The sequence below is a fragment of the Armigeres subalbatus genome, chromosome 2 (genome assembly GCF_024139115.2).
Source record: "Armigeres subalbatus isolate Guangzhou_Male chromosome 2, GZ_Asu_2, whole genome shotgun sequence".
Classification (NCBI taxonomy): Eukaryota; Metazoa; Arthropoda; class Insecta; order Diptera; family Culicidae; genus Armigeres; species Armigeres subalbatus.
In genome coordinates, this window is record NC_085140.1 from 200136582 (window position 1) to 200208670 (window position 72089).

The 72089-nt window shown below is 38.1% G+C and overlaps 6 protein-coding genes across 8 annotated transcripts in view; 4 read left to right on the forward strand and 2 right to left on the reverse strand.

Moving 5' to 3' along the window:
- LOC134211497 (GPI ethanolamine phosphate transferase 2) overlaps positions 1 to 3545 on the forward strand; it is a 12663-nt gene extending 9118 nt beyond the window's left edge. For both annotated transcript variants that reach the window (XM_062688393.1, XM_062688394.1), the window contains 5 exons: positions 1465 to 1658; positions 1719 to 2373; positions 2465 to 2603; positions 2666 to 2984; positions 3049 to 3545. In XM_062688393.1, coding sequence (XP_062544377.1) covers positions 1465 to 1658; positions 1719 to 2373; positions 2465 to 2603; positions 2666 to 2984; positions 3049 to 3450 — 1709 coding nt within the window. In that variant the 3' untranslated portion in view covers positions 3451 to 3545. The remainder of the gene's footprint in view (positions 1 to 1464; positions 1659 to 1718; positions 2374 to 2464; positions 2604 to 2665; positions 2985 to 3048) is intronic.
- Positions 3546 to 15542: 11997 nt separating this feature from the next.
- Positions 15543 to 20419, reverse strand: LOC134211500 (origin recognition complex subunit 1). Its single transcript, XM_062688396.1, has 3 exons — positions 20147 to 20419; positions 17310 to 19578; positions 15543 to 15856 (listed from the first exon to the last, which is right to left on the reverse strand). Exons 1-3 carry the CDS (start codon positions 20251 to 20253, stop codon positions 15614 to 15616), a joined length of 2619 nt encoding a protein of 872 aa, XP_062544380.1. The 5' UTR covers positions 20254 to 20419; the 3' UTR covers positions 15543 to 15613.
- Positions 20420 to 28519: 8100 nt separating this feature from the next.
- LOC134211501 (DNA replication licensing factor MCM4) lies at positions 28520 to 32640 on the forward strand. Its single transcript, XM_062688397.1, has 6 exons — positions 28520 to 28758; positions 28821 to 29864; positions 30581 to 31181; positions 31500 to 31857; positions 31918 to 32370; positions 32435 to 32640. Exons 1-6 carry the CDS (start codon positions 28686 to 28688, stop codon positions 32528 to 32530), a joined length of 2625 nt encoding a protein of 874 aa, XP_062544381.1. The 5' UTR covers positions 28520 to 28685; the 3' UTR covers positions 32531 to 32640.
- A 7358-nt stretch (positions 32641 to 39998) lies between these two features.
- Positions 39999 to 42221, reverse strand: LOC134215748 (uncharacterized). Its single transcript, XM_062694879.1, has 2 exons — positions 41766 to 42221; positions 39999 to 40520 (listed from the first exon to the last, which is right to left on the reverse strand). The coding sequence occupies exons 1-2, from the start codon at positions 42100 to 42102 to the stop codon at positions 40054 to 40056; spliced, it is 804 nt and encodes a 267-aa protein (XP_062550863.1). The 5' UTR covers positions 42103 to 42221; the 3' UTR covers positions 39999 to 40053.
- Positions 42222 to 62838: 20617 nt separating this feature from the next.
- Positions 62839 to 63938, forward strand: LOC134211503 (uncharacterized). Of its 2 annotated transcripts, none has more exons than XM_062688399.1 (3): positions 62839 to 62975; positions 63029 to 63333; positions 63625 to 63938. In XM_062688399.1, the coding sequence occupies exons 1-3, from the start codon at positions 62891 to 62893 to the stop codon at positions 63700 to 63702; spliced, it is 468 nt and encodes a 155-aa protein (XP_062544383.1). In that variant the 5' UTR covers positions 62839 to 62890; the 3' UTR covers positions 63703 to 63938. The 2 variants fall into 2 exon arrangements, with proteins under 2 accessions (XP_062544383.1, XP_062544384.1); XM_062688400.1 differs by having other exon boundaries at positions 62848 to 62975; positions 63107 to 63333.
- A 6504-nt stretch (positions 63939 to 70442) lies between these two features.
- LOC134211502 (rhythmically expressed gene 2 protein) overlaps positions 70443 to 72089 on the forward strand; it is a 9078-nt gene continuing 7431 nt past the window's right edge. Inside the window, exons 1-2 of the mRNA XM_062688398.1 lie at positions 70443 to 70966; positions 71077 to 71159. Coding sequence (XP_062544382.1) covers positions 70809 to 70966; positions 71077 to 71159 — 241 coding nt within the window. The 5' untranslated portion in view covers positions 70443 to 70808. The remainder of the gene's footprint in view (positions 70967 to 71076; positions 71160 to 72089) is intronic.

Below are 72089 nucleotides of genomic sequence, written 5' to 3' on the forward strand. Positions count from 1 at the left end.
GACGATCAATCACGAGTTGCATCTGGGAGCTGAAAACCAGTTAAAGTTGGAATGTCTCGTAGACGTTGACTGGGCAGGTGAGTGGCGGATCGAAAATCCAATACTGGTTTTTTGTTCAAATTCGGAGGCGGACTCATCGAATGTTACTGTGGGATGCAAACAAGCGTATCGTTGTCAAGCACCGAGACGGATTATATAGCCTTGGCAGACTGTCTACCAGAGCTTCAATGGTTACGAAAGTTGATGGTTGATATTGGTGTTCCTCTAGCGTATCCTGTTACAGTTCACGAGGATAACCAGAGCTGTATTGCTTTAACTGCCACGGATCGTTCATCGCGCAAATCGAAGCATATTGATACGAAATACTGCTTCGTCCGAGATCTTGCTGTGAATGGTGTGGTGTCTATCCGATACTGCCCGACAGAACGTATGGAAGCAGACATTTTGACGAAGCCGTTGACAGCGGTGAAGCTAGGCGAACTTCGGATGGCTATCGGAGTTAAATCGACTGAAGTTGAGAAGGCGTGTTGAGCCCCTCGGGCGAAGATAACATCATCGATGTAGAAAACCCATTGTTAATTTCTCTTTACTTCCGTTCAATAAACCTTTTTTCATTCTGTTAGTTGTTCTCGTTCAATCCACACGTGTTTGATTAAATACTTCTCCACTCCGATAACCTTTTTTCCTCCTTGGCCAACAAATTTTGACTATGCAGCGAAAATTTACATTTTCAAGTGTATTTTCATGTTTGAATTGAATTTTAATGCGGTTTTCACGTTGAGGCATATGTGGAGCATCCTCTTAAGGATCATATAACTTTTACATGATAATACTTGTCAATAAGTTCAAAATGAGGGTGGCTCATATTGCCCCGTATGTTCATATTGCCCCTACTACCCCTAATTAACTATGCGTTGAAGAAGCTGTTGAGTATCGTACATTCCCAAATTTGTTGAAATTTTTAACTCATTTATGTTATTCAACGTAATTTTGATGGTATCAATAAAAAATAATAACTTATCGACCACAAAAACAGTTTTTTTATATGACCAATGTACATTTATAGCTATTATTTTTAGTTAATATTGGTGCTCTAATGAATTTCAGTTAAAACAAATATATTAAGATAGGTGCCCTTCTTGCCCCGTAGTATATTTGAACCAGTCAAAAAAGAGTTAGTTTAGTTAAATCTCATTTATCGCGATGACATTTTTCAAATGAGCGCTCTAGCTTAGATGTTAGATAAGATGCAACAAAAAAGAACTGTTGTACATATTGTAATATAGAAATGCATGTTTGCTGAGAAGGATTTAAGGGTCTAATAAAAATGTGGATTGATAACTACTCCATACTGCCATGATTTAGCAAAGTGACTTATGCGCCAACGTGCACCAAACTAGTTTTCCATTTTCCTTCAAAGAAGGAATCTACGTCACATTATCACATTATTTTTTTTAATTACAGACTTTTTTACACACTATAAGGAGGCTAAATTACTACATTCCATGTACTTGGAACACCAGGATGATTCGGAAATACTACAAAAAGCTTTGGATAAATATAGCACTGCCAGCCGAAACTTGTCTAGGATTCTAATAAGGAACTACATTCTTTATGACATACCTAGCATAGTAATGGGCATTGTAATTTGTATATTGGTATGAGCTATTATAAACAGTCATTTTTCATCCATTTTTAAAGCCAAGTTTTTTTTACAGACTACTGGTTTATCTGCTCTGCTATGTATAATTCCATATCAACACATACACATTAACCTCAATTTCAAATTTACCAGATGGTTGGTTTTAGTTGCTGCTGGTTTATTTAGCAAATACTATCTGAAAATTATCATCGGAGTAGAATCCAATATTCTGCAAAATACTTTCTTCAATCACGCTCTCTTTGTCATTACATTCACATCCATAACGATTCACTGGTGTCTTCTGGATGGCGTGATTCCTCTGTTGAACAAGAGCACCAAACTAAAGCTCCTTAAGTCACCCGGTACTCTATTGTTAGTGGGCAGCGTTTTTCATATGCTATCCTTATCTAGCAGCTCTTTCGTCGAAGAAGAGCATCAAACGTGGTATTTCTTCAATAACTCATGGTTTCTGCTGATCACGGTGATCGAGTTTAGAATAATCAATCGCACGATAAGGCATATCAAAGAGGAAAAAGCCAACGAAGTTCTGTTGCTACATTGCCGGCGGGAGCGAGACGAATTTTGCATTAGTGCCGGTTTGTTCTTCGTGGGACACATTTTGCTACGTCGGTGGAACCAAACGGGTGATAAATGGCAACACATGCCAGATATCGGTGATTGGCTCGGAAAGGAGGAGAACAAATTTTGGTTAAGTGTGATACTATTGTTCGGTGAGTATGTTTCACATTTACTGATACTTACTTTTTTTACCACAAGAAAAAAACAAACATAGAATTTTCTAAAATTAAAAATTATTTACAGGATTAGTGTACCTTTTTCTTTACATTATACGTTTTTGCGGCTTTCTCACTGGTGTTTTGAGTATGATGGCGTGCATGTTAGTATATTACTACAGAGCAATGACTGGAATAGTTAGTCTTTGGAATATAACCCCATCGAAGTATGTACTGTACAATCATCCCAAGAACTTCTAGATAAACAACATACTTTCCATGATTTCAGAACAAACAGTTGCATCAATATTTTCTGGATAAATCTATTGGAAATATTACTCATAGGATTGCTTCCGAAACTATATCGGACTGTGATGCGCAAATCAGAGCCAAAAACTAGTAAAATGTTATCTACCGTGATCTGCCTGACGGCACTATTGTCAGCGATGATTCATAAGCCACATAACGTAGTTCTAGTAGCATCGATACTGTCAACCAGTCAATATCTAGTCAAAAGAATTGATCATATAGCAGAGAGTAAGGCAGAAAACTCATTACTCAAAATTATTACACATGTTTGGTTAGGAAAAATGTTCTATTTTTATCAGGTGAGTCATTACTTGAATGAAAATTAATGTTCAATGAATTAATAAAATTTATTATAAATTTCAGGGCAACTCTAACAATTTGGCAACAGTTGATCTCAATGCAGGTTATGTGGGATTGAGTAGTTTCAATTTCACTCGTGTTGGGTTGTTCCTCACGCTGAACACATTCAACGGGCAGATCTTAAGCTTTCTACTGCTGATTTACCATTTGGTTAATGGCGTCACGCATGAACCACCGCTTAAATCAATGCAAATCGAACAAAGCGGAACAATTGTAAAGCAGTCTTTACTGAAGCTTTTAGGGTTAGTATTGATGGTTCCATTAACGTTCTACACAATCGTAGTAGCTTTAATGCGAAACCATATTTTTGTTTGGACCGTGTTTTCACCGAAAATTATCTACGACTGTTTTTACACTTTACTGGTCTTCATTCAATTTTTAATAATTAGTTTTAATTTCGGATAACACCGTTGTATGTAAAAAAAATATTGACCTTCATTAAGTCATCAGTCTAGTCAATGTGGTTCTAAGTATTATCATCATAGTTTTCGCCAACCTAACCTATTTGTTTTTTCTCTTTTGAAAGAAATATACAGATTGTTATTTTATTAGTTAAAAGCAGTCTTCAAGGTGCAACATGTGTGAGATGTTCACCTAAGTTTATGCACCCAATCAAACATTGCTTGCTATGTTCGAACTTGCACATAGCAATCTGAACACGAGCCTGAACTTCGATACACCCAGGCGCAATGTACAATGTTCAAACATCGAGTTTAAACTTGGGTTCAAACATGTGCGCTTGCACACGAGAATGCTACGCTTGGGTAAATGAACGGGTTGCTAGGGAAACTATTGTTGATTCTTCACGTTTCCCAGCCTTGTTATTCATATCTAGAATAAAAGAATTTAACCAAACTTCAATGAAGGTATGATTGAAAAATTGAAACATGTTGTGCACATTTTTCGCACTTGCATAACGAAGCGTTTATAGAGGTGAGGTCTTGATTCAGGCCTTTCATTCAGGACGTATTAGGTTCGAATCTGCTCAGAGCGGAGCTTTTTGTTCCATTTTCGAGGTTCTGAAAGCAATTCTTCTTAGGATTTCAGGATTCTGTAACCACCAAAAACTGATTGGTTCATATTTCTAAAATGTTGGGATAAGATTTTCTGACGTTTATATGGGAATAACTCATTCTACTTACTTTGCGGTGAAACTTGATAAATATACCGAGAATCTGAAGTGAAGTTCTGGGTTGCATAGAGATTTCTTTATTCCAGGGAGAGAGGGTTTTCGACCTTTTTGAAGAACCTTATGATCAACGGAGCTTAAATCCAGTTTCCTATTTTTTTAGATTATCATAATTGGAGATTTTATCTTTTATGAGAGCCATGTAGTTTCTTCTTCTTCTTCTTCTTATTGGCATTACATCCCCACACTGGGACAGAGCCGCCTCGCAGCTTAGTGTTCATTAAGCACTTCCACAGTTATTAACTGCGAGGTTTCTAAGCCAGGTTACCATTTTTGCATTCGTATATCATGAGGCTAGCACGATGATACTTTTATGCCCAGGGAAGTCGAGACAATTTCCAATCCGAAAATTGCCTAGACCGGGACCGGGAATCGAACCCAGCCACCCTCAGCATGGTCTTGCTTTGTAGCCGCGCGTCTTACCGCACGGCTAAGGAGGGCCCCAGCCATGTAGTTTACAAGACTTTTATGTTTAAGGATTTGTGGGCTCATTTCTGACCTGGAGTTCCATCGTTTGTGAATTTTCTATGTATTGCATAATGTCATCGGCGTATTATTTATACATAGCAATATAGAATACATTATGAACAGACCCCCTACTATCTTTTAAAATTTCGATCAATTTGAGTGAACAACCTCCCTCCCCCACTAAAAGTGTGTCTTAGAACTTTTTGGAATCAACATCTATATTTTATTCACAAGCATGTTATCGATCATTTAGTAATTTGCGTTCGATCATTTAGTAGTTTGTCAATAACTCATTCCAGAAGCTGAATTTCAAAATTTTCAAAATGTGTTGTATGGTGGACTTCAAGTGCGAAAGTTTTTCTACAACTCTGCCAAATGGTTCGTTGTGAGAATTCAACTATTAGTGGAGTTATAGCGCTAGTTGCAGTAACTTGAACTAAATGATTGTAATTTTGCTATCATTTAGTCTATGTTACTGAAACTATAGCCATAACTCCGTTATTAGTTGAATTCTAACAACGAACCATTTGGCAGAGTTGTAGAAAAACCTTCGCACTAGAAGTCCACCATACAACACATTTTAAAATTCAGCTTCTGAAATAAATAATTGACAAACTACTAAATGATCGAAAGCAAGTTACCAAATGATCGATAGCATCCTTGATTCACGATCGTATCTAACAAAACAAAATGCATGCTTGCATAGGTAACGGATATAAAATAATTAGGGGCTACATTTTAGACAGACGAACAGAGACTTATGTGTTTAACCTCGTTTAGAACATAAACGCAAGGACACTTTAAATAATCATTACATTGGAGGCTGCCGGTTGTCTTACCGGGAAAATGCACATAATATTCAGTTGTTATGAACATTAAGAATAATATCTGAAGATTGTATGCAAAATGTTCAGTAAACAAATTGTTGTGATATTGAGATATCGGACCAAGCGCAAACCACCTGACAATGGCTGAAAAGTGGCATTTTTAAAACTAAAACTTTTCATGTGCCATTCCTAAAACAATCCAAAGACAAGGATTCAAACACTAATGCCCTGAGTGAACGCCAAACGAGTTACCACTAGGCCATCACCGCTACTCAAGAAGAGAAACAACTTGAACAGATGAACAGCATGCTGTGTGTAAACTGATGTTTAAACTTCCATGTTCAAATCCGTGTGTTTGAACTTGGGCGCACACTCGTGTTCAAACCGGGTGCGATTTTGGTTCGGTTTATGATGAACTCGGTTTGGATCTAGTATGCATGTTTGAGTGCGAACTTGCACACGGGAAAACTGCACTTGTTTAAACGCGATTCATGTTTTCGTGAAGACTGGTTAAAAGAATATAACTTCAGCATTGTGCTTCGACATCTACCGTTTTGATTCATAATTCAAACATGACTCATATTCCAATCGGTAATAGCAATGTTGGAAAACTAAAAAAAAAACAATGAGACTAGGAAGGACGAAAATTACTACTAGTTTTTTGTTAGTTATTATTTTTTTATGTTTCTTGGGTCGTCTAAAATATCGTTAAGAAGGTCTGTAGAACAATCACTTGTAGTTCGGGGCCAATTATGGAGATGGTCTCTTTAATCTTTCCGTTACAGAAGACTATTAGGATTTGAATAATATATCGTCTTACCCAGGCTTGTTCCACCTACGAATGTATGCTAATCTTGTTTATTCAGGCTAAGGCCGGAGTGGCCTCTGCAGTACATAAAAACCTCGTCAAAAAAGTCACAAAAAGCTCGTTTCATGGCTGCATGACGCCAACAAATCATATTCTACCTGATCGATCCACTTTGCTCGTTGCGCACCTCGCCTTCTTGTGCTGGTCGTATCGTTATGGAGAACCATTTCACCGGGTTATTGTCCGACATTTAGACGACGTGCTCGGCCAAAGCAGTCGTCCGGCTTTCTCGGTGTGAAAGATGAATCCTTCCGAAAATTCCAAGCCCAAACAATTCCAAGTATGCGTTGGTCCTCCACGAGCTTCCTCCATCTTTTCAAAATTATGTGCCACTCTGTCAATTCCTGCCCTTCATATTACCTCCTTCAAAGCTGTTGAATAGCTGGTACGACAGACCATCACCTTGCCGTAATCCTCTGCTCTGCGCAGTTCAAATGGAGATAATGCCCTTGAATCTCAAACTACGCACATCACCCGATGCCCTCCTTAGCCGTGCGGTAAGACGCGCGGCTACAAAGCAAGACCATGCTGAGGGTGGCTGGGCTCGATTCCGGATCGGATTAGAAATTGTCTCGACTTCCCTGGGCTCTTTCCCAGTGTGGGGATGCAATGCCAATAAGAAGAAGAAGAAAAGAAGACATCACCCGATACATCGTCATCTTGACCAATTGTATCACGCTCCCACCTGGTAGTGCCCCATAACATTTGGTAATTGCTACTATCTAGCCTATCGCTTATTTTGTAGATAGGACCCTCGACATCTTCCATCCACTTTTGCGAGATAGCCTTTTCCTCTCAAAGCTTGGTATTTACTCAGTGCAGTGCTCTAGCTAGTGCCTAATCACCGTGTTCAAGTAGCTTTCCTGTTAGTTGATCTACAACAAGGGCTTTGTTGTTTTTAGCCGGCCAATCTCCACATGGATTTCGAGCTAGAGAACGTATGGCCTGCGCACGTGTTCCCAGGCTCGTCATCATACCGCCACCTTTGGATCACCTCATGTTCATAAGAATATTCTCTTTTGTGTTCCTATACATGTCAGGCTGTGGCACATTGCCGTTACGTGGACGGTTCAATGTGTCATAGAAATTTCGTGCGTTTAAGCGCGATACAGTTGCTCCGTCTTTTCACAGTATCAATCTTCCTGCTGGCGATTTGGCGAAACAATAGACCGAAAAGAATTATGAAACGCTGTGAAAAATTTGCATACCGGACCACTAGGAACATCACTATCTCTAAAATGAAGTGCCCCATTTCTAAATGATCTAGGCTTTATTAGACATGCGTGCAGTGTTGAAAAAAAAAACTCAATTTCTCAAATCTCATCCACGATTCAAATCGAGCGAGAGTCAAACTCCGCCCGACTCATGGCCCAGAAAATCGTTCATGATTCGACTCGCGATTTGCATAATCGAATTATCTTTCTTTGCTTGAAACAATGGGTAATAAATCCATACATAAACATAAAGTACATATTCTGCATGAAAAACTCAAGGGCGATGCTCTCCCTGCAGAATCGCAAGTGAGTTAGCCGCACATGAGGCTTTGATGATTGAGCATGATTCTACCAACACTTGCATGCGTGGTGTGCTATTTGTTTTCGCATCGCGGGTTAGCGGAGGTAATTTTTCCGTGGTTGGATCTTACGAATGTATTGCGCGTTGTTTAAGCGGATAGAAGCGCGATCAGTTTACTCAAGCCATAGAGAGAAAGGCGTGGCACAGAGAAAGTAAAACTTCAATGCGTGTTTGCTCGTCTTTTGTATTGGACACAAAAAGATCGCGTGGTTCTGCTTTGTTCGGGCGGAATTATTACTTCGAATTACATTCTCATCTAACCAACTCATCCTACCCCGTGGTTCTCACGGAGATGCAGAGGATTCCTTGGTCTCTTGTAACAGTGAGTGTCAAACTATTTTTTTTTTCACAATCTAAAACTGTAAGAACGTGGCCGGCATCGTTATTGGTCCTGAATTAATGAAACTCCAAAGCATGTACAGTGAGGATAGTTTTCTGATCCCAAGAAGGCTATTCAATTGAGGAGCTGTGCATATTTGTTGTTTCTCGGCCAATCACGACTCGCAACTACAAAGTGTACAGTCAATCAAGCCATACTAAGCTATGGTTTGTTTTTGGTTATTTCTGCCCTTTTATATTATATTTCTCAATTTTGATGTGAAGCCACTTTAGATTAAGGTACCGCTATTTATATAATATGAAAACTTGCGTACAACGACTTCCGAAGCCGCGCCTCTCAAACAGTTTCGGCTTCAACAAAAAAGTAGATAATACTATTTTGACCACGCATCTGAAGTTCAAACATATTTTTCCTGATCCTATTTTTATTTTTGTTCAGAAATCGGATTTCGTTGCATTCAGAAATCGGATTTAATTGCGTTTCCGATTCTCACCTCTACACAGAGCCCAAATACCTAAGTCAGTGTTCACCAGACCATCCAATTCGTATCCGCTTCTTTTCTAATTGATGAATGCTATGGAGCTTGGAGATTCATGTCGTCAGCTTCGAAACCAGTCTAAGGTTGATTGAGTTGCGAATTTACTCCATTGACTCCATCTACAAAGTGAAATAGGTAGATAAGTCATCAAAAAGTAGATTATAGTCGTCCCATCTTTCTCCGGTTCTTTCTTAAACCTAATATTTAATATACAAAAATACCTTCATAAAGATAAACATGTTCAATGCCCGACAATTAGTCACAAGTATTAAAAAGAATAGTAAGAAAAATAACACAGTGTGGTAAATCTCACTCCGTAACACACCAAGTAAAGGTGACTACCCAGCATTACGTGAAATATCGTTAGCTAATAATGATTGGTTATACACTCGGCTTATTGGTCCTGCGCAAACATCCATCTGGCTCAACCCCATGACTTGGGCTAGTGCACTGTGTACAACAGGCGGTCGCTTTGGTGGGACATGCTTGCGGATACATGCAGCTTTTTATGAACCTACTACCTAAAACGTTCTTAAACTTGGTAGATATTTGAATAGATTTCTTTCTTATAACTTTGAACACTAAGTTGTCTCCGTCACAATCCACGGCTCAACTTCGAATGAGCAGTTTATTCGATTTGATATATTTCAATCATACAGAACAGCATATTGATAAGTATTGGTAAGTATATAGATAATTTGATTTAATACTATCGAGATGATAGGGATGCTACAATTCTTCCCCATCAAGATAATTCTTACAGGAATTAGTGCTTTATTCTAAAATTCTTATGGCATTATTTATCGATCACTTAAATCCTATAGTTTAGCACTTAAATGTTAAAAAATCGTTTGTCAACATTATCTATGCTCAGAATTGCAAATAAATTTATTCTTCAGTACATCGTCTCATCTTCGACCGATTCACTATCGGACTTCTATAATTTTTTTTTCTAGAACAGCGAACAGTTTCAGAACGTTCCAAACTTTCATCGGCCGGCACCCTAGTCGGAAACACTTTCTCAACGCCCTCTATTTCTGGACCGACCGTCCAGTTACTGCCGTCATCCGGAAATCCAAAGAAATCATCTTCAGTATCCACAGAACCACGTCTTCTTGGCTGCGACGGTATAGCCATCACAGTTGTTTTTCGTTTCGGTTGCTCCAAACACTTCAGCTGGTGTCTATGAGCCGTTAGCACATGCGATCCCAAAGCAATCTGGAAAACATTGATAGAAATTCTTTTAACGAACTTTGCATCTAACCATTTAGCTATTACATTTTTGTTAAAGTTTTTATATAACAGCTTATCCCCTGCTTTTAACTTATCAAGTTCGTTTGGAGGACTATATTCATGGTTAGAGTTATTATTGCTTATATGGGAGGTTTTATCAATAAAATGTTTATATGTTTGTTTAGGATTTAATAAATCAAATAGCATTTTGGGTTTAAAACCAAGAACTTTCTCGGAAGGAAAAATACCTTCTTCGCCAAAACAACTGTTTCTATAGTTTATGAGGAACAGGTTCAATTTGTCTTCAATGTCTAAATATTTAGTTTTTTCGTCAATTAAAAACTTTTAAGCACATTCTTAACTACCCGTACCATTCTTTCTGCTTGGCCATTGCTGGCCGGATTGTACGGAGGGCTTTTAAGTACAATGATTCCTTGGCGCCTAAGAAAGTCCATAAATTCCTGGGAATTGAACGGCGGTCCTCCATGCGTGACCACAATATCCGGAAGTCCAAATCTTGCAAATAGCGATGCAAACTTCTTATTAACAAGTTTTGCAGTAGTTCCATAACGCATCCATTCGACTTCCAACCATTTAGAATGGCTATCTATCTACTATTAAAATGAAAGTTTTACCCTCAAAATAAAAAAAATCAGCGTGTACACGACTGAATGGACGCGTAGTCGGTAACCAAGCTCCTGATATTTTTGGTTTAGGTACCACTTCCATCTTTGCACAAGTATCACATAGTTTAACATATTTTTCTATATCTATGTTCAATCCCTGCCAGTACACAACATGTCTCGCCATTTTTCACTTTTACAATGCCGCTGTGATTGGCATGTAAAAGCTTTAAAATGCTTAATTTTAATATTTCGGGTACAATTACCTTTTCTTCCACAATTAGCACTCCGTCAACAATTTCTAAACAATCTTTTGTTGGGCCACCATAATGTAACAAAATCCATCAATTTTGATAGAAAAGCATCCGATTTAGTTTCCCTTGAAATCAATGCATAATCCAGCGGGAAATCATTAGTAAAATTGATGCTATTGTTAACATTATGATCCAAATAGCTTGGCACTTTCTGGTTTAAAGGGAAACGACTGCAAAAATCTGCGTTACACATTTTAGCTGCAGGACGATATTCAATTTCAAAACTATATATGGATAATTCCATTATATAGCGTTGCAATCTTGTGACGTATATTGAATGCTTCCCTTCTTTTCCAAATATACCAATCAAAGGTTTATGATCTGTGTATACTTTGAATTTCTGTCCAAATAAAAATTTATGGAATTTCTTAATAACGCAGACAAGTGCCAATGCTTCTAGATGCAAAATCGGGTATCGTTTCTGTGCGTCATTAAGTGAGAAAGACGTGAAGCATACTGGTTTCTCTTCACTTCCTTCAATTTGTGCCAGAACACCACCCAGACCATAGGAAGATGCGTCAGTTATTACGACCAGGGGTTTTTTTGGGTCATAGAATGTTAATAAATTTGCTTGTAGTAAATTATCTTTACTTTTTTTAAACGCATTGTCACAATCATTAGTCCATTTGAACTGTGCATTTTTCTTTAACAAGGCATACAAACAACTTAGTTTAGAACTCAAATTTGGTACAAACTTATTGTAATAATTTACTAAACCAAGATACGCTTTAAGCTCTGTTACGTTATGTGGTACTTTAGCATCTCTGATTGTTGAAAGTTTTTGTGGAGCAGGTAGTAATCCTTCACTAGAGATTAAATGTCCAAGATACTGTAATGAGTCAACGAAAAATTTACATTTCTTAAAATTTACACTAATGTTTGCAGCGGCAAGCCTAGAAAGAACTTGTTCTAATTTGTCTAAACATTCACTAAAGGATTGTGCTGCGATTAGCACGTCGTCTAAATAACAGCTAACATTGTCTAGTCCTTTGAGGACTTGGTCCATAACCTGCTGGAACACAGCAGCGCTCGAAGATGTGCCTTGTGGGAGACGATTATATGTGTACAAGCCCTTTTCCGTATTAATAACAACGTATTTTCTAGAACGTTTGGACAGATTTAACTGGGTATAAGCTCCTGTCAAATCTAAACAGCAGAATACTTTGCTACCTGCTAAAGAAGCAAAATATCCTGGGCAAGCGGAAGAGGATAAGTGTTAGGCAAGAGTACTTTGTTGAGCGAGACCTTACAATCAATTACCATTCTTAGTTCGTTGTCCTTTTCAGTATTGCTATTACAGGTGCCGCCCACTCACTCGCTTGGATCGGTGTAATTATATCTTGCTTCTCCAAATCATCCAAATGTTTCAAAATTTTCTTTAATTTTATAAGGTACCTGATAAGGTTTTCGAAAAATAGGCCGATCTGAAGTGAACACCAAATCCGCTTCAAATCCTGTAATAGGTTTAGATAAATCATTACGAAAAACATTCGCATACTTGTTTTTAATCATACTTATTGCTTCGTCATGCTTCTTGTCAATATCCATTTTTTTAATATCAATCGGTTCAATAAACGCGTTTTTCCATTTTGGGTAAAATGTTGTCATCAAATCTCTTCCCAGCAGCGGCCTAAATTCACTGTGTGTTTTTAGCACAATTAGTTTGCCCGTAATTTTTCGCTCATTTAGTAAAATATCTGCTACTATTTGCCCAACTACGTCTAATTTAGTACCGTTGACCAGTGTTGTAAAATGTCATTTGCACTCGTTTGTATAATTTTCCCAGAACTTTTTCCAGAAGGTAGCTATCAATTCATGATGTATGACGAACTTATAGCGCTTAAGTGTGCCTACAACTTTGTCTAACAAGACATTGCTGGAAATATGTAATCTGGGGCGTGGGAGGCAAAATGTCATTCAAATGACATTATGTCAAATGACAGGTGACATTTTGGAGAGTTTTCACTCTCCAGCCTAAGATGTTATATTTAGAGCAATGTACCCTTGGACAAAAATATAGCCCTACTCAAGCGTTATGAGTACATCTAAAATTATGCAATAAATTTGGCTTCTAAAGAAAGTTATGAACAAATTAGTCAAATGACATGCAGATGACATTTTACAAGCCTGCCGTTGACTACCACGAGCTTTTTATGACAACTAGTAAGCGGAATCGAATTGAATAATTTCTTGTAGATAAACTCGCTAATAACTGTCACAGCGGAACCTGTGTCTATTTCCATTGTTAGTTTCTTGTTATTAACCAGAACTTCAACTAGGCATGCTCCACTATCTGTATTTGGTCCTGAAATTTTCATGCAATTGATATCCGATTCATCGCTCGAGTCTTGCAAGTTCATTCTGTTAAATTTATCCACTACTACAGGCTGAGCTTCCTTCTCCTGTTCTACGAATTTAACAGTGTTCTTCTTGCTCACAACCAACAATTCTTCCTGATATGGCCGCGTCTTTTACATAAATTGCATACCGCGTTGTTGTGGGAACCCCACTGTTTTGCATCACGCTTCAATTGATAAGCATTTCTCTCTTTGCTATTGTTACGATCACTACTAATACTACGTGAACGAAACCTTCCACCATGTTCGTAACGTTTGCCACGGAATTCTTCACGCTTCCTGCCGAGCCGATGTTTTATTGATAACACTTCTATTTCACCTTGTTCATTCATTTCCTTAGCTCTTTTACCTGCCAATTCACTACTAATAATAGTCTTCTCAACCGCGTCCAATGCTATATCATCTTCCATGAGTAGTTTTTGTTGTAAAATTTTATCACGTAACCCGAGAATCAACTTGTCTCTTACAGCTTCATCCTTAAAATCTCTAAAGTTACAGTTCTCCGCAAGAAGCTTTACGGCTAAAACAAAATTCTCCGAACTTTCTGAATGACCTTGCGAACGGTTGTAGAACTTGTACCTATTCATTAACGCCGGCTCCGTTTTATCAAAACGAGCCTTTAGTTTTTTTTATAATATCGTCGTAACTCAACTCGTTAACGTCTTTTTTTGGAAACAAAAGTTTGATTTCGTCAAACACTTCTTCTCCGCTCAAAGAAATGAACCATGACCTTTTCGTATCAACAGTAACACTATGCAATGCACATAAGATTTCGAAGCGCTCAACCCAATTGCTGAACGACTTCCCTATGTGATATACATCGATTGAACCAATCATAGTTGGAGCAGCTTGCGTCATTTGCGTAGACGTCCCAGGTGTTTGAGTCATGTTGCTAGTAAATAACTCTCACTACTATAACAATTGAAAAAGATTACTCACGGTTTACTAAGACCAGCTGACGTAGACTTACTCCAGTTGAACTGAGGAAACAATCGCTGTAAATGATAGCCACACACCAATCAGAGCTAGGTAGCCACACCACAGGTGATGTCGTTGTACGTTGAACGTGTATTATAGGATGTCCCTTTGCTTGACTAAATACTCCGTCCCACAGCCTGATATTTCTCCAACGGCAACTGAATTGAAAAAGTTTTATAATCCGCCAGCCGCCGGGCAATTGTTCCTTCGTAAATTTTAGCACTATCTCTCTCTCTCTCCTTGATTTGCTTCGGAAGCCTCCACCGTACCGGTAGCCTGCCTAACTCACAATCACTATTGATCCTCTCGACTGTTCCTTTTCCAAATGGTCCGCGCTACTCAATTTGCCAGATATGCTCTTACTCAAATCGCTCTATTGAGTATACGGTGCACAAACGCCGACGATGATCTGGACTCCGCCGATTGGTAGGCTCTCTTGATCCTATGAGAGTACCGGAGGAAAGCTTCCTCTCGTGCTTTACCGACACAGAAGAGGGTGAAACAAAAAGACCTTACGGAATAAAGAAAAGCAAATGGCGTTAAACCACGCGTATAATTGAAAATGTTCACAATTTTAAATATGGTTCTAAATTTGTTGCTATGAAGTTAGAGGCGAAAATTTCTTCGGCACAACAATCGCTCTGGCCAGTAGCGACTGTCTGCAGCTCAAGTTTTATTTTCGGAGTCTTACCAATCTCCAAACCAACTCTGCATAAAACTTACAATATGCTCACTCTGGAAACGACGCTTCCGTTTGAGACGTTCTTTATCTATATATTCACGCACTTCGCGACAATCTTCTTCTATATTATCAATCACGGATTCACGATTTCCTCGTCGCCACTTAAAACGTTCTTAAACTTGGTAGATATTTGAATAGATTTCTTTCTTATAACTTTGAACACTAAGTTGTCTCCGTCACAATCCACGGCTCAACTTCGAATGAGCAGTTTATTCGATTTGATATATTTCAATCATACAGAACAGCATATTGATAAGTATTGGTAAGTATATAGATAATTTGATTTAATACTATCGAGATGATAGGGATGCTACACTACCAAACCTTACAACATCCTAGGCAAGTCCCATATCTCGCAGTAGCCTGGGAAGGGGTCGTCAAGCCCTTGTGCCTTATGCTGATCTAATACTAATGAAATTCGGAACAGTAGAAAAAAAGCTTCTGATATTACAAAAACAATGAGTCAATTTAATAAGAATAATAAAAAAATAATTTGTATCACTTAGAAAAAAAAAACTAAATCAAGCTGCATGCTTGCAATGCGTAGTGCACATCATCAGCACTTATGTTCAGGAGAATTTTCTGATATATATCGTTACGCGAGTTTTCGCAAATCAAAAGGCGCGAAGCACCCAACCGACTACAAATTGCAATGGCTCGTCCTGGATTGGGCACCTTTATGCCAGCAAATGCCGCCAACGATTCGTACTGCGTGTACACTCCAAGAAAGCTGCACTCTTCGATACCCGTACGAGTTACCTGTTAGAGATGAATAAAAAAATAGAAAATAGAAACATACATTTATTTATTTTCTTGTAATCAATACAAATGACTTTAAACAGATTTAGTATCGATCAAATTTATTTCTAAACATAAACTTCATTACTATGTCTGAAACTCGATTTGTACAATTGCGATATAGGGGAACTGTTCCGTTTTCTATCTCACTGAAAATATATTCATCTCATCGCAAAGAAATACAGCACCACACAGCACCAATCTCGTCGCGTTTTTTTGCTAACATGCGTGCTCACTGTTGGGTAAAAAAATCACAAAAATAAGAAACAAACCAAATTCCTCCTCATTGCTTCGTTTTTGACGGGATAAACATAGGAGCTATGGGATGAAGTGCCGAACCGTTCCCCTACGTGTGAAGAAGTTGGTTTAAAAATAGATTGCGAGAGTTCAGCTATATGCCTGGTGTTGGAATTTGGATCTCATCAGTACCCGATTTTAGTGGTGGAGAAGCGCACTATGGGTGAGTTTGTTGCAACATCGCACGAGGGCGAATGATATTAAATATAATATATTATATAAACGCCAATAGAAAGATCGATACCGTGTAGAAACGGAAACTGTACCGCACCAATAACACAAGAAAGGTCTATGAGAAGTTGGCGGTCAAACTACGAGTTCCATCAACAGGTAGGAGAACTATCCATCGATTGCAACGCGAAAATCGGACCACTGTGGTGAGCTGGGCACGTAGCCAGAATGTCGGACAATAACCCGGTAAAAATGGTTCTCGATAGCGATCAGGCTAGAACACGAAGGTGCAACGAGCAAAATGGAATAATCAGCTAAAGTATGATTTGCGAACCCTTTGTAGGTTGCAGGTTGGTAACGTGTAGGTGCAGCTTTGGACTGAGTTGAACAGAGACTTTTATGTAGGGTAAGATGGGTCAGTGTCGTTTTTTAGCATCGTTTACATTTTAATATAAAGATTTTGATCTCTGTAGCAGGGTTTGCAGAAATCGCTCTCAGTAGATAACGAACAACGATAAAAGAGAGACAAAACTGTTTGGAATCATTATAAGCCATGAAAACAAGTCGAGTCACGCAATTGTGAAGATTACAAAACCTGGTGGAAATCAATGGAATAGTTACTAAACTCAAATAATTTTTCAATTATTTACGATTGCGAAAAACAGAACCGTATAGGCACAGAGAAATGATTGTAAAACGCTTTGTACTAGCTCATATTGTGTTGGGGACCGTATTTTTTTCTGATTTAATCATGCACAAAATACCTAATGGTGTTACCAATTTGTTTATTAAAAATGTATAATTTTTGTCATTATAGGGAAAGCAATACAATTACGCCGAAGGATACATTTAAGGAACTAAATCTTTCTCATGTAGGTCAGAATTATGTGCATATCGAGTTTTCAAACGAAACAATTAAGCTGAATACAATTTTTAACACACTAACCTCTGATGTGACTGCTTGCAAGAACAACTGTTCCAACTTGGAACAGCTTTTAATGGTCTGCACTTTTGCGCTGGCTATCATCTCGGCGAGTGCCTGCTGAACATGGACCATCGAAACGCTAACGAACTTGCCGATCTGTTTCGACTTATCGTCAGCTATTTCTGTCGCCCGGCGACAAATGTCTAATGCACGGCGGGCATCTCCGGACACGGCAGCAACTTTACGTGCCACGAGCTGAACAGCCTCCGCATCGAAGGCCGATGTTCCGGTTAACCGCGCCATGACAATCTCCTGCAACTGTCGAAAGTTATATGGCTGGAAGGTGAGACGTGTCAAACCTAGTCGCGAAGAGATTTTCCCCATCAGTAAACGTTCTGGCAGGTCCATCGTATTGGCAATTGTAATAACTACAAGCTGGGCAGAGCTGAGAGTAGGCCAATTTAACAGATTGTAAACCACATCCTGTCGTCGGTTGCACAAAATATCCAATTCATCAACTAAAAGAACGGTGGTAACCCGACGAGGAGCTTTAGTGGTGAAACGTTTTTCCAGTAAGTTGTAGGCCTGTTCCCAAGCTAGAGTTTTTCCTGTTAACTGACGATAAATGTGAACGTAGGCCTGCCGTGGTTCTGTGAGTCGCATCCCATTAATTTCTACAAATTCGAATTTCGGAATTTCTTCATCCTCAGCGGTAGCTTGTAACGATCTAATGACCGCAGTCGTTGTGGCCGTTTTTCCTGTTCCCGGAACACCTGAGACATACATGCAGCCTCCACAACCATCGATTATTTTCCCTTCTACAAAGTTGTAAATTTCGTTATACTCCTTTTCACGACATGGAAGGCTGGTTGGAACAGCCGAAACGTGTAACCGTTCCCGTGCCATAGCCAACGGATTATCAGTGGCAATTTCCACGGCGGCTGTTCTACTGTCAATTTTCGGCTTTATAGCTCCCGATCGAATGAGTTTCATCTTACTTGCGCTGCTTGGCGTAGATTGAGTGGTTGTTTTGGCACCTGTTCTAGACCTAGGAGTTCTAGGCTCTTCAACATCGCAAGCCAGCTTCTTCGGAGTTCGTGTAATTCTCCTCGAAACACGCCGACCCTCGGTGAACTCTTCTACAATATTTGAAAGCTGAACATTGCGTATAGGAGTTCCGACCGCCTCAACAGTTTTAGTGCTCGGGGTTTTGAGAATACTTTTGCGACGCGGTCGTGTGGGTGTTTGTTGCGGTTCTTCAGGTTTCCTTATTTTTCTTGGAGAAGTTTCAATATCTATTGGAACATTTTCTTCTTCCATTTCCCTTTTCATTGATGATCTTGTAACCGGACTGCCACATTTGGGTTTTTGGCGTTCCGATATTCTCAATTTTATTTTCAAGTTATTATTTTTAGAATCATCTTCAATTATAGAATAGTTCATCAAATCTTCTTCAGATGTGGGAGAACCACCACGAAGACTAGCATTCAAATTTCTACGAAAGTGGCCGGATTTTCTTTTAGCGCTATTCAAACGTGCCATTTTAGTAGGTGATGTGTTCTCTTGGTCACTTAATTCCACTCCACAAATTCCTTCTGTAACGTGAGTCAAATTTTTCTTATAGGAGGAATAATCCACATCCTTGATAACTTTAGCCACCCAATTATCCTCGTTTAAAACATTTTGTAGCTCCGAATTCTTCTCTCTACTAGAACATTCAATTGACTTGGATCTCGTTAATCTCAATTTAGGAGTGTTCTGAATTTCTTTTGAAACACTTCCCGAACGATAAGATTGCTGGACAATCGATTTCCTTTTCCGGGGCGTTTCGTGTTTTGTAGCGCCGCCTTTTAACAGTCCCAATTGCCATTTCGATGAGTCTGGTTTTTTCTCAAGCTTGTAGCGTGCTACATACATTGGTAGCTTGTGTGTCTTCCTGGCGACAAATTCTGAGGCGTTAATATCACATTCTACAATTTCGACTTTACAAAGACCGAGGATGTTGTCAATACTTATTACGTCTCCAAAACGGCAGTCCTCGAAGACTTCATAATCGTAGTCAAAAATATAGTTTTCATTCTCTGCTATATATTTGGGCAGCTCTTTTGGCCAGGAGTACCATTGAACTTTGGCTTTGAATACTTCATCATGTGTGTCGTCAATGATCTCGTACATAAATAGAATTCGTGCTACGTCACAACCTTCGATTGAATCCGAATCAGCCTTATCGCTATTCCTAACCAGTACACAGTCTCCAATCTTCAAAGTAAGAGCCCCAGCAATACATTTTCTGAAATAAGAGGAATTAATCAAGAATATTTAGTCGTACATTGAACCATTAAATAATTTCTTGACTCGATTAAATGGAAACTGGTTTTCGTATGATTACAAATAAATTTTATGGTTCGCTATTCATGATTAAAACTATGATTAACACTTATTTGCGAACCCCCCAATATTAGGTACATATTTACTTTTTCATTCCTTGACCCGATAATAAGTGTAAACTAACCGGTTATCGTTCCCCATAAAAATTACAATTACATTTAAAATGAAATGGATAACGATTTGATATTGTACCATGCAGTACACCCAGAAGTGCCAAAATTTTAATAGGCTTTGCTTTAATGTAATATGAACTTAAAACCGATTATGTATTAAAAAAAACATTTTAATTTGTACTTGTTTTGTATATTACTTGTATCAAACAATAGCCAGTAGTAGGTACATATTACACTATTTGTCAGGTCAAGGAAACACGATTCATAAATAAAATGAATCAGGGTAAACCAAATAAAAAATTTCAATTGCTGAGAACAATTATTGATATTTAATAACTAATTAGGCTTACTGCTTACTTGTAGTAAAACAATTCTTTGCTGCTGAACGATTGTTCTATCTGAGGGTCGTAAGGCGCTCCAATCCAGCTAATTCTGCTGTGATTATTATTGATTTTTTTCTTCATTGTAATTTCAATACGTTTATAGATAAATAAATAATGCTATGCAGTTATCACGAAACAAACTAAACTTTAAAAAATCCAGCAATTAAAGAAATCGAAATTATTTATATCAATTAGAGCTTGGGAGCACTAAACACTGCGATGACGATGGAACGATTAGCTGTCAGTTTTTCGCGCGCACTTTCAAGTTTACCGAACACATGGGGTTTTTCGGTTTGACCGAATAACCGGTTAAAAAAAGGGTGTACACTGAGGATAATCCGCACATATTTATTGGCGAAAATCCATAAATTTTTATTTTAAGATTTATATGTGCGCACATAACTATCCACTATCCCAGGACGCACTTAAAACAAATTAGTGTAATATATATCATGAGCAGCTACACATATATTTCATTAGCGCAATACGATTTTTATTAGCCAAACATTAGCCGTCCTGCTGGAAGACAGCTGAAATGTTTCCTGTGTACAAAAAGGGAAGCAAGCGCGATATAAATAATTATCGAGGAATCACGTCGCTATGCGCTGTATCGAAGTTGTTTGAGCTGGTCGTCATGGATTCTCTAAATGGTCACTGTAAACATTATATCAGTACCGATCAACATGGCTTTATGGAAAAACGTTCTACATGTACGAATCTACTGTGTCTTACATCATACGTTACAGACAGTATGCTTGCTTGTAATCAAACAGATGTAATTTATACGGATCTAACTGCAGCATTTGATAAGTTGAACCACAGCATTGCGATCGCCAAGCTTGACAGATTGGGAATTGGAGGCAGCCTACTTGCATGGTTTGGTTCGTACCTTACTGAGCGCCAGCTGACAGTTGCTCTAGGCGATTGTCGCTCGGAAAGCTTCTTTGCGATGTCTGGCATACCGCAGGGTAGTCATCTGGGACCGTTGATATTCCTTCTCTACTTCAACGACGTGCATCTAGTTCTAAAAGGACCGCGATTATCATTTGCAGATGATCTTAAAATGTTTTTGCGCATATGCTCAATAGCCGATTGTCACTTACTACAAGACCAGATCGATGCTTTCGCTCATTGGTGCGATCTAAATCGACTTGTAGTTAACCCGAAAAAGTGCTCGATCATAACTTTTCTAGGAAGAAACAACCGATTACCTTCAACTACTGCCTGTTCGGAACGACTATTGAAAGAGTGCACTGTGTGAAAGATCTCGGTGTTCTATTGGACTCCAAACTGACATACTCGGATCACATTTCATATGTTGTTGATAGAGCATCCAGGTCTCTTGGATTTGTGATCAAAGTGACAAAGACTTTCACAGACATCTACTGTTTGAAAACACTGTATTGCTCTCTCGTGCGATCTACGTTAGAATACTGCTCTGCGGTCTGGAGTCCAAACTATAATAATGGTGTCGAACGCATCGAATCCGTTCAACGTCGATTTATACGGTACGCACTCCGCAACCTTCCCTGGAGAGATCCGCTACGACTTCCTCGCTACGAGAGCCGTTGCCAGCTGATCAGCTTAGAACTTCAGTGCATCCGATGTATGCAGAGCATTAACCGTCGCCGATATTTTGCAAGGTAGAATAGATTGTGGCACTCTTCTGCGACAAATAAACATCAACGCGCAACCCCGACAACTGCGGTGTAACCTAATGCTAAGACTTCCTTTTCGTCGCACAAACTATGGGCTGCGTAGTGCTCTCCATGGTTTGCAGCGTGTCTTCAATAGAGTGGCGTCGGTGTTTGATTTCCACTTGACACGAGATGTCCTCCGCCGGTTCTTCACATCATTTTTTACCGACCAGAACAATTGACGCACATAGACTATACCCAAGTAACCATTAGGCCGTTAAAATCGACTTTATTTCGGCTCTATAGTCGCATTAAAACCCTGTCAACAGTGCTTATAAGACTTAAAAGATTATTTAGTGCTGCTCAAAAGCCGCTTTTGGCGAATTATTTGGCTGATATAGTGCTTGCCCCTACCTATTTTTCCACGCCTATGCCAAAATGTCAAAATTTTTAGACGAGTTGGAAGGGACCAAAAAAAATATGAAATGGAAAATATTTGTTTATATTTTAATGCGTTCTTTCTTTTTTCTTCCCGTTGGGGAATCGATGATTTTTTTTGATAATTATATTTAACTCCGGGCTTGAACGCTCGAACTGTGTTTGATGGTTTTGGTTTAGATTGGCCGCTCAGTTTACCATATGATCCATCACGGATTTGAATAGATGTATTGCTGGGAAGGGATAAAAAGCAGAAGGATTTCATCTGCCTCTATAACATAGGCGAAAAAGCATTGAAATGAAACAATAACAATCTAAGGAACAATCTGTAAATAAGTAGACGGAACTTTTTTGTATTCAAGAAGAATCTTCCAGGTGAAGATTAATAAATATTGCCGTAGAATAAATTCACAGCCCATTAAACATTTATCCGGCATTCTCCATGTTATGTAAATACCATTGAAAAGCATACACGACAGATTCACACAAGATTTCTAGATTTCTAGTGCGAGTAAAAGAAACAGGTTGTTCTTATTATTGAAACTCTAGGTGTTGTTGTTATTGATTCTACCAAAACGTCATAGAAAGTAGCTCTAAATTGGTAATAATAATTTCCTTATTCGGCTTGTATCCACAGGGCTGGTGAGCATTATATCGAAGCGTTATATACCGATATACGGCTTCTTTTACTGCTTGAAGTTTATACTGCTAATTAGCACTTGAAAATCATATATACAGCTAATAGGCACTGAAATGTTGTTATATGGTGTATATAAGGCTTATTAAAGTGCTTAATGGTTACCTGGGTAGTTAATGTATTTGTGATTGTATTGTATTTTAATCCTTGACAATGTTTTTAATGTAGTGATGTGATATTGTATTTATATATATATATTTTAAACCATCATTGGGGCTGTATCAAGTCTGTTGATGTAATAAATAATAATAAAAAAAAAACAAAAAAGAAAAGAAAAAAAAAAAAAAGGAAAAAAAAGAAAGAGAAAACAAATGAATCACAAGTGTGAAGTTAGCTGATCACATTCTATTAGTGTACACATATGTATTACGTGCAGATTATTCTGAGTGTACATACGGTTAGAAAAAAGTACCTAATTTTAGGTATACTTTTTTTTCTCTTGCATCTCCCTCCGTTTTCTATTTGTTGTCATAAAATGAAGAGCAAAACCGGCAAAACCACTCAAAATGGGTGTGGGAACCCAACGTTGAGTATCTCATGTTTACAAAGTTGAGTGCAATTTAGGGATGATTCAAGTATGACGTCCACTACAAAGGGGCCCTCCTTAGCCGTGCGGTAAGACGCGCGGCTACAAAGCAAGACCATGCTGAGGGTGGCTGGGTTCGATTCCCGGAGCCGGTCTAGACAATTTTCGGATTGGAAATTATCTCGACTTCCCTGGGCATAAAAGTATCATCGTGTTAGCCTCATGATATACGAATGCAAAAATGGTAACTTGGCTTAGAAACCTCGCAGTTAATGAACACTAAGCTGCGAGGCGGCTCTGTCCCAGTGTGGGGATGTAATGCCAATAAGAAGAAGAAGAAGAAGAAGTCCACTACTTTTTTAGATTTCTAGACCCCCCTCCCCCCTCTGTCACGCTTTTTGGTATACCTAGTATATGCACTGTAACAAAAACTTAGACCCCTAAAACTTGTGACATCATTGTTGATCGACCCCTTACCTAACTTTTGGTTAGTTTCTTATTAAAATTAAGTACACTCAGAAATAAATGTATACTAAATAGTGTAAAAATCATGCTAAAGCTTTGGTCCGATTCGTGAATCAAAATCGAATTAAACTTAAAAGTGACAGTTCAAAAATTTCCAAATAACCCTGCTCGCAGAGCAAGATTACTTTTGACAGATATTGAATCATTTTCGATAGATGTTTGGTTTAGCTGTCAAACTGTCACTTTTAAGTTTAATTCGATTTTAATTCACGAATCGGACCAAAGCCTAAATGGCTACCCAGGTAACCATTAAGCACTTTAATAAGCCTTATATACACCATATAACAACATTTCAGTGCCTATTAGCTGTATATATGATTTTCAAGTGCTAATTAGCAGTATAAACTTCAAGCAGTAAAAGAAGCCGTATATCGGTATATAACGCTTCGATATAATGCTCACCAGCCCTGTGGATACAAGCCGAATAAGGAAATTATTATTACCAATTTAGAGCTACTTTCTATGACGTTTTGGTAGAATCAATAACAACAACACCTAGAGTTTCAATAATAAGAACAACCTGTTCCTTTTACTCGCACTAGAAATCTAGAAATCTTGTGTGAATCTGTCGTGTATGCTTTTCAGTGGTATTTACATAACATGGAGAATGCCGGATAAATGTTTAATGGGCTGTGAATTTATTCTACGGCAATATTTATTAATCTTCACCTGGAAGATTCTTCTTGAATACAAAAAAGTTCCGTCTACTTATTTACAGATTGTTCCTTAGATTGTTATTGTTTCATTTTCAATGCTTTTTCGCCTATGTTATAGAGGCAGATGAAATCCTTCTGCTTTTTATCCCTTCCCAGCAATACATCTATTCAAATCCGTGATGGATCATATGGTAAACTGAGCGGCCAATCTAAACCAAAACCATCAAACACAGTTCGAGCGTTCAAGCCCCGGAGTTAAATATAATTATCAAAAAATCATCGATTCTCCAACGGGAAGAAAAAAGACAGAACGCATTAAAATATAAACAAATATTTTCCATTTCATATTTTTTTTGGTCCCTTCCAACTCGTCTAAAAATTTTGACATTTTGGCATAGGCGTGGAAAAATAGGTAGGGGCAAGCACTATATCAGCCAAATAATTCGCCAAAAGCGGCTTTTGAGCAGCACTAAATAATCTTTTAAGTCTTATAAGCACTGTTGACAGGGTTTTAATGCGACTATAGAGCCGAAATAAAGTCGATTTTAACGGCCTAATGGTTACTTGGGTATTCGCCTGGTTGACCCTATAGATAGTGGAATATATAGATGAGCGAAGATAAATCCTTTGTCTCCAAACGAACTGTCAAACGTGTCTCCAAACGAGCATGACGTCACGATTTCAATGGAAACGTTAAGCCCCAAACGCAATACAACGGAAACGGCAAATTTGACAGAAAATATATGGGCTAACTGTCAAATTTTCCGTTTCCGTCGCCGTTCCGTTGAATTGCGTTTGGGGCTTTAAGGCTGTGAACCATTCCACCGATTCGTTTAACTTTTAGTTAAAATTTGACAGTTCGATGGTTATTTCGCCGTGGCTAAAAATAACCCTGCTCCGGAGCATGGTTAGATTTGACAGTTCGATAGTTAAACTTTGTTCGCGAGAAAATTGGCGCCAAATCCATTTCGTTCCGAATAACTATCAATCTGTCAAAACTCAAATGGGTCGGCCTCGGAGTAAAATTTTAACCACGATGGGAAAATAACCATCGAAGTGTCATATTTTAACTAAAAGTTAAACGAATCGGTGGAATGGTTCACACCCTAAGGGCTGTGACGTCATATGCGCGTGTGCACGGGCAAAAAAATCGACTCAGCCATGCTTTCGATCATCTATAGATTCTACTATCTATAGTTGACCCCAAACTCGTATTCCACCCAGCAATACTCGAATAGTATAACTTTGAGAAAATCATTCTCTAGTATAAGTTAGCTTTATGACTAGTTATTACTGAGGCGGGCACTCTTTACGTAATTGCTCAACTGGTTTTGTGCGGATATTTACTGGGAAATAATGGAATTTTAGGAGCAACGTGCGGTGACTTGGTAAATGGAAAAATTATGATTTACAGAAGAAGAATGCAAATCAACAATATTTTCGCGTTATCCTGGTTTAGTATAATGTATAATGATGCATAGTATACTTTTTAAACTAAGTAAAGAATAAACGTCAAAAATGACTTAAAAGGTTAATTTCAAACCTTTCATGGCTTTATTTTATTTCTGAGTGTACACTGACAAAAATCCAATCATATCCATTATGTGTGGCACACATAAATTTTGACTATAGCATTTCCCATATAACGGCCGAGGGGCGATTCACTGATATTAAATGTTGAATCGTAAGTACACGAAAAAATATAATGCAAAAAAATGCAAATAATACATAAAAATACAAATATTTCATAAAAATGCATTATTACACGGAAAATTTGAAAATTACTTTCTACTGCAAAAAAATACACTGAAATAAATAAAATTGCTCGAAATAAACAAAATCGGAAAGCAAAGAAAAATTATAAACGAGGTTCAATATTCGGAGAAAAAATACGACATTTCATATTCTGGGAAAAGCAGCAAACTGTATGCTGCGGCGAAAAGACATCCAAATCGTCTACAATGCCTGTAAGCTATTTAATTGAAAAATAAAACCTCTTGCATCGATTTTATGTTAATTGTTATTGCCTTTAACTTCTTCCGAATGTGTTAAAAGTGAAAAAGCCGGCCCCCACTATAAACCGGAATTTAATGGTTGTTTGATTTCCGGCCGAACCAGCCCAACAGCCGAGTGTCAGTGTCGAATCGATCGGTTTTGCATTGATTCGCAGCGTTTGTACTTTGCCGGGCCATTACGGGCTCGAAAAATATGTTATTGGAAATTCGTATGAAAAAGGTGCGTGATTGTGATCAAGAAGACAGCTAGTTATTTATTTCTCTTCGTTGGAGAACCAGTGTATACTGCTCTTATTCACGGATTCTGTTTGGTTTTCTTGTTTGCTTTTGATAACAGCCGTGTGTAAAAATTTCGACCTACGTCGAGTTTGCTCGATTCACAACTTCTTAGCTGTTTCAAGCTACTCAAAGTAAATTGATTTCAGCTGAATGAACGCTAACTTGAAGTTAGCTAAAACAGCAAAATGTACGCTAAACATCAAACATGGTAAAAATGTAATCTATACTTCGAGTCCTTTATTGAGTAGGACAGATAATAAAATTCATCCCTCATAGTGGAAATATAAATCAAACTTTTGTGTATCAGTATAAGGGGCAAGCCAGAGTAAACGCGACGTGCGATGCGACGCGACGCGACAGTGCAATTTGACAGCCTGTTGATATTGATTGTTATTCTTTTACGTGAGTCGCGTCGCGTCGCAGGAACGTATTTTTTCCCACTTGTACGGCTTGTCTAATATGTATGCTAATTCGTAAGTTGCATTACATTTCAAAACAGAATTTATTGTTATTTCCGATAACGGCTATGTGAATTCGCATAGCATATATGTGGAAACACACATAACCCTTATTAACTAATAACCTTTACAGTGATCGTTCGCTAATTGGGGCACGACCTCACCCCAACTAGCGAATGCCGTTCGCTAATTGGGGCGTTTTGACAAGCGTCAATATTGTTTACTTCTTGCATTGAACAAAGGAAAATTTTACGCGCCAGAAAATATCGATCCCGCCAAACACGGAAACAAAACGTCAACGCGTTTTTGACATAACATTCTGACGTTTAGCTGCTTTTTAATTGGGTTTCGCCCCAATTAGCGAACCCCCAACTAAAAAGCGCCCAACTAGAAAAAACCCAATTAGCGAACGTTCACTGTATGTGGATTCTCCTATAGTGGGTGGTTATTAACGCACACATAAAATTTATTTGTAAATTTCTTTAGATTTTTGCCAATAAAAATGTGTGGATTTTTATTAGTGCAGTATAAGAAAAGTAAAACCCCGTACTGCTGACCGTTTTTAATTAAATTGCTTTTAGAATTTTTGAGAAGAGTTTTAAAAACTTCTCCGTATGGTTTCCCGTGGAGATTTTTTCGATTACAGTCGCGATTCGCTGGTTATGGGCCACGACCTCGACCCAACTAACGAATTCGGTTTTTTGGTTGGGCCAACTGACAGCCATTTGAACACGTGTATTTCGACTTGAACATCACAAATGATGTCCAATGACGCCCAATCCCGTTTTCCGTGTTTACATTGAATTTTGACGTACGGGTGCTTTTTAGTTGGGCCATGACCCAACCAGCGGAGGCCCAACTAAAAAGTGGCCCAAGTATTAAGATCCCAACCAGCGAATCCCGACGGTATCATCTTTCTGCTTCTTCTTCTTCGTGCAACATCAAAGCGCCAATATAAATAAAATTACATTATTTTTTTACGTGCGTATGATGATGTCTTGCAAGTCTTGCATGCAAGCTTGCATGCATGCAACAGGTCTATTCTAAACCGATAGCTTGAAAAAAATGCAGTGCTATTTATTTCCATGAACAAAGATGCGGTAAAATAGCTTCGCGCGCTTTTTTATTTATGTTTCACTTCACAAGCAGCAACGTTCTTGTTCCAGGAGCGAATTTTTTCTCTAAAAATTACTTTATTACTGTTACTAAAAGTTACTGCTATTTTATAGTATACTGAGTGATTACTTTTGTTTTCAACGGTTGCGACTAGAAATTATCGGGTATGTCCAGTCCAGCAAGATCCACTCGTGGCCGGCGACAAGAAAATGGCTCACAAAGCACTCCTTCCAAGCAAAGTTAGTAAAACGGTACCAAATCTGTATGTAGTTATAGTTATAATATTTATTATTGTCCACAGCTACTTCCAACAATGAAACTGAAACGCCCTTGCGAATGGGAAGTCGATCTCAAAATCCCAACGTTGTAGTTGAAAGCTCGGACAATGTTACAGTTCCCACTTCTCCAGCTGTTGGGGGATCCGGAACCGCTATGGGTCCACCAACTAGCCCATTCAATGCTGGAGGAGGTGCGGGTGCTGTGGGATTGAGCGAAATCGATATCAGCTCTCCATTGAATTATGGAACACCAAGCTCGATGGGGTCAATCCGCACGCCTAGATCCGGCGTTCGTGGTACCCCGATGAGACAACGACCCGATCTTAGGACCGATAGGCATATGCGCCAGGTGAATGTTGGATCCGATCAGTTGGAACCTATTCCGGAAGGAAGCGCACAATCGGAAGCCGATTCCGTTGGAGCTAGTCAACCGAAAATGGTTGTATGGGGTACTAACGTTGTGGTATCGGAATGTTTGAAGAAGTTCAAGGACTTCATCATGAGATACATAGATCCCGATGCGGCACAAGATGAGGTTTCTGAGGGAATGAATTTGAACGATCCTCTCTATATGCAAAAGTTGGAGGAAATCAACACACTGGAGGAACCGTTCTTAAATGTCAATTGCGCTCACTTGAAGACCTTTGATGAAGCCTTGTACCGCCAGTTGATCTGCTATCCGCAGGACGTGATCCCAACGTTCGACGTCGCCATAAATGAGATGTTTTTCGAGCGTTACCCAGCCGCTGTTTTGGAGCACCAGATCCAGGTTCGTCCATTCAATGCGGAAAAGACGCGCAGCTTGCGCGCATTGAATCCGGAAGACATTGACCAGCTGATCAGCATTAGTGGGATGGTGATTCGTACTTCGAACATAATGCCGGAAATGAGGGAAGCATTCTTTAAATGTATTGTCTGTAGCTTCAGCACTGTGGTTGAGCTGGAGCGGGGTAGAATTGCTGAGCCGACACTCTGCTCACACTGCAACACTAATCATTGTTTCCAGTTGATTCACAACCGCTCGCAGTTTGCCGATCGACAAATGGTTAAGCTGCAAGAAGCACCCGGTAAGTATATGTAGTCTAATGTTTTGATTTATTATTTCTACGAGTATCTAATTTAAATTTAAAATGATGTGAAATCATTGTCGTTTATGAAAAATCGTTTACCTACCTTTAAAATTGTTGTTCACTGTGTCAATGTGGTTTGACTCGATATAGATAAATATTTTTTTATTAATATTCAATAGTCTAGGAACCAAAAGGCATCTTTGAAGAAATATTTACACAGGATTTTGTTTTTACACGATTTTTTTCGCTCGTATTTTTGATCGTGTGACTTTAATTTGCCACCAAACTCTTCGCAACATGTTTCAAAAAATCCAGAATAAATCAAAGAAAAATCACATGATAATTAATATACGTTAAACATTTAGGATGAGTGGAAAATTGAGAAAATGTAAATCGCGTAAAAACAAAATCCAGTGTACTTGGTTTACCCTTACTAATATTCAATAGTCTAGGATAATATAATAATTTATATTATATAATATAAATATAATAATATAATATATTATATAATATAATCTATAAGATTACAAGATTATATTATATTATATAATATATTACTTTGTAGTGGAAGAAGGCATTGCTCATCATCTTTATTTATTTCATATCATGGATAAATTAAAGTACTGTTTTAATGGGATCAGGACAGGCTCATCTTGATGATGCCGTCGTCGACTGTTATTGAGCAAGTTGAGTAATTTATTCCATTGTTACAGATGACATGGCTGCTGGACAGACTCCTCATAATGTTTTGCTTCTTGCTCACGATGATCTGGTTGACAAGGTCCAACCGGGAGATCGCGTCACGGTGACTGGTGTATATAAAGCAATGCCAATACAGGAGCATCCCCGTCAACGTAACGTCAAATCGGTGTACAAAACCCACATAGACGTTGTACACTTCCGCAAGGTGGACGATAAGCGTCTGTACGAGCAAGAGGAAGGCAAGGAACACATGTTCCCGCCAGAAAGAGTAGAACTCCTTAAAAAGCTATCTCAGAAACCGGACGTGTACGATCGATTGGTAAGAACGATTGCTCCCTCTATCTATGAAAACACCGAAGTAAAAAAGGGAATCCTGCTTCAATTGTTTGGCGGGTCAAAGAAAAAACAAGCTACTTCAGGTCGACAGAACTTCCGCGCAGAAATTCATATGCTGCTTTGTGGAGACCCCGGAACATCAAAGTCACAACTGTTGCAGTATGTATATCATTTGGTTCCCAGAGCCCAGTACACTTCCGGAAAAGGATCGTCCGCGGTGGGTTTGACAGCATACGTCACTAAAGATCCCGAGACACGGCAACTGGTTCTGCAAACGTGAGTATCTAATATCATTATTAATTGAGTTGTAATTTAATAAACTTAGAACGTAGTACAACAACGATCACCAACATATTCTTCCTGCTTACAAATCTTTTGTAATAACAATTCAAACAGCTGGTTCCTGACAATCTTACGATTATAAGAATGCTATAGCTTTAGCTTTAGAAAGTTTAGCAATGATTATATAAGTGACATACCATGACATAGTTGTTCATAACTCAGTAGCACTAATAATTATATTCTCGGAAAGTTTGCACCTTCCTTTGAAAAAAAAGAAAAAAATGATAGGCTAATTTTATGTTTTCGCTGTAGAGGAGCCTTGGTTTTGGCCGACAATGGCGTTTGCTGTATTGATGAGTTCGACAAAATGAACGACTCTACCAGAAGCGAAGTGATGGAACAGCAGACACTCAATATTGCGAAGGCAGGAATCATTTGCCAACTGAATGCTCGCACATCAATTTTAGCAGCTGCCAACCCATCCGAATCACAATGGAATCCGAACAAAAACGTCATTGAGAACGTTCAGCTTCCCCATACGCTGATGTCGAGGTTCGATTTGATTTTCCTGATTCTGGATCCTAAAGACGAACAATTCGATCGACGTCTGGCAAGTCATTTGGTATCACTTTATTACGCCAGCCGTGAGGATGACGAAGACACACTTTTCGTAAGTATTTGGGCACTTCCTTTTGTGTTTGCTGAGATACTGACTTTTGCCATCGTTTAGGACATGAGTATTCTGCGCGATTACATTGCCTATGCTAAGGAGCATATCAACCCAATACTGTCCGAAGAGGCACAGCAGCGCTTGATTCAGGCATACGTGGACATGCGCAAGGCCGGTGCAGGTCGTGGTCAGATTTCGGCCTACCCAAGGCAATTGGAAAGTTTGATCCGATTGGCAGAAGCTCATGCGAAGGTGCGCTTCAGTCAAACTGTCGATGTGGTCGATGTAGAAGAAGCTTATCGTCTGCACCGCGAAGCTTTGAAACAGTCTGCAACTGATCCGCTTTCTGGAAAAATTGACATCGGCATTCTAACGACCGGTTTGTCCACTGCGGCAAGAAAGAAGCGAGCTGAGTTGGTTACCAGCATTAAGAATAACTTGAAGACTAAAGGCAAGATATCTACATTGCCTTACAAGAAACTATTTGGCGAGATTAAAGAAGCATCGCAAGTGGTAAGTCTCACTGAATTACATCTAGAAAGGGTAACTTCTAACAAAAGGTTGTTTTTCTTTTCAGTTAATTACAAAGGAACAATTCGAAGAAGCTCTTAAAGAACTCCAAGATGAGGGTGTTATTGTTATCGTTAGTAATAATACCATCAGGATATGCTAAAAGGCCATTCTCATCTCTATGCAGTACCTTTCTTACTATTCATAAGGTTAGTACTAAGTTGTTTTTATTTTACTTTTATTGACCGAAATACATGATCATAGTCAGATAAATCAACGTTCAGGTTCTCTAAGATGACATTCTTGTTATTTCTCGCTTTGCCTATTATAATAGGACTCCACATTCATTCACGACTATGAAACTATTTTATTTTTCTAAAGAGGTGAGCCAGCCCAGGGCTGAAAACCTCTAAAATAGACTAAAAAAATTAAACGACGAATAAAAAAATCTACTCATTCATTTATTTTCAAATCGCAGCAAAAATTAAGCTTTATTATTAATCCTTTCCTACGACTGTTTTTCAAATATTTCCATAGGAAAGAATCACTTTTGAGAAAAATGCTAGAACAGAAGTTATTTGGAATATTATGTACAAGACATGACCGCCCGACGTATACTTTGTAAAACAGTAGTGTTTTGAAGAACATAGTGTCATCATGCTTGAATATTATAAGATCTGGTTACTTATGTCTTCTTCTTCTTATTGGCATTACATCCCTCACTGGGACAGGGCCGCCTCGCAGCTTTGTGTTCATAAGTTCCACAGTTATTAACTGCGAGGATTTCTAAGCCATGTTACCATTTTTGCATTCGTAATCATGAGGCTAACACGATGATACTTTTATGCCCAGGGAAGTCGAGACAATTTACAAACAAAAAATTGCCTAGACCGGCGCCGGAAATCGAACCCAGCATGGTCTTGCTTTGTTGTCTGCGCGTCTTACCGCAACTCAAATTTATTCCTCAGCGGTGATGTTGCCTTTCTCGATTACATCTGTTGGATTCGACTTAGTAAAGTTGATGAATCCCAAAGTGAATTGCCTACATTTTTCGATTAAATACTTCTATGCGTTTCGTGTGAATTTTCATTAGTTTAACGTTGATAATCAAAAATTTCAATGAAACTGGTACATATGCGGAGAGTAAGTTATCGAGTCGATTGATATACAATCAGTTCTTTTTTTACACGGGTGGCTTTTAGTCGATTACGACCTTTAGCGTTAATGAAACTATGAGTTAACCCCATGAAAAAATTTACAAAAAATCAAAGAAAATTCAGGTGGTATTTTAAAAGCTGTGAATAATCAGGTTAACCGGGAAATTAAAGAATACCAACCGTGTAAAAAAAAATTGGGTGTATCATTCTCAAAAATCCATCGCTATTAACGTTCAATGTTTTTCATGACTTCTTGACGGTCCCCAATTTCGGAATTAACGTTTTACACCCATTATCCAAGTCTTCCTTTTAGACGTACTTTAGGAAAAAACATTTTTTATTTTATTGTAAGTCAATAGTTACTTCAGGCTTCGGGCTAGATCACAGCATGATATGTGTAAATGGGAAACAAAGATTCTCATTACATCTTTGTTCAAAGTGTTGCTTGGACATGGCAACAGTTACCAACCGTTGTCAACATAGACTGCTATTAAGTATTGAATGTCGGGTCCAACCAACCAACTTTACATGCTAACTATTTATTTGGAAATCATCTATGCACGTGCTGAGCTTCACTTTTTTTATTTAAATTTATTTGCTAATTATCTAATACATGCATTTATCTTTTAGACTAGGTGTTCCGTGTTTTCCTAACACTATTATCCTCATTAGGTACATTTTTAATTATTATCAATAGGGGAACTGTACCGGTTTTGGCCATGTTCCTAATTTGGCCAATTTTGCGAATAACTCAGAAAGTAAAGCAATTCGCGAGGGTTTTATTAGTTCCAACAAAAGATATATCCCTCACGATTCAACGCTGCTTTCAACTGATCGATTATTTTGGAAAATTATGTATTTTCCAGGGTTGGCCAAATTAGGCACTAAGTTGGCCAAAACCGGTGCACTTCCTCTACATTTCAATTGCCTCTGGCAGTTAGAATTTGACCTCTGGTTTAATTGAACCATGTAGGAATTACAATGTTTAAAACTTAAACTAAACTTAACCTAATTTATACTAAGGGTACAAGGAGCTAATCGATGCAATAGAAGATTGCAACGATTTTTGTCTAAAATTGGAAATAATTTAATTGGACATTTGTTGCAATGTCTCAATATTAGAAATTCTATGAAGTTCATTGGTACTATTATACCACGGAGGCAACTTCAGAATCATTTTCAAAATTGTATTTTGAATCCTCTGAAGTGCCTTCTTTCTGGTATAGCAGCAACTAGTCCATATTGGCATAGCATACAACATGGCTGGTCTAAAAATTTATTCTTAAGACAAAGTTTTGATTTTCTGTTTATAAGTATCTACACTTAATATATTTGTTACATTTGGCTTGAATGCCTTCAATGTGATTTTTAAAAGTTAATTTTTGCAGAGGTCTTAAATATTTAGTTTCGCTAGACCAATTAATTGAAACCCCATTCATAGTGACAATATGTCTGCCAGAAGGTTTCAAGTAAGAAGCTCTCGGCTTATGTGGGAAATTATAAACTGAGTTTTGGAAGCATTCGTGGAAATTTTCCATTTTCGCAAATAAGTGGAGAAAATATCCAAATTTTTTTGCAATCTACTACAAATGACACGAAGGCTTCGCATTTTGGCTGAAAGGCCCGTGTCATCTGCAAACAAAGATTTTTGACACCCTGGTGGTAAATCAGGTAAGTCAGAAGTAAAAATGTTATACAATATGGGCCCCATTTGCCTTGGGGAACACCAGCTCTTTCAGATAATCTATCAGATTTAGAATTTTGATAGTTTACCTGCAGTGAGCGATCTGATAAATAATTTTGCATCAGTTTAATAATGTACAGAGGAAAATTAAAATTCATCAATTTTGCAATCAAACCTTCATGCCAAACACTGTCAAATGCTTTCTCTATATCAAGAAGAGCAACTCCAGTCGAATATCCTTCAGATTTGTTTAGCCGAATTAAATTCGTAACTCTTAATAACTGATGAGTGGTTGAATGCCCATGGCGAAAACCAAATTGCTCATCAGCAAAAATAGAATTGTCATTCATCATTCTATTTAAAATAATCTTTTCAAACAGTTTGCTTATTGAAGAAAGCAAACTGATTGGGCGATAACTAGGTAGAAGCCTCAGCTGGATTTTTGTCCGGCTTCAAAATTGGAACAACTTTGGCGTTTTTCCATTCATCTGGGAAGTATGCCAATTGAAAACATTTGTTAAATAAATTAACCAAAAATGATAAAGAGCTCTCAGGAAATTTTTGATAAGTATGTAGAAAATACCATCATCACCCGGGGCTTTCATATTTTTAAATTTTCTAGTAGGTAATGGATCTCACTTTATCCAAATTAGTTCCCAACGAAGAATCAAAAACATACTCTTGATTGAGAATGTCTTCGAAGCTCCGTGTAACCTGATCCTCAATTAGACTAGTGAGACCTAGACTAAAATTATGGGCACTCTCAAACTGCTGAGGAAATTTTCGCGCCTTTTCGCCATTGCTTAATAAAATTTTATTCCCCTCTTTAAGCGGTGGAATTGGCTTTTGAGGTTTTTTTAAAAGAATTTTCGGGTTTCAAACTGGCAAAAAAAGGGTTTCAAACTGGGATCCAACTTCGAGACATTATTCTCAAAGTTGGTATTTCTCAGAATAGCGAAACGTTTTCTAATTTCATTTTGCAAATCTCGCCAAATAATTTTCAACGCAGGATCGCGAGTTCTGTGATATTGCCTTCGTCTCACATTTTTAAGACGGATCAGTAACTGAAGATCGCCGTCAATAATACCGTAGTTAAATTTTATTTCATGTTTAGGAATTGCAATGCCTCTGGCTTCGACAATTAAATTTGTCAAAGATACGAGAGCATTATCAATATCACTTTTGGTATCGAGGGAAATATCAGCATCAAAATTGCTATCGATATACATTTATATAAATCCCAATGAGCTCTATGATAATTAAAAGTAGAGCTGGTTGGATTGGTAATGGCTTCTTGTGAGATTTCAAACAGGAAGGTGATCAGAGTCAAAGTCAGCATTAGCACAGCATGAGTAATCAATTAGCTACACAGCTGACTTGAATTCGTTAAAACTAAATCAATTGTAGAAGGATTTCGACTGGAAGAAATACAAGTTGATCCATTGGGATATTGAATAGTATAATATACCGCAGAACAATCTTCAAATAAAATTTTACCACCATTGGAATTGCTTTTAGTATTACTTCATGAACGGTGTTTGGCGTTGAAGTCACCAATTATAAAAAAATGGATTTGTTGCGAGTTAGAATTTGAAGATCAGCTCTCAACAAATTCCTTTGCTGCCCATTGCACTGGAAAGGCAAGTAGAGGAAAGTGGGGCAAGACGGCCACCCTAAGCGGCAATCTTTGTAGAATAGTGAAAGTCTTTCGAATTCTACTGATTTGTCCATGAAACACCTTTATGATGACCTGCCTTTGGCATAAGTATCAATAATCGTTGATTAATGACGTTTGAGTATCTTTTAAACTGGTTTTAAAAAATGTGTTTCATTATGCCTATATTTATCATATGGAACGAATTGGCCACCTCGGGGTAAGACGAGCGAGGACCAAAAATTATATTTTAAGTGTGCTGAATTTATTTAGAAACGGGTGACACATTCCTTGCACTTCTAGGGATTATGCTCAAATGATGTTTCGCTTGAAAATGTTGTATTCCATGTTGATTTGTTGACCTCTGGCTCTACGACAATATCTGAATTTGCCTAAAGCTAATTTTTATGATTAAAACCATTACCCGTTGTTTAAATCGTCTCTGATTCAGGCAGAAACTATTTAATTTAAGAGTTAAGCCATTCTTAATCCTGGAGATGACCTTGTTCCTAATACAGTTGGCAATACCGCCCCAAGTCGACGTACACCCAGGTTTTTTTTACATGGTTGGAATTCATTATTTCTCGGTTAACTTTCACAGCTTTTTAAATACCACCTGAATTTTCTTTGATTTTTTGTGAATTTTTTCATGGGGTTTATTCACGGTTTCGTTGATGCTGAAGGTCTTAAACGACTAAAACCAAACCGTGTAAAAAAAACCTGGTAATCATAATTACGGTGAATCTCCTCAAATTATTAATGTAGATAGGCTATAGTTATATAAAAGCCTTGGTAAATATCAATTTGTGCTGAAAAATGAGTAATTTTGGCTTCAAACCTTAAATTATGTAACTACAAAATTATAAGAAAATCCAAATTTTAACTAAAACATCTTAAAATCAATATTTCAAGAACAAGTAAGGTTGTTAAAGTGCGTTTTTCATTTGTATAGCCTTTTTATTTACTAGGCAGCAATAAAAGAGCATTGTCAATATGTTTCAACAGAAACTCCCAACTTTGGTTTCAAACAAGAGTGTTATCGATCATTTAGTAATCTGCCTTCGATCATTTAGTAGTTTGTCAATAACTCATTCCAGAGGCTAAATTTCAAAATGTGTTATATGGTCGACTTCCAGTGCGAAGGTTTTTCTACAACTCTCCTTAACAGGTCGATGTTTGAATTCCACTAATAAAGGAGTTACGGTGCTAGTTGCTGTACTTATACTAAACGATAACAAAATATGCAATCATTTAGTCTAAGTTACTGCCACTAGCGCTATAGCTCCGTTATTAGTGAAATTTAAACAACGAACTGTTAAATAGAGTTGTAGATAAACTTTTGCACTAGAAGTCCACCATACAACACATTTTGAAATTTAACCTCTGGAATGAATTATTGACAAACTACTAAATGATCGAAGGCAGATTACTTACTGATCGATAACAGCCTTGGTTTCAAATGCAGAATATAATTTATGTTTAATGTGATGGGATTCGGCTTTACAGTCTCAAAATTGTTCAAACAATAATGTTTGCCCGACGTTTCTGTTGTGTTTGGCAGCCTTCTTCTAGGGGAAATTAGTTGTACTGTTTTCGTTGTTTTGTTACACTGTAATCTTATGTCGTGTTGTCATTCATGTTTTCTATTTTGATTATCGTGGATTTTATCAAAAAATATTGTTTAATTTGTTCGCACTGTCAATCACGGACCCTGTTTAACGTTTGTTTATGTTTGATACGTCTATTAATGACAATGGCGATCCCACCACAGGTGCTGTCCAGACGATCATTGCGATCATTGGCGAAATCCTTTGCTTCTTTGCTCAATTGGGTTGTTTATTTATTGGTTGGTTATTCTAAATCTGTATAAAAAACTGAGCCCAACCCCAATTTTTCATATTTTTTGGAGCCCCGAAACTATTTTTAATTTGCATTTTAAATTTATAATGGGACTTAAAATTTGTTCCTATGTTGCCTGGGCCAACTGTCATTCTATGAATGTTAGTGTCATTCTATCGATTGAAATGGCTTATTGTTTGCTGTATAAAAATGTAAATAAAAGGTTTACAAACAAAATAAAAATATGTTGGAGATCAGCAAAGCATCGGAGACGACCCAGCCTCGGGCTGAAAGTCTCTTTAATAAAGACACAAAAAAAAAAAAAAAAAAATCAGCAAAGCATGCTCTTTATGTATAACTGTAAAAACCTCATATGTTTCTTTGCTAAACAACCCAATTTCGTTATGAATCCAATCGAACTGATTGCTTAGTTCGATAGGAGAAGAATTATTTCCGATGTTAGTGTTAGAAGGAATATCTGAAGTCTCCAGCTTCCTTCTATTTTTTCCGCGCTTTGGCAGGACGGTCTTGAAACCTTATTTCATAGAAGGAAGTGGAGAATTCACAGACTCACCCTTCCTCTTGTTTTTATTAATGCTCATTGCTGAGCGTGGAGACGTGACCTTCTAAGCGTTTTTTTTTCAGAACGATGTCCCTGCAGGATTACCACCGCTTGTCGGAATTTTACTTCCGTAAACGGGTCCAACGTAAAAACGAAGACACGTGTCCAAGCATCGCTACGGGATCAATTGGTACGAATAGTGCTGAGAAGCACTGTTAAAATAGAATAGCTTCGGGTAGTATTAAAAAGTTCCTTCAGCAAAAGGAGAAAAGAACCGCACAGCACGAAAGCACGATGCGGTCTGAATACATATTTGTTTGCTTTATAACTAACTGTGGGAAGGGAACTGTATCGGTATGATCACATTACGAACCCAGGCCGCAGTGACCTAGTGAGTAACATAACTCTTAATATTTTTTTTAGGAAAACAACTGATCAACTCTCGAAAAAAAAAAATTATGCTATCAACCCCCTTATGCATAATAAAAAAAAATATGGAAAATGCTATAAAAAATATTTCCTCATACTAATTTCCATATTAACTTGCACAGGCTTGTGCTCATTCAGTCTTTATAAAATCAGCGGAAAGTTATGGAACATGAGACTGAATCGAATAAACGTGGAGGAGCAAAATGTTGAATCATCCCACCTATAATAGTACCCATCTACACACCTGACGATTTCGGTCAGAAGTGTTGATTTTCGAATTAAATGTAGTAGGTCGACACTTAGGTATAGTTTTCACGGATCATCATTTATTGAATGTTATTCTATATCGAGAAAGATTTTATCAACTGTGTTTATTATCCTCAGTTGATAGATTTTTTTTCAGTGGCTTCAAATCATTCAGGTAGACAGAATGTCTTTCGAACAATTCAACCAGCGGTTCATCAGGCTTGTTACATTCTCGATCATACTTGGCTCCAATCGCCCATAGCGACTCTAAATCGTACTGCTCTCGGGCTGATTCGGAGAAAATATGAAGCGCAATATTGCCCAAGTCCAACGCCATCCAATCGCGACTGTTCTCTCCTTCAATTTTTGGTATTATATCCGTAGGGTGCCGCTTCATTTTGTAAATCTTTCGTACGAATTCCGCTATGCCTCTCATATGACGAAAGCTCATTCCAGTTACGACACAGATGTAGTCGACGTATTTGACTTCAGGTGCCACAGAACAAACGAAAATGTTCTCGGCATTGTTTAATCGTAACACCTTGACCAAATCATCTATCTCATAAACACCACAGCTTCCATCTGAAATAGAACAAGAAAGTGATACAGTGATCATAATGATCGTACGCTAATGTGTGTTGGATAACATTTCAATAGATAAAATACAAAACCGGGAATTGAATCTACTCATCGTTGTCACTCGTGGTTTTGTTATGCAGACATATAATCACTGAGAGATGTGCAAGGATGTTATCGATCATTTAGTAATCTGCGTTCGATCACTTAGTAGTTTGTCAATAACTCATTCCAGAGGCTAAATTTCAAAATGTGTTGTATGGTGGACTTTTAGTGCAAAGGTTTTTCTACAACTCTCCTGAACAGGTCGATGTTCGAATTCCACTGCTAAAGGAGTTACGGTGCTAGTTGCTATACTTATACTAAATGATAACAAAATATGCAATCATTTAGTCTAAGTTACAGCTACTAGCGCTATATCTCCGTTATTAGTGAAATTCAAACAACTAACTGTTAGGCAGAGTTGTAGATAAACCTTCGCACTAGAAGTCCACCATACAACACATTTTGAAATTTAGCCTCTGGAATGAGTTATTGACAAACTACTAAATGATCGAAGGCAGATTCCTAAATGATCGATAACATCCTTGGAGATGTGTTCTGCTTAAGTATGAGCTAACTCGAACCCAATTGTTAATAAGAATATTGTATGCGTCCGGAATAAATTTATGGAACAGATTATATCGAGATTCTAAAATATTATTGTTCAGCTACGGGAAGGCTTATGTAAATTTGAGATTCAAGAATTGATGACTTGAATACATTTATTGAACAATTATGGAAAAAGGTGAACTTACCTGTTTTCAACAACTAGTTTATGAGCAATAAAGATTTTAAAATAGGTGGGTTATAACTGGGTTGAGGGTGATTTATGGTTGCTCTACCCTTTAACTTTTATTTAAGTATTATTGGGCTCCTTTTCTGAGTATATCGTTTGAAGTAAAACCTTTTAAAATTATTTTTTATTTATTATAAAACAGCGTAGGGTATCGGCAGGTATTCCTGGCATGCTATTGCTCTTCGGCACACCCCTCTAATTCCGCAATTGCATCTGTAAGTTCAATTTCAAAACTAGCTGCATCATGAATATTCTTAAATGCACACACACGATTACGGAGTTTTGGCAAAACAATGTTTCTATTTTTGGTTTTTGTGTCTGTGCCGGGAATACCATCGGTAACCATACTCTCTCATTTGATTTACTTCATTCGTACCCACTTACTAGCATTGGTCAAAAATTATATAACTTACGTTCCAAATTTATTCCATTGAAGATACTTGGTAAGGATTTGCCCTCATCCGAATCATCAATGTCCAGGCCTTTGTCATCCTGCTGCTGCTGCTGCCGCCGTTGAACTTGCCGTTCCTCTTCGACATCCAGAATCACCGTCGCATCCACGTCTCGAAATATTTGATACTTGTTTGCAATCGATCCCGCTGAAGGCACACTCTGTTCTTCTTGTTTGTTCAGTGCTTTTTTGGGATTCAAGGGATTTGGAGAGTTGAATTCGTCATGAAACATACGATTTATCTGCTTTAGGTGTGAGTTGCTGCATCGTCTCATAAATTTCTGCACGAGTAATGCCATTGAATATTCTATTTATTTCAGCACGTTTCAAGTTGTATCGTCGTTCAATTTCTTGACTATTTTTGTTTTTGTTTCTGTTCATCAGAGTTTATGACGGTTTATGACAAGCTGAAAGCCACACTGCTAAAAAAGTTTGAGTAAATATTTTTTTTTTTTTTTTTTTTTGCTTTCTGCTTCACAACTGCTCGGCTGAGACCAGGGGGGTAATATGCGGAGCATCGCGCCTCCTCTGCATGTAGTATGAAGCAAATGTAAATAAACAATCCCACATTTTTTCGTTAGTCAGCAGTAGTGTAGGTTAACCAACATCCTACAAGATTCCAGTTCGAAAAATGTTACACTTGCCAAGCGGGGTGGCCCAGGGTGGCCCGCCTTTCCCAAGCGGCGAGGCCCGGATAATACCAACCCCGTGAAACAAGCACTAGTTCTTGAAGCCACCGTTTGTTGGTGTGGCGCTAGTGCTGTTCTTGAAGTTTAAAGCTCCGTTCATATTGCACTGATTACATTTCGCGCAAGTATTTAATTAATGATAATAATGAATTAATGAATTAATGATCGCAAAATGATTTTCGAACGTGAAAATTCAAATTTCAATAATTCAAGTTAGGCCGATACAAATATTTAAAATCTATTTTGTCTCCCTCCCCCTCGGATTTTTTTGCCAAAAAATAATATTTTGAGGGGGCACCAAAATAAAATTCGGATACTTTTGAGGATTTTCAAAACATTCTTTAACAAATCCGAGAAGTTTTTTGATTTTTTTCATTTTAATATTTATTTTTTATTATCCCCCCCCCTTGACCTCTCGGAGACCAGTAGGACAAAAAGTAAATTAAATATTTGTAACGGCCTTATATTGTTCTGTTTTCGTAATTTATCCAGCGTTTTACGTGCAGTAATAGCCGCCACAATATAATTATCATCGAAATCAGCCGAAATTATCACCGAAAAAAGCCAATAAATTAATTTCGATAGCCGCCACAATTTATAACAATATATAACATGCTCTGCAGACCATGAACCATGTTCTGCAGTACCATGGTAAGATGCAATCTATTTGACGATTGTCTTGTGTCATTTGACATCGCAGCGATCATCAGAATCCTCATGAATTTATCATTATTGACGAATAAAGGTTGCATGAAGAAAAAGAAGAAGTTGAAGAAAAATATTTGAAAAAAATTGCACAGGAAGTTTACGGGAAGTTTATTAATACTCTTCACAAAAATTTTAGGAGCAATTTAATTAGAAACGGTTAGCACTACGGGGCTGTACTTTCCTTCTACTGCATAATGAACGCAATTTTTCGATTTCAAATTTAATTTTGTGATATCATACTTGATACACATTATAAGAAAAGTCCAACCCCGTACATACTACTTTCCGTTTTTAATCAAATTACTTTTAGGCATTCCACTAAAAGAGCTTCATATAATTTTCGTATACTTCTAGAATTTTCAAGAAGATTTTTGTGATTTTTTTCAAATATCATCCTTTGGCTTCTTCTTCTTCTTGCAACTTTTAATCGCCTAACCACGAGCGTCTTCTTTTTCCACGATTTTTCTTATCGGTTGGAAAAGTGACATCCGGTGCGGGCTGATGAATATTTTAACTCGGAGCATTTTAGTTCATCGGATGTTCATGTCGAGGTTCCTTTTTTGTAAACATTACCCGCAGTGGATGCTTTCTTCTTACTGAAAATTGGCGCATGACGTCATCGTGGTTTAGTCCTTGATGCTGGAAACTTGTCGTTTTTGTGTCAAACCACACAAGTCAAACTTCAAACTGTCTCTACTCTACCTAAAACAAACTGAGTTCAATTGAGGCGGTCATTAGCGCTCGTAAAATGCTGTACATGACCAAATTAACTGGGATAAGCAAATTTTGAGAGAAATTAAATTAATATATTGTAACTCTGTTAGTTATCATCCGATATTGACAATTTAGGGATGCCTGAACCGGAGATTTAATATACAGTATATTTACAGGGCCGGCTAAGATCTTCTTCTTCTTCTTCTTCAATGGCTTTACATTCCAACTGGAACTAGGCCTGCTTCAACTTTCCTCAGTTATTAATTGAAAGCTTTTCTATGCCCGCCAATGCCAATGTATCTTGTGTGGCAAGTACAATGGATACACTATGCCCAGGGTGTCGAGAAAGTTTCCAACCCAGAAACATCCTAGACCGAACCGAGAATCGAACTCGCCATCTCCAGATTGGCAATCCTACGCCTTTGCTCGCAAGGCTACTGGAGACCCCGGACCGGCTAAGGTCCTCCGAGAAATAAGTACAGAGAACAGACGTTCATCTTGAATCTTATGTTGTGTATTCCAACACCATCGCTTAGTGAGATTGAGCTTTCATGTCGGGCAGCTTGTGTTCGCGGTGCTGAGGCGCGATTTAAATCTTTACACACGATTTCCACGAAATTTTGTTCGAGCATCCACGTCTGTTCTCTGTAAAATAAGTTTATCAGAATCCGAATGAAAACACACATTAAGGTCCGTCTCATTTACCGAATTAAAATTGAAAGTGCCAGTTCAAAGATTTAATAAATACCCAGTCTTAAAAAAGGCTGGAGCACCTTCCAAAACCATTAAAACATAAATCTATCAAAAGTAATCTTGCTCTGCAAGCAGGGTTATTCGATAATTATTGAACTGCCACTATGAGATATGAAACAGCACACCTACTTTTCAGTTGACGAAATCAATTCATCTATTTGATCTTGACGCATAAACTCTCTGGTTACAAACTTGAGCTCACTATAATATGGGCGTCGAAACTAAGATAAATTAATCTACTTAGTCATTGTACGTGTCACCGACAGGTGTTTTATGAAACACTATTGGAACCTTTTTACTTTACATATGATCTGGTCCAACTGGAAGTGGATGTCGCCTTGTGGATAAAATTTTGCTTTTCTCTGGACCATTTATGTGTTGTTAGAATAATAGTTTTTGAAAGCATAATGGACTTAGCGAAAACATCTGGAGATTAAAAATAATAACTATCATGCACCGGAAAAAGTTCTTTTGGATGACAAGAAACCTATCTATACTGTCCATGTCGCAAATGTGCCGATTATGATTTAATCTTAAGAATCCTAAGTAACCTAATAATTAAATCAGTTCAGTAGTGATTCAAATTGGAGCATTTAATTTTAATATGAATCTAAGACATGCATCGCCCAGCAGCTGCCCTAGATTTGTTTAAGTTCAGATTCAAAAGCTCAAAACTGTTGCACAGCTTTGTTCTATTTTCTGCAGATCGAATCACGAGGTTCAAACATTTCTTTTATGTTTTGGCGATTGAACTCGTTATTTTAACTACGGAATTCGGATCAATGCGCTTTACCCGGCGTTTCTGAGCAGCAAGATAATTTTCATTTATTTAAACAAAATAAAACATTATTTTGCTTTACGAGAATAGTGCTCTAAAATTAGAAGGAAAAATGAATCACTGCTGATCAATCAGCTAATTGGTTTGCAGTCTTATTTTTTCTACTTGCAAAAATTTGGCTTTCAAACAGAAAGATGCATTAGGAATTAAAGGCCCACTCTTTATCTCAATGCCAAATATTTGTCAAATTATTTTAGATATCTATCAAACTGTTTAGATATCGATATGGGTATCAGGCAGACTTGACAAATTTGTTATTATAATTAATTTGATATTTGTTATTGTGACAAAGACAGTGCTGATAACTTTTGCGCTATAGCGAAACATGTGTATCTGAAATGAACGAATAAACTATAGAGATAATAGCAATAAAGTTTTGAAACATATTTTATATGATGCGCTTTTTCTTTTAACAACAGCCTAAAATCGAGCCTACAATAATAAAAAAACTGTTTATTTTGTTTTTTATTCGAATTAAATCTGCCCTCGAGCGATATTGTCGCATGCGTCACTGTGTCCCGTGCTTAAAGCCATCGCTTGACAGCTAGCACCAAGTTTAGCACCAAGTTTTCGGCTTCAATCACATTGTATGCAGATGACAGCCGTTTCAGGGGGCTGGATAATACATCTTAGGTAGGCTTGATTTGTTCGTGGATGACAGGCTTACTCCCCCCCTGGCTGAGACCTACACGGACAGATAAATCAACCCAAACTTTGAGTTCAATATACGCACTGATGAGAACATCGCAGAAAAAAATTGCCCAAATTTGGGTAGTTTTCCATTTCATTCTCATGATTGCTATCAAAACTAGAGCAAGATGCAAACACATCACCGAGGTTGCTCAGCCCAATAACCCAAATTTGAGTAAATTCAATATTCTCTATTTTGGGTTGATCAAGGTCCGCTTTGGATAAATTAAACTCAGCTTTGGGTAAATTGTTTACATGGGATTAAAGGCAAACTACCTAGTGCCAGAAAAGTCATTTTACTCAAATTTGGGTTATTGGCCCAAACCACGGTTTTGAGTGCAAACAACCCACTTTTGGGTAGTATTGGTTTTCAGTGTATACAGATCCATCTCGCCGCTAGTCTTGTCTTATTTTTACTTTTTCCGTGTGGCATGTATTTTAGTTTCGTTTTTCCTGATGTTATGTTGTTTTATTGTTTGGCTTATATATCTATTTTGCATTCCGTGAGGTAATTGCATATAGATTTGTATTCTGTTTCTCGTCCATCTTTTAGTATTTCCATTAATGGTTTGCTTCTAGTAATGATGTCGTATTTCGCTCTTTCGTCGTTGTATTTCGTACAATGGTAAATTACGTGTTCGATGTTTTCTTTGGTCCCGCAGGTATCGCAGTTCTCTGTGTCAGTCCACTTCCACCTATGTTTCCGTTCCTTGGTTAGACAGTGTCCACTACGAATCCTCGATATCATTTTTTTTTCGTGCGTGTTCAGAGCCATGTTCTTGCACCATGTACCTCTTTCTGGTTCGTTATTCAATTCGTATCGATATTTCCCTTTATCATTGGCCATTTCCTGGTATAGCTGTATCCATCGATTCCATATTTCTTTTTTGGCTAGTCTAAGCGTGTCTCCTAAGGTTAATGTGTTGAACATGTCCTGTGGTCTCGTCGTTGCTTGGAAGGCTGCTTTGTCTGCTAAATCGTTCCCCAAGACGTCAATGTGACTGGGGATCCATTGAATTTTTATCGTCCATTCTCGAAGTTGATTTCTTAGTTTATTGATGTCATAAACTAAGAAGTTATCGTTTGCGTTGTTACTGTTTTTGATAGCTTCGCATGCGCTTTTGGAGTCCGTCAAAATTACAGTTTTTCGTGGTTCCTTCTGTACGTACTTTAGTGCTTCTCGGATGGCTAGAAGTTCTGCGTTGGATATGCTATAGTTTTCGTTGATTTTCCTTGATACTTCCGTATTGTTCTGAGTGTCGATGAATGCAATAGCTGTTCCATTTGATGTCTTCGAGGCGTCCGTGTATAACTTGTAGTAGTCTTTGTATTTTGTTTCGATCATCTCCATGACATGTGCTTTAAGAAGTTGTTTATTTGAGTTCTCCTTCTTACCCTCTACATGGTCCACCTTAGTATGTACATCTGTCTGTCTTAGATTCCATTCGCTGATCTGCTTGACGCTATCTATGTCTTTGCATATAATCTGGTGTATTACATCGTTGTGGAGTTCTGCTACTTCTGTTAGGTAACTGTTGTTTGTAGTAAAGCAATTGTTTGGATCATGGTGGTATTTCAGTTTGATTGCTTCTCTCAGTGTGAGCCATTCGGTTCTCAACTTCATCGGCATTTCTCCGCTTTCTGCTAGTAAGGTGTTTATTGGCGTCGACTTAATGTATCTCATGGCCGATCTGATATATGCGTTTAACGTGGTTTCGAGCTTATTCAGGTTAGTTTTAGCGGCTTTTCCGTAGATAGATGATCCGTATTCAAGCTTTGAACGTATTAGTGCATCTCCTATTTTAAGCATGGTCTCTGGATTTGCCGGGCTTCTCTTACTAGCTATCATTTTTATTACATTTAAACTCTTTTCGGCTTTGAGCTCAAAAATCTTTTTGCTATGTCCTGTTGGACCACATGTTGCGCTGCTTTCTTTTTCCCGGTTAGTGCCGCATCCGCTCCTCGGACGATATTCCACAGTTGTGCCGGCGGCGTGTCCTTGTCGATTTTCGATCTGAGTTCGTGGATGTCCTTGCGTTTAGCTGATCTAATCAGTTTTTTTAATTTTGCCTGTGCTTTTTGAAATTGGAGCTGACTCTGGAGATTGCGTTCCTTGTTGTACTTTCTCAAACATATCCTTTTGTAATTGTATGCCTGTTGTATTTCCGCCGTCCACCATCGTTTCAGGTAATTGACTTTTTTGTTTCGGATGACATAGCTTGCATTTTCTATCGCCTCATCGAAAATCAGCTGCATTTCCTCGACGTCGTATATGTATTGGGGTTGGATACTGTTGATCGCTTCTATCGCCTTATCTACGTTGACTCTTTTTATGGTTGTTTCTGCTATTGGTAGGGTGATTTGTATCTCCATTATGACAGTCAGGTGTGAACCGCCGAATGTGTGATCCTGAGCCTCCCATATGGATTTTTCTGCTATCTTCCTCGATGCTAGGGTGATATCTATCGCTGACGGTCTTGCATCCACCCTCGGAATTGTTGTCATGTTTCCGTCGTTAAGTACTGTCAGTCTAGTGTTTTCTAATGCGGTAGAAATGGCTTTTCCTCTCGCGCAAGCCGCTCTCGTATCGTCCCAAATCGGATGATGTGCGTTGATGTCCCCGGCTACGATGACTTCCTCTTCCCGCCTATCAACTGAATCTATCAATTCTGCTATTTTTGCTTCTACTTCTCTTGTTATGGTTGGCCTCTGGGGTGCATACATCGAAAAAAAACTGTTAGCGGAAAGTCCATATTCAGTATTTTGACCCCTACTACTTCTACCGGGTGGAACGAGCTGGTATTGATTTCCTGATATTCTACATCGTCTCTCAAAAGTATTGCAACCTCCATATCCTTCTACTCTACGTTTACTGACAAAATTGTATCCTTTAATCCTAAAGTTTTCACCTTGTTTTAACCATATTTCCTGTAGACATGCTATTTCTATCTTTTCTTGATTTAGGAGAAACGTTAATTCTTCTCTTTTTTCTGTTGGTCTAACTGATTGAATGTTCGATTGTAGTAGCTTGATTGACTTATTCATTATTATTTTCTTCGTATTCTTCTAGACTCGGTTCTTCGATTTCTATGTTTTCTCCCATATTAATTATCACTTCTTTCAATACTGTGCTGATCTTAATGATTAGTCCTTCCAGTGACGCCAGGTCCTGATCTTCTTTTAGTTGATCTTCGATTGCACATTGTAGTTTAACCACTTTTCCTACCACTTTCCAATTTTCTTCTACCCTATGCATTCTTCTTTTTAGTTTTCTGATTTCTTCAACCATTTCTCGTACACTTTCTCTTTGGCTGGGATCCTCGCCTTCGTCCGTTCCACTGTGTCTTATTTTCCGGTTTTTTGGGTTTCTTTGCTTGTAAACCGTTTCTTTGCTTCTTGAATGTTGTCTGCTTCTTCTTACCATGCCTCCTAGATTCGTACTTGTTTCGTTTTCATCATCTAGATCACTGTTCAGCTCAGGGAATTCGTCCATTCCGGCTAAAAGGGCGTACCGGTTGCTTTCCTTTGGAAACTTCTCCAGCGCTTCCGTCATCGTAATCCGTTCCTTTTGCATAACTTCCTTTATTTTCCGTTGTCGAGCTCTCTCCGGACACTTTCGATCCTTTGCTTCATGTTGCCCCTTGCAATTTATGCATTTCGTTTGTTCTTCGCATTCCGGATGATCATGCATTCCTCCACATTTTCCACATTTCTTGGGTTTCTTGCAGTCTTTCGTTTTGTGGTTATACATCCAACAGTTGGCGCATTGTTTGATGGGGAACAGATATATTTCCACCTTGAACGGACATCCATAAACCCACACCGTTCCTGGATGGTCCTTTCCCTTAAACGTTATCTTCACTTGATCCGTAGTCCTCAGCTCCTCTTCCCTTCCTTTTCGCTTGACTCGTTCCACACGCGTTACTTCCTGATCCGAATCCATTTGCTCCATGATCTCTTCTTCCCTGAAACTCTTCGGGACACCCTTGATTAGTCCAATAATTTCGTTCTTCACACTGGGGTTGTATTTCTTCAGGCCTGTTCCATCTAATCTTTTGTCATTTATTTTGTTCGCCTGAACTGAACTGAACGAGATTCTGAACCGGTATCGTCCCACATTCTGGATGTCCTTGAATCCAGTGATCCCGTTGTTGGCGAGTATCCTCCCTATCTCCGCCGGATGCTTGAGCGTTGACTTTTCCACATCTGTTGGCTCCACGAATACTATTGCTGCGCCTGCTTCTTCCTGCGTATCTTTTCCTGATTTTTCTTCTTCTACTTGTCGTTCGTCCTGCTGTTTCCTTGCGGGCTGTGTCGTTCCTCTCGTCTGCCTCACATTAACCGTGTTCTGTGAGTTTCCATACTTGTTTCTTGTGATTATTTGGGTTCTTGGTTTACTGCCACTCATTTTCAGGTTATGTCTTTGGTATTTTCAAACTCTTCCAATTTTTCACTAATTTCTCTTCGTAAAACTATTTATTATCACTTATTCTAACACTTAAGGTTGTAAATTTATCCGATATTATGTTTAACTATTTAAACTTTTCTCTTCGTCGATATTTTAAAAGAATTATTTGTTGACAAAAATCAACGTGTCGGTTCACTCGCTTCTTCAACAACCTCTCCTATCAAACTGGGTAAATATTTAAAATCAGCATAGTGATTCAAATCGTTCGGGGCTGTCAGTTTGAATAGACTACACGGACAGATAAATCAACCCAAACTTTGAGTTCAATATACGCACTGATGAGAATCTAGGATAGGATGTGACAACTCAATTGAGACTGCCTTGTTGTTTTTTTAGTCGGTTGCTCTGACGAGGTGGTCGCCAGTGCAGCCAAAGTAATTTGGTACAAAATCTTCCAAATATCATGTATCAAAATTTGATGTTTTTCTTCCCGTTCCATCCACTATTTATGTAAGAGAAGTGAAAGACTAACATAGATAAGTTTTCGCTACTGAAAAAATGACTATGAGATCGAAAATGACAGAAAGGTGAATGATAATGCTTAAATTCAACAGTTTTAAACCTGTACAACCCTGGAGAATAATTTATATGGCGTTTGCAGTTCAATATAAATTTATTTCTTACCAAAAAACTGGAACTCAAACATTTTCGTATTTTGCTTAATATCAACTTTAAAAACCTGCAACACGGCCAAACTAACAACATGCTGCCCTACGGAAAACGCGCCGCCATCAATCGAAGTAATCGATTGTCATTTTCAACCAATCAGCAACCGGTACGATTGTGACAGCAAATCGGTACGATTTTTACTGACTACTTGTCACATCCTATCCTAGATGAGAATATCGCAGAAAAAATTTACCCAAATTTGGGTAGTTTTCCCTTTCTTTCCCATGATTGCTATCAAAACTATAGAGCAAGATGCAAACACCTCACCGAGGTTGCTCAGCCCAATAACCCAAATTTGAGTAAATTCAATATTCTCTATTTTGGGTTGATTACCCAAGTAACACCAAGCATTACAATATTGCACATATATCAATCACAAATCGACATGCTAAATGCTAATTGCATTAGATCTGTTTTAACGATGTGTTGTTGCATTTATTTATAAACTGTCAGACAACGATACTCTAAATCAGCAGTACGAATGCAGCGATGCATTACTGGTGCTTTATTTCAACATGCCAAAGTAATGAACCATTAATTCGGTCTTATAATTGCCCTTTTCCACTTTAAGTCAACTTTTAGGGCTGTGTTTTTACATGCATATATAGCTTCATGGTTACTTGGGTAAGGTCCGCTTTGGATAAATTAAACTCAGCTTTGGGTAAATTGTTTACATGGAATTAAAGGCAAACTACCTATAGTGCCAGAAAAGTCATTTTACTCAAATTTGGGTTATTGGCCCGGTTTTGAGTGAAAACAACCCACTTTTGGGTAGTTTTGGTTTTCAGTGTATAAGACATTTTATGAGACAGATCGAAACAGCTGTTTTTCTCGTGTTTATCTACTTTGACAATCAGTGGGAGCCCATTTGTTTGGTAATTTCGCGCTGAACATTCCGATGGGTCCCATCATCAATTCTGCATATTTTACTTTTCGTCTACCAGGGCCATGTAGCATAATCAGACTAATAATATTAGCTACAAGTTACAAGTTACAAGTCAAAAAATTACAAGTACTTGTAATTTGTGTTGCATAAAAGTTATTCGCCAACTAATAATATTAGTACTTGTATTATTAGTAAGAAGGAAATGACAAGTCAGTCAGGTTCATTTACCTGTCAAAATTCATCCGACAGTTCACTGTCAATGCGGCGATAAATGATTTTGTTTATGTTTTTCTGAGTTTGTGCATAGAATACTGCGATAGGTATACACGGAACATGAATTTGTTATCCTTCTCTCTTTAATTTATTCCGTGGCTAAATCCGGTTTCGTGGTATTGGCCTTTTTACAAAGAAAAAGTAATGCGCACTGGAGTGATTTTTTAGGTGGTTTTTATAGGCGGATTTTGGGATTTACATGGGTTTTAATTTGGGCGATTTGTACTTCACTCGAACGTACCTTCCATGAAAAATCTGATTTCGCTATACATACTCGTTCGACGCGGGTTTCAATTCACGTTTTTGCTGGACTTATGCGGGTTTGGATTTTATTCTTAGTCCAATAATTGAAATTATTATGAAATTTAGGCAATTTCTTGGCAGATAAATCATCTCAAAATTGAGGTTCAAAATGCTTACTGATAATAATATCGCATCAAATTTTAGTTTTTCCTTTCTTCTCCATGATTGTTGTCAAAAATAGGGCAAGATGCATGGGCCCACCCGAGATTGTTAAATACAACAACCCACATTCGAGTTGAATAAAGTCAACTTTAGGTAAACTAAGTTTAGTAACTAACTCTGCTTCGGGTAATATGTTTTTACGTGGATTACGGTAAACTACATACACGCTAACCTGGATCTACCCAAAATTATGTCAAAGTGACCCAGATTCGGCAAAACCGTGGTTACTCTAATATGGGTAAGGGTACTTGACTCAAATCTGGGTAACCGTACAAGCGAAAAAATCTGGGTAACCGGTACCCAGCTCTTTTCGCTCCAGAAAATTATTATTATGTAAAAAATATTAAATAAAACAAAATCCCCAACGCATATCACTTGCCGGCTGTGCCGACAATGCTCCGCCATGATAACTTCAACACTTCTTACCTGTTTCTTGCTGCATTCTACGAAAAAATGCCATCATTTATTCTGGCATGCGACTTCGACGCCGGTCGACGCCATGTTGATACATTCGAAAATGTTTAAGTCCCCGGTTACCCAGATTTCGGGTTCGTCTGACTCAGATCCATTTTGTTGACATACCCGGATTTTGACAACTGCTAATATCAGAAAAATCCGGGTACAAACGACCCAGCGACTGAGTTATTTCAGGTTAGCGTGTAGTATTAGAAGAGTCATTTTACACAAAATTGGGTTATTGTGCCAAAATACGGCTTTACGCGAAAACAACCCACTTTTGAGAAGTTAGCGTCCCACCATTTGAATACTTAAAGTATTTCTGCTTGCTTCAGAGTTATTTGATAAATTTCATAATTCTCAGTTTTATATTGGAACGAGAAATTTATTCGTAGTGCATAGTATTTTACTGTATGGTAATTTAAAACAATAATAGTTTTTTCTCTGTTAATTCGTTAAAAACAATAAAACGATGTATATTTACTTTGCACAGCTGAAATAATAAAATAAAAGCTACTTGTAAATTAAATTACAGCACCATTCATACTAGTAAAAGAAACTACAAGCCAACGCTAATAATTTCTACTTGTATTTTCTTTATGCAACAGTTACTTGTAAATTCCACTAATATTATTAGTGCGCTTTACTTGTAATATTAGACTTGTAAATTGATACTTGTAGATTCATTATGCAACAGAAAAATACAAGTTACAAGCTACCCTACTAATATTATTAGTAAAATTTCGATTATGCTACAGGCCCCAGGGCTTTAGAACAAAGTTTTGACGTAGAACTACGTCTGTCTTTTCTATATAGGGGTACACTTTGCGATTGCAAAAAATTGAAAAACGTCACGAAAATATGATAGACTTCGATCGTTAATATCTCAGCCGTTTCTCGATGGATTTTCAATTTTCTTGGACCATTCGATCAAGGAAGAGTCAACGCTTCATACTCGATGTACACTGAAGTCGTTTGTTACGCGGTTATTTTTACAGGAATAGATTTTTAGGCGATTTTTTTTCAAGCGAATTTCTGGATTTCCGCGGTTTATTCAGACATATTTTGGGATTTACGCGGTTTTTTACGTTGTTTCAATTTACGCGGCCCATATCCTCCGCGTAAAAACCGACTCTAGTGTGTTACAATATCTGTGTATGATAATATTTACTATTAAAAACTTGCTAACAGTTTAGCACTCGGTTTCGGTGAATCAGTCAATCTCGTACGATTGCAAGCTTCTTCTTCCATACTAGACCAACTAGAACTTGGCCTGCTTTTCAACTTGGTAATCTATTAGCATTTCTTTAGTTATTAAACGAAAGTTTTTTATGTCTGCGTTTTCCTTGGAAAGCTTGGGGGCGTTTGACGGTAGCTTCTTGCTTACGTCTGTTGATGCCAGTAGAGGGGCTCGGAATCTTCTTCGCTTGCTTCAGTGAATGCGTTCTGGTAAACTTTCTTTGGTTCGGTTTTGCTGATTCGTAGGTTTCTACCGGAGTAAACGCTAAGTCCGACGCAATTCACGTGAAGGAATAACAAGGGGTTTAGACTGACTTAGCGACGGGTGGTTAGTTTCTGTATCGGATGTTTGGCATTGTGTGTTGGTGTTATGTGGGAAAATAACTTAAAAAGTAGCATTTACCAATGCTTCGAATCGAGATACAATTATCGAACGATTCTTACTCTCTAGCGAGTATTTATCAACTGGTAATTTGAATATGTGAACGCTTGAGAGTGTTGTTCATCCTCGATTATTTGAAAAATTTATTTTTATCTTCCTTTTCAAACGTTGGTCCAAGAATTATATACATCACCAGTTTTCGTAATGCTCACTCAATCTCAGGAGCATTGGATAAACAACGAAAGCAGATACAGCTACGTAGCTCAACGTCACCTTCGCGTACAACCCGATTGGGCTGCACCTTTGAGTTTTTCATATGATTCTTAAAACATGTCGTTGAATTATTCATACCATTGCATTCTAAGCATGAAATGCTGACGAAAACACGAATGAAAAGTAAAACGTTACAAACATTATTTTGTGTTCGGACCTAACGGAATGTTCACGCAGAATCATACCAAAACAAAACATTAGAAGTAAATAGTCGGGCCACCGCGAAACGTCTCATAAAATGCCTTATAGATATTGTCGGGCCGGCACCAAACCGGACCGCGCGATTAAGCACTCGCGCTGCGACGCGAGTCGCGACAATTTGAAATATTTCATTAGTAGTGCGCATCATGCACGCATGGATGTACTATCATGCGCACTAATCAGAAATGAGTTGCGACGTCTGATAACTGCAGATATTTCATTTTATTGAAAACAAATTTTCGATTTTCTACTATACACGGAATAGTAGAATCTAGATGAGCGAAAGCATGGCTGAGTCGATTTTTTTTGCCCGTGCACACGAGCATATGACGTCACAGCCCTTAACGTTTCCATTGAAATCGTGACGTCATGCTTGTTTGGAGACACGTTTGACAGTTCGTTTGGAGACAGAGGATTTATTGTCTATCCGGAATAAATTTATAACGCTTTTTATACCGAAGTTGGATTTTTCTCCAGATACAGGCAACTAGTGTTACCAGATTTTGTTTGACTAAAAAGAGTACATTCACAACAAGTGAAAATAGAGTACAAAAGAATACAACCCACGATTTTTTTTAAATTTACACTTCAAGTTTCATATTGGACCGTTTTAACTCATATCCCGAACATGACTCCTATTTCTAATAACTGGATTTAAATTACCATTTCATCATTATTCGCGTGGTGCTTTCCATGGAAAATTCGTGGAATTTTGAATTGTAGGACGCTAAAAAGCCAGTGCTCGAAATATGAGTCATGGTCGGAATTTGAGTATATTTCTTTTATATTTGTAAGATGCAATTGAATCGCTGATGCTGATGCTTAATTTCAACATATTTTTTGTTATAAAAACTTGAATAATAATCACAGAATATTTGAAACAAATTTCTCCTAAATATGAGTGAACGAGTAAAAGAACAATTTATAGAATAAAACCTCATGAACCTATCTAATATTTTCAAATTTATTGGGCAAATTGAAAAGCCCAACTCTTCATAGGAAACATGATGTATGAAACTGTGGGATATCTGAGGAATAGCTTCAAAAACGCAGTCTGTGATATGCGAACGAACGTTTAAATAATGTTCTCGGTCCAGCTTCGAATTTGTAATTAGGTATTGTAGTTTGTGACATATTTGATGTGATCGTGCTGGTTTCCAAATTTTTGATATCTAAATTTCACGAAAAAAACTGGCGATCTATCTTTAATTTTGGCGTAACCAGGAACAGTTGAACAAATTAAATATTATGAAAATAATAAATTCTTTCAATTCAAATAGTGGCATACACAATCTCAGCGTACTTTATGTCTTGTCTTGTCTTGTCTTAGCACATGCACAGCCAGTATTGAAAAGCATCCTGGAAATGTCGGTTTTTTCTTGTCTGCATTAATATTTGCAGCATATTGTAAATATGGCACAAGTATTAAAACGGCCAGGCCCACCGTGCAGGCTTGAATTTGGGAGATAATCCATAACTCCCCGGCAATCAGATTATTTAGTAATAAATAACATGATCAATGAAGAGTTTTGAATCTACGAAAGGAAGAAACGGGGACAGTCGTAAAAACCGTTTCACATTCAAGGATTCAAGGGGAAATATGATTGATGAATCGTTGGGAGTGACTTTGCTAAGAAGATTAATGTACACTTCTTGGGTCCTCGACGTCTCAACGTACTTTATTTGTGCAAACTAAGGAAAATGGATTCACTTTGCAATGTTAAGTTTGAAAATCAAATTGGTACTAACAATATTTAAAAAGAGTACATATAACCTTTCTCTCCGAAAAAGAAGAGTACGTAATTTTTCTGCCTCAAAAAGAGTACATGTACTCTTAAAAGAGTACGTCTGGTAACACTACAGGCAACTTTCCCAACTTCGGAAGTAGTGCGCTGGATTCGCCTAAAGATGTCTAAACAACGCATCAATTAGTTTGACAAATAAAACTTCGGAAGAAAGTTCGGTTCGGAAGTCCCGACTTCCGAATTCTAACTTGGTGCTACGCCGACAATATCTTCGCTCATCTATATATTCCACTATCTATAGAATAGACCAATGCAAACTATAGATAGTAGAATATCAATGAAAATAAATATTTACTAAGGTATGGAAATCCATATATTGTGTGCGTGCCTTTCGTGTATGGCGAAAAAGTTTTCACTACTACATTCAAACGAGCTCCCATAAGAAGCCGTGCAAATATGTACGTCACCATTTGCTGTTTACATTTTCCATCATCCACTAATACGCTTGCATTTGGTCTACTTCCTCACCTTCCATCTATTCTCATTGGTAGAATCTATCACGGTTGTTTGCAAAAACCCATTAATGGGTGAAAAAACACCCATTTTCGCTAGAAGTGCCTCTCCCCATTTAATGGGTAAATCTAGTTTACCCATTAATGGGAAAAAGGTGTTTCTATCAATAGATGGGTATAATTTTACCCATTGGACAAAGCAATTTTTTGATAAAAATGGGTGAATAAATACCCATTTTTAGGAACAGATTTGGGAGCATTTTCGTTGAAGTTAAAATAGTTGAAGTTAATTTTTAAAAATTTGGAAACATGCATTTTTTATTCCTTCATAATATAAATACAAAACAAATATTATAAACACATAATAAAAATAATACAAATATAATATCAGCCTTTTCTGCGTGAGCACCAGAAGCACCAGAGCACCGGCTGCGGATGATGACGGTCCGGAAGCCCACAGGGTCCTGGATTTCCAGATTATAAGCTCGGTTATAAGGTTTTGATTTCATATTTTATTCCACCTGTTGAAGAAAGTAAATGCATTGTTAATATTAATATTAACCACTGTTGAATGCAAATGAAACAATAAACACCTACCTTTTTCTCCGTTTTGCTTCATCATGTATTGAAAATAATGAAGAAGAGCGTTCGAATCTTCATCTAGTCGAAAACCTGATACGAAATAAGTGTAGATTACCAAAATTTGCATTCAATATAAATAAATCGAATACTTACACACTTAAAAGACTATTTTTTGTCGGTAAAATGAATTGACGAGCACGACCGTAAAAGTATATTTCAACCGATATCTCGTCAATTATTATGACGTTTACACAAGTTACTGAAACTCGGCAGTTAAATTTGCCATAGTAACCGGTAGTTTGGAATTTGACTGAGTTTCGGTAAACCCATCTGTCAAATGTAATACCTGCAGCGTGTTCTGCTAAAGACATGCTAAGAAGTAAAAGCAAAGGTGAAAAGAAATTTTCATCTTTAAATTTGTTGGTAAGTATTCAATATAATTTCAATTTCCTCTACGCGTAGGACACTATAATCTGTTCAATATTCATACAACATTTTACGTTGACTTCAACGAAAGCAACAGGGATCGACAGGGATGACACAAGGATTTCCAAACCGATGAAATCCCGAAACAGGCTGGATATTCTGCTAAAAAGACGGCATATCTTATACGAGTTTTATCATCTATCTCGAGGGGTGTGCCATTCTTTTCTGGACTTTTCGGTTTGGAAAAACTTGTGTCGTTCACGTTGATTGAAAGTAATGAAACTTAAGCCCGTTTTAACCTCAGTTTCAAATGTACTCCAATTAACAAAAAACAGCAAAGAAACGGCTGTATCGATGGAAAATGCTCCACCCTCGGCTTCACGAATACGAAGGAGCTAAAATAAACACGTTGACATTTGTAAAGCTTAATTTAATAAGTTTATATTGTTTTGTTTTTTTAATGTGACCTAAAATATAACCTTTTTTATATTGATTAACGCTTTTCATTTTTGTTTTGATTTGATTCATATGAAAATAAGTAATAACAATAATTACTGAATCTCGGCAAAGCCCTTTACCGAATTGATCGGCAACGTACTACCGAACAGCACGGTAAAATTTGACAGCTGGGGTGTGTCGATCATTTTACGACCAATCGGTAATTTGAACTTTCACCGAGATTTTTACCGAGATATCAGCTGTTGGATTCTCGGCAATTTATTTTACCGGCCTCGGTGAAAAAAATTAAGTTACGTTTTGATATATTAAATGAAAATCGTGAATCGTGATGCAGGCAGGAGCAAGACTTTCGAAATTATTTACAACTGCTTTTTCACCCATTTTTCCTACTCCATGCAGGTTGTTAAAATGGGTATTTTTTCACCCATTGGACGGTATAAAAAATTACCCCTTTTTTGACAGTTCGTTATGCTACCAAAAAATGTATACTTTTTTACCCGTCAATGGGTAAAGCGTTCCAACCGTGATAAGGCATTTTACGAGACGTTTAATTGACATTTAGTAGCGATCCGTTTTTGTTTTTATTTACACGGAACCGCGAAATAACTCACTTGACGATTCCTTTCACTCAAATCCGACCTTGCGTGGAAGAAGCCAAAAATAAGTAAAATGTGAAAAAATCCGGTGAGTACTTTGCCTTTACTCCCGTGTTGAATTTTCACCCACTATGAAGTTTCACCAACTCAAATTTATGTTATTTTCACTCACTCGAGACTATGGTGAAAACAACTCAAATTTGGCTTCTTCCACGGAACAGCACACGTTGGGTCGATGCACACTCTGGAAAAAATCTATGCTAAAGGCCAGTATCGACTTAAAAAGTAGAGAGGTTACGGAATTTTGTTCAATATTACCAAGAGGAATTTTGACAACTGATCTGCATGGAGCAAATTGTCACTTTTACTTACGGAATAATCGAGCAGAATATTTTTCCGAAAGTAAAGTGACAGCTCCCATTACTTTGCGTGGGAACCTTACAAATGCCAATTTTGTTTTTGTTCTTTTCATGTGGATACTGCTGTAAGAATTTTGTTTCGATTCTGTACTTTTCCGATTCAGTGAACGGAATTTAACATGTGATTGAGATAGAAAAAGAAATTTCTTTTGAACACGATACCAACCTTAAATAGAATAAAAGTCATTCTAACTGGCTATTCGCCTGGTTGACCCCGTGTTAGTTTATACTAATGACACACTGGTGGTACAAGTACCATGGTACAAGAATCTTGAAATGAGTACCATACCAATTATTGTCTTTATTAAAGATAGTCTTGGAATAATTTTCTTGTTCTCTTGTACCATGGTACAAGTACCACAGGTGTGTCCTTAGTATTAAGTACAGTTTATTCTCGATTAGTATAACTTTGATGAATACGGTATATAGTATAAAGTGGCTTTATCGGCAATAGTATTTCTTGGGAAAAATGTATTTTAGTTTGGATTATTTTGAATGTTTATGTTTACAAAATTATAGAATAAAACAAAAAATATGCAATTAAAATTTTATTTTTTAAAAAATGTGGCTAATTTAACAATAATCAGTTGTGGTTTCCGGCATGTTCTGTATACAGCATTTTCAACAGATTGTCTGTGTCATCCGTGATCGATTGCCTGCAAACTTGAACGTTACCACCATGGCATGCCCACAGTCACCTGTCCCACAACTTTACCGCAGTTATCCGTATTTATGATCTCGGAAGATGCGTCGTTCTTTTGCGTCTGACTTCGACTGCTACCCAGGTTTTCGATTGGTGTTACGCCAGCTGCGGTTGATTGATTCGTATGCCACTTTCGTCTATTTTGTGCTTTGAGTCTACGATTTCGGATCGCTTAAGACTCCATGGTAGCGCAAGCACCCCGCTCGGAGACTTGAATTGGCCCTCGCTTCTGGTACTGACTAAGCGGTCGAGGAGGATGCTTTGTTTAGGACAGTTTTGGGAGTTGGGATGAAAAAGGATATTCCGTCCCGGTAGAAATCGGCATCCAGGCTGATGCCAAACAGCATAGTCGAACGTCGTGGATGAGATACAGCCGTGAAACTTACTCAGAGGCGTGCTTGACATGTATTTGATATATTTTCAAAGCCGATCTAGAACAAAAACACAATTCAAATTAATCCATATATTTCACAATAATGCTCAGTTTCTCACCTCTTTGCCGTCCTCAGATATTGTTGAAGTAAAATATTGAATAACTTATATCGTATACGGTACTAATAAGGTTCACCATGCGTCAGAAGTAAAAATGAAATTCTGCCAAAGACAAAATGCAAAGAAACGTATATTTCCACGTTAATCCCGCTTTGTTTAAATTATATTGATTGATAGTATACATTTTTAACCTAATCTAGTTTATTTCTCAGATATGGCAAATAAGTTTAATTCAAAATCTTTCTTGGATTAATTATATTTCTGAGTGCAGCTCTCTTTGTTTATAATACACGGTTACTGGCTAAAACCCATTAATGGGTACTATGGTACCCATTTTCGCCAAAACCGCCACTACTCATTTAATGAGTAAAAGCGATTTACTCATTAATGAGTAAATCATGTTTCTGTCAGAAGATGGGTATTATTTTACCCATCAAGGAAAGTGGATTTTTCGACAAAATGGGTAAATAAATACCCATTTTTTAAATTCATTTTTGGAAAATAATTGATTTTAGATAGTTGAATAGTTTCAAGCTCATTCAAATAAAATATTTTTCAGAATACATTTTATTCCTAAAAAATCACATTTGTTTTACATACTCATGTTATACATGAGCCATAAAATATAGATTCCCTACAACAAGTCCCCATGATGTATTTAATATTAATTGTTATGTCCACTGCTAGGTCCACTGAGTGTCTGTCTTTTTGCCGTTCGCCATATGCTGCCCTTCGACTCATAATAATGTTCTGTCTCGAATGACGGAGTTGCGCTGCATGAAAATGGTCCTGCTACCAACTTTATTCCAGACGCTTCCATTTCACCAACCGAAAATCTTATAATCGCCGTTCTCTTAAAAAGAATGATAATTTAAGTCAAATCATTATGTAAATATTTATTATTAAGCCGCTTACCTTCTATATATAGTGCTTCTTTGAATTGTCTGTAATCTTTAATCACTAAACGGAAATGAAATTCATATTTGAATATACAAAAACAATACGCTCCAAGATTTGTGTTGAAAATCATGTGGAAAAACTTCCCAACTATTTTTTCACCCATTAATGGGTAAAAAAATGCACATTTTTTAACGTCAAATATATTTTGAACATGGGTGTTTTTTTACCCATTTATCCACTTTTAAAATAACCCCTTTTTTGACAGGTTCATAGAGCTTGAAAAAATGTATACTTTTTTACCCATTAATGGGTTTTAGCCAGTAACCGTGTAACATTCATGAGAGGGAGTGAGAAAACTACCTAATATTGAGTTAAAAATTTGAACTTTGTACTCAAAGTTGAGTTCTTCAAACTTTTTTTTTAGGTTCTTTATTTTTTCTGTGTACATCTGATGTTTTGATTTGTTCACTTTTGTTTTTCAAATTTTGTGATTCAAACTCAAGATGCGATTCGCTTTCAATCATAGTCAAAACTAAATAAATTTATAAAATGCTTCCGAAAAGAATCGCCAGCAAGGCTCCAAAACACGTCGCATCCAAGCTTCTTAAGACAGCGGCATCGGCATCCAAATCCGGTAATTTAATCAAATATTTTAAACGTAAAACATTACGATAAACATTCTTTCAGATTCCGTTATTTTAAGCAAATATGCTGCGTCCTTAACAGCAGAACATCTGGAGCGATATATTGATAAAATTTCCATAGTCGGTAAGGATCCATACTTGCTAACAATGAGCCAGAGTGTGCTTCCCGTAACTGTAAGTTATGAGTCCATAATTGAATATGCGCTTCATCAAAAATCGGCGTACACCGGAGCAGGCTTCCATTGTTTCAAAGCCGTGGAAGCAAAACAACGATTCGAGTGTGGGATGGTGAAGCTGGTGGAGGGAATTAGGCTTGGAGTTGGAGACCTATATGTAGTGCGAGGAAAGGTAAAACAGTTTTACATATATAACTAAATGAAACAGTTGAACATATGTGCTGTTGTAATTGGTACCGTTGCAAAAGCGGAAGGAAACAATTATGTTTCTGGTTATCATTGCTTTGAATGAGTGATATGGCCTTCCGTAGCCCAGTGATAAGACGTGTAGCTACAAAGTAGATCATGCTGGATTAATGGATGGTAAACGGTGAATTGTTTCCAATCTCGACTAAGCATTTGTGTTTTGTCTGTTTCTTCTATGATCTGCAAACTCTTAATCCATACATTTCTTGTTTTATAGGTGATGCATTCTATGAAAATGAATGAGCCGAATTTGACTCCGTGGATTGTGATCAATGGGCGCAATGGCGCAATATAATTTGTGCACACTGCGATTGTGTGGCAGGAATCGGAGAAGTATGCTCACATGTCGGAGCAGTCTTGTATTGCCTCACAAACATTCATCACACTAGTCTGTCCCAGAGAGCTGCAGGAATCTCAGTTACCGATGTGGAACAACGATGGGGCAGGCCCAGTAAAACGCTGAAAGCCAACTTGCAACAATCCCTGCAAGAGATAGACTTTGGCCATGCTCTCCATGGAGGAGTTGTGAATGTGAAAACGATACGGTGATAGTGACCGCAATAATGTTTGGTGATCATGATGACTATTTTAAAATTAACGTAATGACAGTAGGTGAATATAATACGTGATTTCATTGCTTATACTGAATGAAATGATTCGTAGTGGCAGAAAAACTTATATACTTTTGTAAAGGTAAAGAAGAAGAAAAGAGTGATGTTGATGTTAGTGATGGTAGTTTGACAATACTAAGTGCTTATAATGACGGGGGTGGGCTGTTATACAAATCCTTGTTTTCATCAACATGGCCCACAACAGTGACCACATGAGCAACATCGCTTAGGAACGGCTGTGTGATGATGAAAAACGGGAGGCTCATAGAAGCCAATATGGGCGGGGTACAGTGTAGATTAATAGCAAGGGACAGCTGCCATTGTAACCACCATGAAAAAAAAAATTCAAACTATAGTAGTATTTGAAAATTTGCAACCAAACTGAATCACTACTGATTTCACTCCTCAACAGACGTTGTAGTTTTAAAAATTCGAACAGTTTCGTCAGAAACGCTGCAACAAGTGTGGCGAATCCCACCCAACTGACGAGTGCGACAAAATGGAGGTGGCCGATCCCAAGTGCGCCAACTGTGGCGACAAACATCGGGCCACCACAAAGGGCTGCCCAAAGCGAGCCGAGTTCCTGGAAATCCGGAAGAAGGCTTCCATCAGGAACCTTCCGAAGAAGAACCGTGTTCCTGTAGTCAACAAGTTTAACTATCCGGCCATAACGGCTCACCGTCGAGCGATTCCAATCTTCCACCGTTACAACCGCACAAGCGACTGGCAGCATCCACCAGCGAATGGCCTCCACTGGCACTATGGGGAATTCTCATACAAATGGGCGGCTAAAAATATTTTTTCAATGAAAACTGTGCCTATACAACATATATTATGAAAAGGAATATTTAAGAACCTTTTTCAACCCTTTAAGGGCCATCGTTAATCCTTCAAAAAATGTCACCCATGAAAAAAAAACTTTTTTTAAATTTTGTTTTTGATTTTGTTTTGTTTGTTGCAGCGTTCTCGTAAAAGCACAAATATGCGCAAGCACAGGCCTGGTAGCGAGTCACTTTAGTGACTTGGTCACTTTTTTGAATCTAGTCACTAAAAAGTCACTATTTGCATCCAAAATTCACTAAAGTCACTATTTTTGGGAAAATGTTCACTAAAGTCACTATTTTTGCATTGCCTGTTGTAAAAAGTTCAAAATAAAAATCATTTGTACCTATTATGATCAACCAAATAAAATGTGTTAACGGGCTTGGTGGTCATATGGCTACCACTTCTGCCTCTTACGCAGAAGGTCGTGGGTTCAATCCCAGGCCCGTTCTATTTCTATCTTCTACCTTATATCTTGATTAGTTCTGGCGGTTCGATATCTGAGTGGGCGACTTACAGTCGGCTTACAGTGGGCGAGTCACTGCATCATCAATTCATTCCCATCCCTGATAGACCGTGATGGTGTGGCCAGTGCCGTTATCGACCATTTAAAATACAAGAATCTCGGACTGTGTACATTGAGGTTGGAAAGCAAATCCCATGCTTCCACCCATTGGTTCCCTGTGCAATTGCGATTGTTCTGGTCAACCACAACCACGGAGTAGGAACTACAAAATGCACGGTCATCATACCCATGATCAATCAAATCAAATGTGGATCTGGTAGCAATATATTAAATTTGGGAAATATGCACCCAAGAAGTTCCAAGTGTTAAGTGAAAATCGTGAGGCTCTTTCCGATTTATGTCAGCTATGATCTTTTTCTTCACGAATGGATTTTTTTTTAAATGCGAAAGGCGAACCTCAAGTAAAGAGTACCGAATTTAGGAGTTTTGGTACCAGAACCACGTAGTCTGCTGGTGAGCGTTGATACCTTCAGTTTCATCACATGACAATGATGTTTGATGTTTCTCAACGTCAGGGAGAGTAATGAGCGATAAGGGCTTCGATGTTAAATGGTTGTTAAATCCATTTATGATTGTTAAATCCGCCTTGCGACCCATCGAGATAAGTCTCGAAAAAAAAATTAGGAGAAGAAGTAATTCTATTTATTAACAGATACAGAACAGATACACAAAAACTAGTGAATGAATTGGTCGGATTTTTAAAATCTAAAACAAAACAAAAAACTAATTAGATTTAAAAGATTTTTTTAACTCGAGATTATTTGGCCACCCATTTTTAATTGACTTCAATACTAAAGTGTGCCGTTTAGAAATTAAAGTTTATTAGAATTTTTGTATTTCTAATAAGATACCATGGTTTTATTGGATTTTCAAAATTTCACTCAGAATGCCACGTCAAGTTCAAAATATCAAAAAACTTCATTTAAATTTGTTAAACATAGTCCAATAACAGGTAAAATCGTATTTGAAAAATTTCTTCATTATTTTAATTACTTTGTATTTTTTCAAACAAATGGTCCTACCAATTATTTATAAGCGTTGTGATTCCAACGAATATCATCCTCAATATCCAAATCCGTGGTACTCATGAGAGTGTCGCAAACGCTGGCCTCTTGGTTCCATCCTCTCCCTTCTTACGATGAAGATGGGCATGGCCAGTATCAGTAATCATCATGCTTTTGTTGTTTTTGCCTTTTCTTGATTTCTGATAGCATTCTACATAAGGATTTCAAAAATAATACACTAGTTTGCAATCTACGAATTATACCGTAACAATGCTAATGCAATTTGTAGTTCTATACCAGGTTCAAAACTTCAAACAAAAGTCACTATTTGGTCACTTTTTCTGCAATTGAAAGTAACTATTTGGTCACTTTTTCTTCATCGTTGGTCACTAAAGTCACTATTTTGAACAGCATTCATCGCTACCACCCCTGCAAGCAAATCACTTACTAAAAGGTGGTACTAGGGTTATATTTCAATCCGCCATTTACAGATGAGGGGACATTTGGGGACATTAGGTTTGCGGGACCATTTTATAGCGAAGAATTATGATAATTTAAGTTTTTCTTCTACATTTTTTAATAATAATATTGCGTGCAAAGCAAACCAAACTATCAAAAAGCTGAAGTTCTAAGCTTTGTAATGGTATATAAAACTTCATATTTGGAGAAAAGTTGACTTCATAACATACAAATCAAAGTAAGGAATGATTTTTTAGTTTCACCAGCTTTTTTCACTTCGCCAGCCCATATCTTTTGACTGAATAAACACAGCACTTCAATATTTTCCGATTCTCTTATCTGGGGTATATGCTTTCATATGATATATAAATTAGACAAATTGGAGATAGTAAATTTTTCGATTAATGGCCACCCTTTTCCCCATAGTGTTCCTGGGTTCCGTCGGCAGCCGGAGAACGAAAACGTCCCCCTGAAGAATCTGCTCCGATGTACACCCCGGAGCAGCTGATGCCGATCTTTGTACAGCTCGTCACTCGGCTGCGCGGCTGCAAAATCCGTTTTGACCAGGCCTTCACTCTTGACATGTTCATTATTGAAAATGGCTGCTAGGGTGGGCCTGGTCAACTGGAAAGCTTGCTTGCTCAAGAGCAAAATCATCGAGCTAGCTGATTTCCTCGAGGAGAAGGAGATCGACGAGGCGTTCATCACTGAAACGCACCTTAAACCGGAGGTGAGCGTCCACATCCCGAACCGGATCGTGCGACTCTATCGGCGGTCCAGGGGAAGTGGTGTGGCCATCGCACTTCGATACAACATCAACTGTCGCCTGCTGCCAAGCTTCCAGCTGAGTATGATCGAGTTCATCGGTGTCGAAGTGACCACTTCCGTCGGCACAATCACGCTCATCGCGGTGTACTGTCCAACGCAAGCCAAAGCCGACGATGGATCATCGGCTGCCTTTCGGAGAGACATCGTCAAGCTTTCGTGGAGGCAAGGCCAGTATATCATTGCCGGCGACCTGAATGCCAAACATCAAGCCTGGGGCAACAGTCGCGGCAATCGAAATGGCACCATCTGGAGCAAAGACATGGAGGAAGGCCACTACGGATTCCCCCACTCGGCTGAGTCGGTCCGGTGTCCTCGCAACCCTTGACCTATACAAATACCAACATTAACGACCACGTCTCGCAGCTGATCGTCTATCAGGAGCTCAGTTCTGATCACAATCCGGTGATTTCGGAAGTGGACTCCTCGGTCAATCGGCATCAGCAGTTCCGGCGAAACTACCACCGAGTCGAATGGGGCCGGTTCCAAAGGTGTGTGGACAACAACGTCGACTACGAGGCGCGGCCGCGAACTCCTGAAGCAATCGATTGGCAGCAGCGTTCCATCGAGGAGGCGATCTCGGTGGCCCGAAAGCAACATGTACCTACGGCTCGGTAGGTAAGCAACTCCCTAAACATCGATACACTCACCAAAGATTTGATTAGATTGCGGAATGTCACTCGCAGGCAGTTTCAACGTACTGGACTGCCTGAGCTTATCCATGGCAGAATGGTGGACCTCAAAAATAACGTTTTCTCGAATAAGATCCGCACTCTCCCAGATTATGCTAAGCCGTTCTGGAAAATGACCAAAATACTAAAATCCAAGCCTCGGCCCATTGCACCTTTGATCCCACTAGACAATAATGGCTTTAAGGATCGCTTGATAACTCCTGCAGAGAAGGTAGCTGAAATAGGACTTCACTTCGTCATCTCACACAATCTTGGGCAGAACGTCATCAGTCCACACGAAGCAGCCGTCAATAAGCATGGTAACAACATCTATTTGATCACTTGTCATAAGACGAGTTTGTACAATCCCATTGAATTCCACCACTTAATTGTATCTTGACAGATACGTATTTCGACCTCAACAGTAAGGCCGTCCTCAGTGTCTCGTACTTGACCCGACTTGATGTACTTGACCCGACTTACTGTTGAGGTCGAAATACGTATCTGTCAAGATACAATTAAGTGGTGGAATTCAATGGGATTGTACAAACTCGTCTTATGACCAGTGAAGACATTCCACCAAAAAGCTCAAAATAATTTTCTTAAAATCCATTTGATTCCCAACGACTTTTCGGAGGAGTTGGAGATCTCAGCTGGCGAATTGACGGCCTACATCAAATCATCGAAGAACATGAAGGCCCCAGGCTTCGACAGCATCCTGAATCTCGAGCTCAAACACATGAGTGCTCTATTCTTTGAGCACCTTTCGCTGATCTTTAATCAGTGTCTCCGGCTCAGTTACTTCCTAACGTCCTGGAAGTCAGCGAAAGTCATCCCCATCCGGAAGCCAGGGAAGGATTCTTCCTCCCCCAAAAGTTATCGTCCCAGCAGCCTTCTCTCAGGATTATCCAAGCTATTCCAAAAAGCTATTCATCACCGGGTACTTGAGTCTGCCGAAAATCTCAACATCTTGCTCTAAGAACAGTTTGGTTTCCGATCGGTTAAGTGTACACCAACTGACTCGAGTCACCAACGTCCTCAGACGGAACAAGTTTGTCTCAAAAACATCCGCCATGGCGTTACTCGATGTCGAGAAGGCATTTGACAATGTATGACATGATGGCCTGGTGTACAAACTACAACGCTACACTCTTCTCATAGAACTTTCGTGCGTTATTAACGCGGTACAGTTGCTCCGTCTCTTCACGGTCTCGATCTTCCTGCTGGCGCTTTTTCCTCCGAAAAATCGAGTTTTGTCTGTACCGCGCCCGTTTGTATCGTGCCTCGTTCCCCCTCGTGCGGTGTTGCAGCAATCTCGCCCATGCTGCATTCTTCTCCTCAACCAACTGCTCACATTCGCTTGCCTTGTCTAAACGTGGCGACAAATAAATTCGGAGACACGTTCAAGGCACCAATGTATTTAAATACATGGGGAGGCTGGTAAAGGAGCTTGTAGAAAAGTATGGTATTCTTTGCACTGTGTGTGTGCAGGGTGCAATATTAAAAAATGTAAACTGTGTAAAAACAGAATCCAGTGTATATGATTTGGTGGGTCACGTCACGTGCCCCATCGAGCCCCAGCTTAACTCCGCCAGTGATTGAAAAAATTGGCGAAAAATCAGTTTTTTTTCTCAAGACAATTTTGGCGTATATAAATTTTAATCAAATATTCGATTTAGTGGGTCACGTGCCCCATCGTGCCCCAGCTTAACTCCGCCAATGCCCAGTGGATTTTATGATATAGATTTAAGAAGCACAAAATATATTTAAAACATAAGGAAAAAACTCGTTAGCTTTCAACTAATCACAGCTGCTCTGAATACTTGCCATACTTTCCGGAGACGAGCCAGCCTCGGGCTGAAAGTCTCCTTAATAAAGACAAAAAACTTGCCGTAACACTAGTTTATTATAATTCTTAGATTATGTCAGTGAATGTTATAAATTTCCTTGGGGAACTATTTCAATACAAATTTTAAAGTACCAGTATAGCGCATCTCTCGGAAAGTGGATTAATCCAGATGATTTCATAATCGTTGTTTCTGTCTCTGAACTTAGTTCTGAAATGCAATAATCAAATACTGTTCACTGCATACGAGCGGTGTGCTGTATTAGGTGAGCAATCGCTAAGCACAAATAGTTATTTCTCTCACAAAAGCTTCGTCTAAATAAATAACAAAACGAATTAAATTGCGTGAAGCTCCTTACATTCTAAGTATAGCTTTTCATACATTGCTCTTCGCTTATCAGGAGAGAGTATACAAGAGATGATAAGAAATATTCAAAATAAGGTTTTTTGAGCCACAGTCTTTAATCAGAGCTGGAACTAATTTCCAATATCAGTCATACGGAGCTTGATACACGTTAATTCGCATTTGCTGGTCGATGAGTGCAGGTCAACACATCGTCTCGCACATAGGACTGGTTTTTTGGGTTTTAAGTTTCTAGTTTCTCCTGGAGCTTGTTAGCATTTCAAGATTCCCACTATGAGCTGCCTGTCGCGTTTTCGCCTAATCACTTTCGATGTTCATAACACGTTGCTACAAATTCGGTCGGCGCCTGGCAAGAAGTATGGAGAACTTGGAGCAATGTTTGGAATTAGTAACAATAAGAATCAACTGGTGGCCAATTATGTACAAAGTTGGTGAGTATCTTTCGGAAAACAGTATGTTTCATTAGCATTTGGTTACTGGAGTCTTATGACCCTATAGACTTGACATAATTATACAATACATGTTTCTTATCTATGCGCAGGCATAAAATGAACCGGTTGCATCCGAATTTTGGACTGAAGACGAAAATCGGATACAGACAATGGTGGCAAATGATGATTGGAGGTAAGAACAAAATTGAAACATTCAGAAATAGTTTTCAAAATTGAACACGCATTACAAAATCATTCGTCGAACAATTTCTGGTTAAGAGATTTATTTGCATGCATCGCTGTGTCCGTGTTTTTAATGCACATCGGTGAAGACACCAACATCGTTGGATGCAACACCGTAGATTTATTCCCGATACTGCACTTAAGTATGTATCATAAATGTGGAGTCAAGTGTTGAAAAAATGTGGTTTATTACAAAATTATTTCATTTGGCACTTGTGTGTGTTGGTATATTTTTCTTTGTAAATATCGACACAACCAGACATCTGACATTCTGACGTTTCTGTGTTGTGTGTTGAATAATCGTTATAAGATGTGATTTATAAATTCTTCCTATGACAGTCTGAAGGCAAAATTTAGGGGAAGGTGTTTGAGTGCGCTGTGGATGTGTACAGCGTTCAACCTGTTTAAGTTCAATATGATTTATTTAATGTTCGGAGGTTTTTCGTGTGAAAGTCTCTTGAATTTGATTGTACTGAATATTGCCTAGGGTCATAGTCTGAAACGGCTTCAATCCATAATAACAATTTCATCACTTTTAATTGAATTTGCTAAGTTTGGATTATATTGATGAGATAATACGTAGTTCTATGAGACAAAGTTTATGAATTAAACTATTTTACTTTTTAATTAGGGATCTTCTACTTCCCAAAAGGCATGGAGTATGTCGTGCTAGTCACATGATTCACGAATGCGTGTAACTTAATATAAACTAATAAGAAACTAATGATCCATGGTAACATAACATAAAATTATAGCAGGTTCAACTGCCTAGTAAATATTGAGTTACAAGGCCAAAATGTTTCCGTTAATTTAGAATGCCTTTTATCAACAACACCCTATAATTAATTTTTTTTCGAACGCGCTTTTCAATTTTGTTTTA

Bases quoted from the DNA above. Each gene is read 5' to 3' on its own strand.
- LOC134211500 (XM_062688396.1), bottom strand. From the start codon at position 20,253: ATGAAGAAAAAAATCAATAATAATCACAGCAGAATTAGCTGGATTGGA. The intron at 19,579-20,146 runs GTAAGCAGTAAG...CTCTTATTTCAG, and splicing joins AAAGAATTGTTTTACTACAA to AAAATGTATTGCTGGGGCTC. The intron at 15,857-17,309 runs GTTAGTGTGTTA...CATCTCTAACAG, and splicing joins TGCAAGCAGTCACATCAGAG to GTAACTCGTACGGGTATCGA.
- LOC134211501 (XM_062688397.1), top strand. From the start codon at position 28,686: ATGTCCAGTCCAGCAAGATCCACTCGTGGCCGGCGACAAGAAAATGGC. The intron at 31,858-31,917 runs GTAAGTATTTGG...GCCATCGTTTAG, and splicing joins ATGACGAAGACACACTTTTC to GACATGAGTATTCTGCGCGA. The intron at 32,371-32,434 runs GTAAGTCTCACT...TTTTCTTTTCAG, and splicing joins TTAAAGAAGCATCGCAAGTG to TTAATTACAAAGGAACAATT.
- LOC134215748 (XM_062694879.1), bottom strand. From the start codon at position 42,102: ATGGCATTACTCGTGCAGAAATTTATGAGACGATGCAGCAACTCACAC. The intron at 40,521-41,765 runs GTAAGTTATATA...GTTCTATTTCAG, and splicing joins CAATGGAATAAATTTGGAAC to ATGGAAGCTGTGGTGTTTAT.
- LOC134211503 (XM_062688399.1), top strand. From the start codon at position 62,891: ATGCTTCCGAAAAGAATCGCCAGCAAGGCTCCAAAACACGTCGCATCC. The intron at 62,976-63,028 runs GTAATTTAATCA...ACATTCTTTCAG, and splicing joins GGCATCGGCATCCAAATCCG to ATTCCGTTATTTTAAGCAAA. The intron at 63,334-63,624 runs GTAAAACAGTTT...CTTGTTTTATAG, and splicing joins TATATGTAGTGCGAGGAAAG to GTGATGCATTCTATGAAAAT.